Raw genomic sequence first — 67,840 nt, forward strand, 5'->3', positions numbered from 1 at the left:
GCTGGTACAGCAATGTCATGTGAGAAGGGCATTCATTTTTCACCTCCCAAACCAACAGAACCATGTTAGCAAAACCTAAAGATTTGTCATGTTGTGTTTCTTAAGCATTTTAAAGACATGAGGAAAATTATTTTAAAATAGTTCTTTCCTCGTGCCTTTGGACAGGCATCTTCTTTGGGGGCAGGAAGGACTTAGCCATTCAACACATGTATTTTCCACTAATCTAATGCTTTGCTGTTTCTGAGGTATGGCATTTTTGAAAGGTTAATGCTATAATAGTGATCAGGCTCAAATGGCTTTTGTCTGCCAACATACGTTACCTTGTGCAGATGCTTCCCAGAGAGACAATGACAGGGAAAAAATGGGCTTTGGCTACCTGTCTTGAAGTCTGTTTCAGAAATTATTTTGTTTTCCTCCTCAGTTAAATAAAAAATAAAAAGAAGAAAGTGATAACAGATCCTAATGGAGCTACAACTTTAAATAATGTATAAACCATTTTAAGATTATTTTAGTTACCCTAAGGAGAGCGGACTAGCCACTGAGTTGTGTTTTATAACAATAAGCATATGCTAGCCAAGTCAGTTTTCATCCAGCACAGATTGTTCAGTGCTAGAATTGTAGTTTCATCAGAAACCCTTCATCTGTTGAAACATGTGGATTGTCTGTCAGGAGAACTTTTGTTCTTCGTGTTGTATAGTTCCCCTAGTCAAAACAAGGTTTGTTGTGGTTTTTTTTTTTTTTTTTCTTGCGTAGTATCCTACTATACCAACCCTTTCCTAAAATAGTTGAATTGTGTGGTTGGGTTTTTTTTGGTGTGGTTTTGTTTTGTGTTGTTGGTTGTTTGGTGGTTTTTTGGTTGTTTTTTGTGTGTGTGTGGTTTTGGTTGGGTTGGCTTTTTTGTTTGTTTTTTTTTTTTTTTTTTTTAATTAAAAATACGTATTTTGGCAGCATACAGAAATAAAAATGTCTGAAGCCTACTAGATTTAACAACAAGCTGGACGCACCTTAGCAGAACCAGAACCCTTTGTCATGTTGCATTGTAGCAGGAGTTAAATCCTGAGGAGTGTCTGATTTCCGCATGGCAAATGAAAAAGGTGGTTACTTCCTTCGGTGTACTTTGCTTTGACTGTTCATATCCTAAAAGTCCAAATTGAACTCCAAGAAGAGATCTAATAAGAGAATGACAGTGCTCTGTGCAGAATGGAATAGCTGACCCTCCTGTGAAGCCAGTGCTAAGATTATTCTGAAGAAACACTGTATAGTGCCAAGCTCCATAAGTACTTTAATACTGTAGTTTCCTATAATATGTAGAATAAAAATCACTCTAGTCTTGCTGGTTGCTAAATTTCTTCTGTACACAACTATATTCCTGACAGAGTTATCTTGATATTCTTTGTCACTGTCAGCTAAACATTTCTATTGCATTCAGTAGTGGGCTCACAGGAGAAGGTGAGGCAGGGTTAAAGATGCCATAGATTATTGCTCAGAATTTAAAACAAAAAGAGGGAGAGGGATGGTTACTAATAGTATGTCTTGGCTTCTTACCTGCCTGTATTGTGAAAAGTGTCCTCTTTAAAAGCTTGATAACTATCTTGTGAACAATGATAGTGCCCTAGCTTATAGCCTGAGTGTGATAGAGGAGCACTACATTGTTTTTTTTTAAATTGCTTGAGAGATTATACTATGCAAAACTTCTCAGCAAAGGAGGTGCATAAGTGTAATGAACTTACAAGATGAGGGCAAGTTTAATTTTTTTTCTTCTGATATGCAGCATAGTTGGTGTACAAATAATATAGTGCTGGTAAGCTGTACTTATCTGAAATGTGTGTAGGTTTGAAGTAGATGTTTGACGTATATTTTGGTGAATCTTGGTGCTATGCTTTAAGGCAATGTCTCTTTCTGCCTTTCCTTCCTCTCTCAAGGCAGTTGACTTTGCAGCAAAGTCAGTGGGTGGAAGGTGGTATGATGGTGCCTTGGTCACACAAGCGCGAAGCCCATATCTTGGTGTATGCTGTCAGTGAAGGTCTCTGTGAGCTTAGACATCAGGCCAAGCTGGAGTGATTGAGGTGTAAACATATTCTCTCCTGCCGACTTCTGGTGATGTAGTAGTACCTCTGATACAGGGACATAACAGAAAAATAAGAGAGTGGGTTACTTTGTATAACCTGTGCAGCAAGAGGAACTAGAATATACCTATGAGAGCCTTTATTGGGTTCACAGTTATGGGATTTTCCTTCTGTCTTCTGAATTTACTTTGGGGGGAATTTTCTCAAGGAAGTCTGCAAATGTCTTCTGGTAAATTTGATACTATTTCTATCCAGTTAATTTTTTTAATGATGTCTACACTCAGCAGGTAGCAGGATGTAACTTGTATAGACAGTAGGATGCATTTAGTCCTTCATTAATTTCAGAAGAGGTAGAGTAACTGCAGATTATGCTTTTGTGTTCCAATTTATCATCATAGTGTTTCTTCTGAAAACCTAATTACTAAATATCTTTGTAAATTGAATCCAGTAAAAAGTGTCTTCTAATGCTAATGTAGTAAATAGCATTTGGCTATTAACTGATTAATGTATAACTTTAAAACCTGCATAAATGGTATCATTGGGAAAAGCACAAATCTTTGATATAAGTGTATCAATGCAGCATGGACTCATTTGTACAGCGTTTTCCAGTATATAAATGTAAACAAGAATAGGGATTTTAATTTTTTTATTCATGCTTAAAAATCTGTCAGATTTCTCATTTAAATGCTATGCACATAATAGTTCAATAGGGAGGCTGGGATTCTTTGCTCCCTAGCTAGTTGTTTAATGGATCTCAAACTTTAGGTGTAAGATGGTGTGCAGAAAGCATGTGTACAGAGTTATGTGTGTGTTGGTTTTTTGGAGAAAGGGAACAGCTGCCTCTGCATAGTTCCAGATTCTCATAATTGTACAGAGCTGCTTTGAATTTTCTGTTAAGATCAGCTCCTATGTTTTTATAAAAGCTGCATGGCAGATTTCAAAAGTCTTTGAATCTCTGGGCCAAAGAGGTAAGTAAAGCACTAATCGAGAGGAGACCAAAACTTTAGTTGCAGACCGTGGCTCATGACTCGGAGCATCTGTGGGTGTAGCTTGGTCTGTTTGTGGGTAAGAGAATTGTTGCTCCCTCTGGAATCCTCCCTTTCTGTCCAAGTCAGGATTTTTAAGGTTCGGGGGGGGTGGTGTTTTTCCTTCTCCCTTCTTCTCCTTTATCATCTGAGACAGTTTCCTCCAGTCTTTTTCCCTTCCCTGCTCTAAGGAAAATTTTCCAGATGAGTCTGGTCTCTTCCAGTTGTAGGTGCCTATCAGGTTGTCCATCTTTTGTCTCAGGATTCATCTACAGGGTCTCAGTTAGTAGATAGATCTGTTTCCCTCTACACCCCCTGCAAAGTATTAATCTGTATCTTCACATAGCTTTAGTTGGTTAGGTGCTGTTAAATAGTGTCCTTAATGGGCTGCATGGGCAGAGCAGATATAGAAGTCACTACTGCAAAAGGAGGGTGGTACAGCTGTTTCTCTGTTCCTCTTGCGGCTTTCTTCATGTTGGCTAGTGTTCATATAAATTTCCTGTGCACCACTGTAGCTCAGCAGCCTAGCATAAGCTACCCTAGCAAAAGTGCTTTATGGTTCTTGGTCACTTATTGTTGAATCACACGATGAAAAGCTCAGCAAACACCAGAGCTGATGCAGAGCTAGAAGTGGGACCATGCTGTGAGAGCATGGGGCAGAGGCTACAGGGAGAAGGAAGAAGCAAAAGCTCCCCTTTTTGACAGCAGTGAGTTTCCTGTTGATTTAGCTGTCTGAGGCATTGATTTAACTTGCCAAAATTAATTATTTCTGAGAACTGTGTGTAGATAGTGGTCCTTGAGAACTAAGCAGTAGCTGGATGAAGTAATTATCTTTTAATTATACCCATAGCTTTTGTTAATGTAAGAATGAGATGGTTTTGATTTGTATCTTTCTGCTTAAGGCATAAACATGTTCCCCTTTCATCCTAACTAAGAAACATATGTAACTTTTTATGAGTGGTGTTGGTTGGTTGGGAGAGTTGGTGTTTATTCTAATCACAGGAACCCTGAGGTTATGATGCTATTATAAATATGTTTATATTGTTTAAATGTTGTCCAAAATAATTGAGGTGAAAAATAGCTGGAAAAGCCCTTGTTGTGGCAAGTCATCTAGATAAGAAACTCCAAAGATTTGCTTTTCTAGGGAAGGTCCTGACCTTTTTTTTTAAAAAAAAAAAAAAGCTTCCCTGTCTAATGAAGGCTGTATCACTAATGCTAGGGGTAAGGCACGGCTGTTCAGAGGCTTTGCTGTACTCATCAATCATTTCTCCCACTTGTGCTATGGAGGGAGGTGCTGCATGACACTGCTATGTAAGTTATGGTGGTGTTTTTTGGTTTGTTGCTGGTTTGGGTTTTTTTTTTTTCTTTCTCATACAGCTACTTTTATAACAGGGTTTTTGAATTCACATTGATCTTATACAAAGCTCAGCTCTCCCAAAGGAAAAACTGGTGAATTGAGGATTCCCCTTAAGTAGGCAGTACAGCTTCTGAAAGGGGTAATACTAGTTCAGTCTTTTGTAGTAAATGTAATTGTTTAGTGCAAAGCATCTTTTATGTATTTTCCCACTTCCTGATATTTCCTCTTTGGGGAAGATTATTCTTAATACTGCTTCAAAGAGAACAGAAGTAGGTAAACCCAACATTGATTCTTCTCAGTTTAATGGAACAGAGCATAAATAGTACAGAAAAGAACCTACTGCTGGAGATCTCTGAATGACTTGTGGCAAGCCTCACTGGGAGTTTAGCAGCGACTGATTTTTGACTGTCAGGTTAGGAGGGCAGCCTAACCTGACAGTCATAATCATACTAAAGATTAGGTAGGTGGACATTGTCCACAACAAGAGATACTCTTTACACCTGTGCAAGATTTCTGTTGAAATATCTGGTGACTGGAAGCTTGTTTAAGTAAATCTTCACATTACCTCTGCACTGGCAGCGTATCCACTTTGCGTGTTGAATATGGATTTTATTTTTTTTTCTCCCCCCACCCACACCCCGGCCTTATAATTCAGTGTCCTGTCCTGAATTTAATTGATACTGGTTATTTTGACAGCTCTTCCTAGGGTCTTTTGACAACAGTGATATCAGCAATAACTTTAATGAAGAGCAAAAAAATCGCCTTCTGTTTTTTACCTTGCTTTTAAAAGAGTGGATTTCTTCTGTCATGGACAGAGCAAAGCTTCCTATGTCCATCAACAACAACAAGGAGGAGGAGGTGGAAGTCTTGATGCCTGTTAGGGAAATTGGATTGAGTAGAGCCTGTTCCCAGAAATACCCTCACTCATTACAAGTCAATTTAGCAGGTCTGCATATGATGGTTTTCAGGTCAGAACCTGAAACAAAGGATCCAACATTTTCCATGTGTCATTCAAGACGCTTCTGTCATAAAACTCAGGAATGGCTTTGCTTGATGTAGTCTTTTTTTATCACTTGTCCTCTAGGTTGTACAAAAGAAAGCAGTAAGAGCACAGCATTGACAGTTTTATGATTTTCTCAGTGAGAAGCATATGCCTGTAGACATATGCTAAGACAGGCTAAGAAAGTTGGGGCTGTTCAGCCTGGAGAAGAGAAGGCTGCGTGGAGACCTCAGAGCAGCCTTCCAGTATCTGAAGTTAATACAAGGATGCTGGGGAAGGACTCTTCATCAGGGACTGTAGCGATGGAACAAGGAGTAATGGGTTTAAACAGGGGAAGTTCAGGTTAGATGCAAGGAAAAAGTTCTTTACTGTGAGGGTGGTGAGGCACTGGAATGGGTTGCTCAAAGAAGTGGAAAATCTCCATCCCTGGCAGTGTTCAAGGTCAGGCTGAACAGAGGCTTGGGAGACATGGTCTAGTGCGAGGTGTCCCTGCTCATGGTAGGGGTCTCGGAACTAGATGATCTTAAGGTCCTTTCCAACACAAACTAGTCAATGATTCTATGTAGTACTGGACTTCTATCTTACAGCTGATAACAATTTTCCCCTCGGAATACTTGATTCAGAATAGTTGCCTAGACAAAATGGTTACCACTATTCAGAAAGCGAATTAGTAGAATTTAGGATTAATGGTGGTAATATAGTGTTACCAATATGATGAAGAAGGGGGAGAACATACATTTCAACAATAAGCGCTTAGATGAGAATGGCAATCCTCAAGGTTAAAGAAGTTAAATGTCGCGTGTTATCCTCCACTCTTGCACATAAGTCCTTGTACTTACTGTCTATGGAAGTAGGTACCTATTGTTGTTACCTATAAAAAGAAAATACTAAAATTGAAAGGCTTTTTTCATGAGACCTCTTGCTAGCTGCTTGAATTCTTGCATGCAAAACCAGGTGAAGCTCTATCCCTAATATTTAGTCCTTGCAACTGTTTGGACAATTTTTGGGCAGAAGTATCACGTCCCTCTTATTAAAATCAGCCAATCTGGTTTTGTACTGGTTTATAATGCCATGCAGTCTATGGCCAGTGTTGGGATTTGGTGTAAATCAACTTAATCAGTTTGCTTACTGGAACATTTTTTCTCTGCAGACAGTAGAGTGACTGCTTAGGTCTGCCTTCCTGCTTTCTTCTCCTTTTTCCCATCCTGTAGGGGGGACAAGAAATTAATATCCAAATATATGGGGAGATGAAAGAGGTGGGATTCATAAGGATGGACTGTGATCTGTCCCGCCCATTCAGTCTGTAGCACATAAAATTCCTGAAGTCTTTTCTAAACTTTCACAGATTGGATTAAAGAACTAGAACCAAATTATCTCAGTTACGAAAATTGTCTGAATTTAAGGGAACTTCAGGGATGGAATGTTATCCAGCTACTAGTAACTCACTGTTGTTGGTCACAAACACAAGGTTGCTGTAACCAATTTCAATGAATCTATGGCTGTTATTACTCAAAAAAATCAGGTAAGCAAAGATTTATCTTTATTATGTATGTTTTGCTGTTAAGCTGAAGCACAGGGTTTGTCATTTACTTGTGTGCATGCTGGTAGTTATTCTGGTTGATTCAAAATAGCTGTGTTCTATAAAATAAAAATTCATTTTATGTGAACTGAAACGGCACAGCTTCAGTTCTGTCCTGCTTACTGTAGGTTACATTGCACAAAATCTGCAGGCTTTAAACCTATCTGCAGGTGAAAAATCTGTTCAAAACAAGTTACAGGCTGATTTGAAGTTAGGTTGTTGTAAAAAATATAAGGATGTTTTTCCTGTTCATCAGTTTCCTGGATTGGCATAGGCAAGCAAATTGCATTTGCAGCATGAGTTTTGTGACCATCCATTTTTTTAAAATGGTCTTGCAAAGGGACAGGAGCTCTTAGTGAATTTGATAGAATTAAAGCAAAGCCACTTCAAACTGTTGACTGCAGTTAATACATTTGTGGCTTGGGTAGGGAACAGCAATTAAATTACATTTAATTTCCAAAATTATATTTGCAACTGGACATAAATATTTTGTCTTCAGCCTGTGGGCTCTTCTAACATTTATCTAAATACAATACAAATCGTATGTTAGTTAACTAAATCAAACAGCATCTTTATTCACATCTTACTTACAGTAAAGGTAAATCTGAGCTTCTTCATAAATCTTAAATCGCTATCTGGATTATCTGGGAAAAACAATACTGCATCTCCTTTGTTGCATTTCTGCACCTTTCTGTTTCCTATTTGTTTTTTTTTATGTGTAATGATTTCCATGATTAGGGTCTTTTACAGGCCTGAATCACAGCGCATCTTTTGTCTTCCATGCTCCTTTGCAGCAAGATTTACTAAGTCAAAATGTCTATAGTATCTCATATCTCTTATCAACCTGTATGTTTGTTCAGATCTAGAAAAGTAATTGTAGCCAGGCTTTAATCTCACCTGCAGGAAACCTGGAAGTCTGTGGGCCATTATGCTGCTTCATGCCATCACAGTCTTCTCAGTTGTACTGAGGGAGTAGTTCAGCATGACAAGGTGTTCTCCTTGGAGTTACCTTTTGTTTGCTATTAGATGTCTGTTGTTGCCTACCACTCAAATGCATGTTTCCTTTGGGTGGTGATACTACTTATTTCTCAGAAGAGCAAATCTGAGAAGGGAAGGTGGAACATTGTCAGTTTTGCAGAAATTTGTAAATCCTCATTCAAGGGCAGTTACTTTGTTGAATAAAATTGTTTTCTGTAATTCAAGTTGGATAAAATATGGATTATGTATTGTGGTTGTAGATCATGAACTATGACTAAGAAAAAAAGCTTTTATGCTAACAGGAATCCATGAGCTTTCATAGCCTATTATTCCTCCACACCTGCTGGGCTGCGTATTTCAAACTGTCTTTTCAAACTCTGCTGGAAGATACCTGCTTGTTTATAGAAACAGTTTCACTAGGAATGCCAACAAAATGGTTATTTTGACTACTTGTTAACTCTGTAGTACAAAAATATCTTGTAAGTCTAATGAAAAATACTGCTGCTAGAGAAAGCAAGTAGATTGAATAAATATGAAAAATGCTGATTTTTTTCATGCTTTTGTTTTCTTGAAATGGTCATTTTAAGTTTTTAGGTATCATCATGTTCTGTCTCCCATCCCACCCCAAATAAAAGTATCATGTATTTTTCCTTTGACTTTTAGGCATTCGAAAGGGATGCTCTTGCTGATTCAAGGCAACACAGTTCTGTCCAGGGCTCTACACTGGGGATAAGGACATGGGACTCCTCCTGCCAGATTCCAGATGGTTCATTACAACTGACATCTTGGTTGACAACTGTGAAAAGGAACTTTGGATTATTTTATTTTATTTTTGTGGGAGACCACAATCTCCAAACTGTAGGACATATCAGGTACTAAATCAGATACTTACTTAGACTTCTCCGTGATGTTATTTGGTTGTTATTTGTTTTCTATGAAGGACCTTAAGCATTCAGATCTTACTATTTTTATTTTAAGAAATGGAAAATTCTTGGGTTTAGATCTTGCACTGTAGGTGAATAATCATGAAAAGTTACATTTTTTTAGGGAAAATTTGGGGTGGTTCTATTATAGCTTTAATCATTAGTTATCTTTATATAGCATTTAAAATTAATATTTTGAATTATAATTACTGATGATGGTTGTTATTATCCTAATTACCAAAGCTGTCTTTTTCTTTCATCTTTGTTGCTTTTGGGAGAGTGCTTAATTTCATTATGACTAGTTCTGCATGTAACAGGTAGGATAGTTCCTGCATTCAGAACTTGTGCTGTGGTTACCTGGCAACTATGAAACTTAAAAGTTTTGATGAAATTTATGAATATTTGTACACTTGGTGCATTATGATTCATATGTTTACTTTTAAAATCTGTATGTAATTATCTTTCAAATGAGAAAAGCTTCTCTTGTTTCTCTTGGAACCTAGTTTGATTTAGAGTATCTGAATGTTTAGGTGTTTATTTTAAAACATGGAAGGGAAAATCTGTGTTATCCTGTAGTGTAGCTCTTAGTTCTCTTTTGTATAGATGTCTGTTGTTACAAGCCTCTTGATAAAAGTGGTTAAAAAGAAAATGATCACTTGCTCCTTCTGATACAAGGCAGAAAAATACATCGTAACAGAAAGGGGAATCCTGTTTGCAGCAAAATCATGTTTTTTCTGGGTACTGTTTAGGTATGCTTTGTTTTAATTAATTCCTTTTTTTTCTTTGTCCTAAAGGTTCCGTGTTTCTTGTAGAATTTTAAAATAACCTTTTCTAATGAGGATGTCTGATATTCTTACTGTAAAAGATGAAACTGATGCAATGAAGGGTTCAGAAGCTGAATTTAAAGATACAGACCCAATTGAAAACCTTATAAAATCAGGAAGTCAGGAGCAGATTCAAGCAGAAAAGGATGAAAATTGTCCTGATAGCAAAAACAGTATGCCGGTAAGAAGCTTTTCACTTTATTTTCAACTAGTATATCATGTTAAATGAGTCTGTGTCTTGTTCTCCCTTTTCATGATTCTTCTTATGTATTTCTTTGGTACAGGTCAGGAAAACTTGACCTATTTTTGGGAAACAAGTTGTATGATTATTGTTTCCTCTCCTTTGCCTCATTTCTCTGTAAATACGAGAGTTGGGAATTTTTAATTGTTTGAAGTAGATGGGTGGTTTTCATGTGAAGCAGATAATTTGTCCATATTGGTGTTTTCCTAAGTGCACACGTGAAGTTGAGTCTTTGCAGCAGAACAAGGGGAAAACTTGGTGTTCATGTTCCTTTTGCTGTTGCTGTGTCTTGACTGAGTTTAAGAGGCTGGACATGTTCGTGATACTCTATATAGTACTAGTGTGATTTGATCAAAATGCTGAAATGTTGAGTGCTGCTTGTATGAACAAAGCACTACAGCACAGCTCAGCATGCTGCCCTGAGTAGGGGTGATCAGTCTAGGCCTCTTGAGCCATGTGCAGCTTACAGGTGGCTTAGGTGTAACTTTTACAGCAAAGCTGTGCAGCATGAGGTTAAAGTAATCAGATGTGTGTAATCTAAATCCCCAGGTGTCAGAGGAATCAAGTCAGTAGAGTTCCTGAGCCAGTAGGTTTGGGTCCTGCCCTGGCCACCAGCAGGGGGTTGACCCTCATTCTGCTTACATTAATGGCAGAGTGAGCTGGTGAGCTATCATCTCATCTTGGCTACTGCCTTGTACTCCCTGTACCTTCTGTTTTCCTCCATTCTTCACTGCTTGACAATTTTGGTACATCATTTATTAGGTAGGAAAGTTTAGGCAGTCTTTATGCATACACTGAAGAGCTCATGCATATAAATGAGTGCCGTTTGTGAGGTGGGAGATGGACCTATAAAAAAACTGTGGCATGGGAATTTCAAGTGAGAAGGAGCCAGGGTGAATAGTATGGAAATATCTTGTGTTAAAGGAGAACACACCAATAAGGGTGGGTTAAGAATTTATGGCAGTGGATTTGATATCCCTGAGATTTGGTTGCACATTTAGCATATATGCTCAAGAGTCCTGAAGGGCAGATCTCATTCACATAGTGCAAACTAGCTAACTCCTTGTCAGAGGCTGCCTGCTTGGTCATTGAAGACTGCAAGTGTCTTAGATGAGGAGTTAAGGAAAACAACTGAAACTTTCTGGCACAACTGAAAAAATGGGTCAAATTTCTAATAGAAAACAGAAGCTTGTGTTTGACAAAAAGTAGTTTTCTATAGGAATTTTGCGTCTAAGAGTTAGCAATAAACAATTTTATGATAAAAATCCCAGTTGGGATATAGGGTATGGCAGTATTCTCTTCTGGGTTACAAAAACAGGACAGTACTTTATTAGATCCGTGTTATTAAGAACTGAGTAAAAGGTTCTTCTGGGAGTAGTTTTATTCGAGACTAACAATTCGGTATTCCATTGAGTGAAGTAAGCCGTATGTGCTATGTTAAATTGCTTCCAAATAAATCTTGTAGACCACTGTAATAACAATAGAGTTTTACACTTTAATGTCTGCTGGCTTTATTAAGGCTGGCATCTGTGTAAAAAGATAATTTTATGGAAAAAATAAATCCTTAAAATGAAATAATTCTCCTGTAACTTATGAGAAATAACTGCTACTGAAACACTGGTAGATGTTATATGGTATTTTCTTTAATCAATGAAATATTCTAGTAGTGAGCCTTAAAAATTAATTTAAGGTTTATTTATTTTCATATAGTTTAGTAACTGGGAATATCTCATTCACACTTTCTCATTCAAGAAATCTCATTCAGTGGATTTTAGTGCTGAAACTTCTATGAGACTCAAGTGACAAATCTGCCTTCCTGCAAACAAATGTTGCTGTATAGTTAGGCCTAGTGTAGAGAAATGAATCTGTTGGTGCTGTCACTGGCTGTGGGGTTTGGCAAGGGGGTCGGTTGCTTGGTTTTTTCTTGGACAGGAGTAACAGCTGGTGGCTGGAATAACTACCTATCATATGCAAGATGAACAACTGTGTAATGAAAGCTGTTTGATGGAGACAGCTTTACTGTCTTTGTTTAGTGTTTGTATGAGTGTAGTGTCCAGGAGTCTCCATCAGAATTGGGATGCTGCTTTTACACAAGTAGTGTAATTAAAACCCAAGTTTGTAGGTTGTGGATGCTGATTTCCAGAGTGCTAGGATGACAGTTACAAAGTGGAACCTTGCTACGCCCTCTGCAACAGTTGAAGTCAGTTAATGTCACTTGTACTGTGGTAGCCGCTAGTGCAAATAAGTATGTCATATTCAAGGCTTTTTCATTGAAAAGCATGTTTTATGCTAAAATATGAAACAAATTTTGGCCTGTCGATAGTAAACAAAATGTCTGAGAACGGAGTAGTCAGCAAGTTTTTTAACTAATGGACGATTACATAGTTTGGCTAGTGAAGTTTCACTGAGTGTAATACTATTCATTAAGTGCAGGTTAAGTGTTACTGTAGAGGTGAGGAAAAAGAGCAAAGAATTTGCTGAGAAATGTTAGAGAAGATTATAAGAAGCTTATTGGAGTGTTGTTCTTTTCTTTACTAATTGAGTATATCAGAGGGTAGGTTGGGGGATTTGATTTTGGCTTTCCTAACTTGTAGCTAATTACTTAAGTTTCATACCTATTGGCAAACTACAGTAATATTTCAGAGTACAGTTATCACTTGATTTCTAACTTCTTAACAGCCAGTAAGAAACAGACTTCGATATTTTCTCTTTCTAAACCTGTCATGGTTTGAATTTGGGTGCATTCCTGGATCTTCACAGTTCCAGAAACTGGTGATTATATTTTGAAATGTAACTGTGGCCCTAAATTCCAGATTATTTTGAAATGATGTGCATTAGTAACATATTTGCTATTGCATACACTGTTGGAGGTACAATGTAAATGAGAAAAAAATACCTTCTTAGAGTATATGGCTAGCACTCCCAATTTTTTTAGGCAGTGATAATACTTCATCCACTATAAGAACTGCTGTAACAAAGTTAATGTGTCAGGAAATATTGGGGTGGGGGAAAAAAAACCAAAACAAAGCCTAAATTTATCTTACAGGATAGTGCCTTTTACTCATTATTATGGAAGTTTTTTGTTTGGTTTTGGGGTGGTTTTTTTTTTTTTTTGCTTGCTTTTAACCAAAAAATATTTAAAATCTCCATGACAATGCATGTTGGCTTATGTGTAATCCAACAAAGGAGGTTTGTTCTTATTCTACAGTTCATGTATGGGGTTGAGGGAAAAAATTTTAGTTTTAAATACTGTCATCTCTGCACTGAAAATAACTGTTAGTAAGTAGATACAAGGTCTTTGATGGGATGATGATTGCCAAGGCAGTAAAAAACTGAGAGAAAGCAAGCTGTGTATTACTGCATATCAGGAAAAGAGCTTGCAAGCTGTGGAGACTAAAACAAAATACCACCAACAAAAAAATCTTCATAGAAGGATGGAGGCAGGTGCATGAATGCAAGAGTTGTATGCATCCACTGTATGATAAGGGTAAGGTAAATGTTGTATAAAGTGAGTATAATTCTGTTGTGGGTTTATGCTACTCAATCAGATATCCCTGTCCTTTGGGTGAATTAGATTATTTTTTTTTTTCCTTGGCAGCTAGACATTTCTCTTTCTACAAGTTTCTTCCCACCATACTAGCACAAACTTTTGTTTTCTCTCTGTCTTCCACAGCTTGAGTTCTCTGAAGCCTATCCCCAGCTGTTTTGGTCTTGTCAGGATTTCCTTGTCTTTGTCTCAAAAATATGTGACTGTTATGTCTTGCCTGTCCTCTGAAATGTCCAAACAGTACTTTGGAAATTGATATAGTACCTTCTCACAAAACCTTTCACACTTCTAAGTCTGCCATCTTGTGCCCGACCTGTTTTTATCCAAATTGTTTAGACAGCCTAGTGATGATAGAGGAAGGCATGTAACAGCACCAGACACTTTGTATTTAATTTGTGATCTGTGGAGGTAATTGGGAAAAAATAGGCTGATATCCCTACTGTAAGCCTGATATATATGATTATATGTATTTGGTAAACTCTTATCTTAATTCCCTTTTTTTTCTAAGTAGAGGTGAAGCATACTTGGTGGTCTTAAAAGTTGTGGTGTGGTTTTGGGGTTGTGGTTTTGGGGGGGGGAGAGGGTGTGTTTTGTTGTGGGCTTGGTTTTGGGGTTTTGTGGGGTTTTTTGTTTGTTGGGTTTTTTTGTTGGTTTTTTCTTTTTAAATCCTGATAATTTGCATCACACAATTGTTGCTTTTAAACACTGTCTTGAAATCATGCCCATAATGACTTTAAATGGGGCATAAATTTATTTTTAATCTTGCTTTCATTAATACAGTGTATTCTCAAGTCAGTAGAAGTCCAAGAGCTGCAAGTATGAATAAATTGGTTAATTTGCCTTTACAAAGGATTACATATTCAAAAGTTGTTATAAGTTCTTTTTCACAAATGGGGGATATAAATTCTGTAGGAGCAAAACATATTAAGTACAGAGAAATTAGGACAGAACTAAAATTCACGGACCTGAAAAGAAAGAAAAATGTGCATTAACAGCTACAACATAGGTTGACTACCTATTGTCCTGGAATTCCAGTAGAAATGTAGTTATCTTCAGTCAGCATGGTTTTGCCTGAGAAAGGAACTGTGCCCACTCATCTTCAAGCTTCCTGAGTTTTTGAGTGCACTTACTGTTAATAGTACAGGTCTTCAGGTTTTGTATGTCCTGGCACAGGCCTTAAATCACATGCCTTTGCTTACATTAGCTGTCCCTCCAGGCCAGCCACACTAGATTTATTCCAGTGCTGCTTACCTGTCACGTGTGTGGTGCTTATTCCTCACCTGGATGTGTGGGGGCTTGTGTTTCAGGTTTTAACATCCTTAAAGTCCTACAGGAAAGCAAGGAATCCACATCTATCAAAGGATTGCTTTACAAGGCAGTTGTTTCTAGATAACAAGTCTTAATATGATGGGTGGGATGATACTTGTGTTGGGTTAGCTTTCTAACCTGGAAACAGAACTGTAATTCTGCAAGCAAAGTGGAAGATGAGATACAAAACACTTAAAGGAACGTACCACCAAACTTGTCCTATCGTGATTGAAATCTAAAAACCACATTACTTTTAAACCTTCTTATAAAGAATTCAGGTTTAATATTAGATCATTTCAGGTTCAATAGCTCAAATTTTGAGGCATTTACTTCATTTTAGCTGGCATGAACAAGCATACTTAGGTTTTGGCTGCAATGGATTCTTGAGACTTTAGTAAGCTGAGGAGGAGGTACAGGTTTCGTACAGATCTTAATTAAATTTAGTTATGACATGGTTCCTCTTCCCAGCAACAATCTCTTCTCTACTGTGGGTGTTGTTTTCTTTTAATCACTCTTGAAAATTTTAAATATATGTCTTACCTAATTAGTTAGCTGTAACGTATGTGTAAAGCTTTGGTTAATGTATTAGAAATTCTGTTTGGCAAGTTTTTTGCCAAATGTACATTCTTTTGCATGTTGTTCTCACGGTGAACTGAGGACTCCATTGGCAGTGCTGATTTGATTTTATGTTTACACTACTTGATTTGAACCCACCTAAGATAATTGATGCTGGAGTAATTGATACAGGGCTGGGAAATCATCCAGTTCTTGAAAATTTAGTAGCTTAGTATAGCAGAAACATTACCAGAGATATGCAGAATGCCAGCTTTCAATATGCAATGTATGCTTTCGGTATAGCTGATAGAAAAAGAAGTAGTATTTTGCAGGTTAACAGCAAAACTCAAAGTCTCAAAGTTCCAGGTGTGAAAACATTTGAACTGTCTTTGCTGCTCAAAATCTCAGCAAGCTTCCTTTAAGAAAACTAATGATGAGTTCAGTTACTTTTTAGTATTGCTATTTAAAATCCTGTTACGTAGTGAAATGAGCTTAAATGAGCTTCCCTTCTGCCGCTCTTCAGCTAAGCTGATGCAACATCCCAAAAAAGACTTTTGGCACTTGAGGAAAATCAGAGAAATAGCACTTCTTCTGCCTTTACATGGTAGAACCCTTTGGTATAGGTTAGATGTTCTTTTCAGCAATATGTATGTCCTGGTAAGAAATTCAGGTACTAGACAGACATCTGCTTCCCTGAGCCTAGGGCAATGAGGGCTCTTCATGGAGTTTTCAAATGGAGTTTTTGTTTAGTTTCCTTCTGAAAGGACACCCCTTTCAGAAAGGAGGAAATATTGTCCATTAAATGAGATTTGAAAGTGTATTACCAATGTTACTTTTTCTTTAGAAACATTAGGCCTGTGCTCAGTAAAACCAGCTCTGTTAAAGGCTTTTCTATCCGCCAGTTCCACAGTGAAACCAATACTTAAACTGTGTTATGCCACTGTAAGTGTTTCTGCTCCTGTGTAACTGTCACAAAGCATTTAGTTAATTTCATCTGTATGTTTTAACATTCTTAAGATAGGTCATCTGCTCCCTGGTAAAGGCAATGCCCTTTTCTTTTTTTTCCTTCCCTCACCTCACCCCCTTTTATTTTTTGAGATAGGTTTCAGGGATAGGAAGAAAAAAGTCATGTCATTAGGAAATTAGGACACGAGAATTGAAAATGTAGGAGCTGGCAGAGAGAATAAACTGCTTGGGTCTTACTGAACAAGAATAATGCTTGTTTCTTGTTAAATTCCTGTAATATTTATTGTTGATAAATGAAGAAGAGAAATTGAGGACGAGCACGATGAAATTGGAAGACAGTATAATCCGTCAGCCAAAAGCACCTGCTGTTCCTTCCACAGATTTGACCATCATGTTAGTAGTAACTGTTAAAGTTTTCTCTTATACAAACTTTTGCATTAATAAAACTGTACTATTAAGTTTAATATAAACCTTTTCTGTTGTGCCTATCATTCAGCGGCCAGTGCAGTCTTTTGGACAGACAGCAAAAAGGTCGAAGGTATGGTAGACTTGTGTGCTGGCATGCTGAGGAAGCCCTTCATGCTTGATGGAGCTTTGTTACTTTGTGAAAAGTGCCTTTAGTTTTATTTTTTGGCATCAAAGCTTTGTTTTATTCTGTTGGATTTTTGTCTTGCCTAGTTGTCTGCTTTTGTGGTTTGCCTTTATATTTTTGGTGGCTTTTTATTGTTATGGAGAGAAACACTTTCCCAAAGATTTTATTTACTTTTCATTAGATGTGCTCTATTGTGCTGACAGTGCTGTCAAAAGCTGCAATTGCTTGGGTAGTTTTGTCCTAGAGGAAATTACTTATTCTTTTGAAAATATTAAAAATGCTGTTTTCAGCCATTTTGTTTTACATAAGATGAATGGAAAAATAATGGCTTATGGTATATTTATATAATTTTTTATAAGCCATAGGTTTTAATTTTACATACTTTTCTTCAGTCAAACACAAAGTTAAAGTTAGTTCGGAGCCTTGCTGTATGTGAAGAATATCCACCACCTCCTACAGCTGAAATATCACAGGACCTCCAGGTAAAAATCATGTTACTGAAGTATCTGAAACAATTTTGAAGTAGCATTGTTCGAAAGAAGATCTTCTGGGTACTCTTTAAATATTGAGACACCATATGAGTTTAACTTTTTTTTTTTTTTTTTTTTAAATACAGCTTTAATAGAGATGATAATGTCAGATGAAGAATTTGCTGCTTTGTTTTTCTGAGCTATAATGGTTAATATCTGGGGAACAGGAAGAGGGGTTTTGTCGTTTTAACTTTCTAGTGTTACAGCGCACTTGAAGCAGTCTTAAACTGCAGTCTGTCATCAGACAAAAAAAATGATTAATATTCAGCATAATTTATCAGCTTTTTGTATTTAGAAAATGTAAACAGTTGTAAGTTCTGGTGTTTTAACTGAATTCCTGCATATTAACCATACTTGCTGGTAGTTCTATTAACACATGCCTGAAGTATGTCTGAAGACTAATCAGTTAAGATGATAGAATGCACTTAAAGAAGCTCCTAAATGCTGGACAAAGTATGTAAAAATATTTTGGAGAATTTATAGCAAAATCTGGCTTTCCTGACCTGACCTTCATTACCAGTCTGCATTTTATAGCAAAATACTGTTACTGTGTTTAGTTCTATGTATGAATGAGGACATCAAAATGCTTTTCATTTTTTCACTCCTAACATAAGTGAAATGGTTCTCAGTGGTTTACTCATAAATGACGTTGACTTATTTTGCTAATATCTGAAGAGCATCTAAAATGTCTTTTTATGCAAAGTCTCACTATGCTTAACAAGCAGAAGGAACCAGTAGAATAGTAGGGTGTGAGGGGGTTTTGCTGGGGGACTGGTAGTTCAGTGTTGAGGAGGGAGGGAGGATGAGAACACATGTAGGTTTTGGTCAAGCTAATTAAAATCTTGTTTAACAAAAAACGCTAACAAAACAGAAACCACAAAAAAACCCCAAAAAAACAAAACAACATTTTATTTGGGGAAAACTGAGAAAACAGTATTTTTTGTAATTTCTTACTAATATACCAGTATTTGAAGAGTTGACTAGAAAAATTCTGAAATGGGGCCTGCTAATTTGCTGAAAATTTTAAGTCTTATGTTGGTGTAGACTACAGAGTAACAGGTTAAAAGACAACAGAAAAGCTGATGCTATTTAAAATTATTTCAACCCCGTTGTAATGCTTTGCGTTAGATTAACAAAACTGACTGAGAGATCTAGTTCAGGCATAGTTGTTTAGTCTGAAGCAGTAGGTTTAACGTTTTCAGACGCTGTATCTAACTGCAGGAAGAGAATCCTGTTTTGTTCAGGCAGTTCATCTGCAGTGTATTTCAAACATTTTTAAAAGCCTCCAGTACTGTACAACACCATGTATTTAATGGTTTAAAATCAGACATTTATAATAAGCATTCTCTGCAGATGGCATTTGTTACCATGTCCTCTGGGAATCTATCCTTAACTGTGTACTGCAAGGTTCCTCTTGGAAGGAATTATTGCAGTGGTAAAAGAGATAGAATGGCCAGTTCTACAGAACGAAATGAATTATATGATAATCTCAGTTTGAACAAAAGAAATACCATAAACCAGACTGTATATTAAAAACCAAAATTAGATCTAGGTGCGTGGTTTTGTGGTTTTTTTTTTTTTTTTTAATAGTTTTTTTTTCCTTCAGAAACACTAATCTAGAAAAAAATGGCTTAGGAATCCCAATAGCTGTGCGAATGTTTGAGAGAACAAGTTTAATTCTTCCCTGTAGAGTGGAGAAATGCATGTTGAAGAGGAGAGTTAGAAGTTGGAATTTGTTACAAGTCCCGATGCTGTAATGTGCATCCTATGGGACACAGGTCTTCCATGACCCTCTGTAACGACTTCTACAGGCAATTTCTTCACCTGTTTTGCTTTCTGTCCCAGCAAATCTGTTGGAATGGTATGGAAGATTTCTTCTGTAAGCATGCATCGACTGCTGGCTGCTTTGAGCCCCACACTTAGAAGTGCAAAGTGTGCGCATTAATTGTGGTTGGGACATGTGGGCAGTCCAGTAGGTAGGTGAAGTGAGAGACTGTCTTGCACAGCCCTCACTGGCAGCATGAAAGTAACCTCTGTGATTGCTTCCCCTTGCTGGAAAAGTCACTGCTCTGTTGTATCAGTGATTGCAAGTGAAAAATAGCTCCCAGTTTTGTGTTAATATTTAAAGTGGATTTTAAGAGGTAGAAAAAAAATTAAGTTCAGGGTAATGGCTGATGATAATACTTGAAGAATCCCAATTTTCAGTGATTAGGCTATAATGAAAGCGGTTGACAGACCAGAGATACTGTCTCAAGCAGAATAATTTATTTTCCAATATACTTGTTTATATTTTCTTGAGCAATTGCAATATGAAGAAAGATGGTTTCTTACTGAGAAACCTAGGTAAGAGCTCACAAATTTTTCAGCTGTAATTGTTAAAAAGCACTGGCAGCCCTTTTCTGAAAGATGCTATGAAAGTTACAAGCTAGTTGGTTTATTGCAGGAGGGAGAACTACCTGATTTACTTGATCTCTGTAAATACACTAACTTTTTATGCTTTTGCTGTCTTTTGTCTAAATATTAGCTGCTGGGGTTGTTCTGATTCCACATACTCTAATATGAAGTACGAGCACTAACAAAGGATGGTCCATTTCAGCTCTTTTTAAGGCACGGCTGTCATCATATGAATGACAGTTTTTATTACGGGTAACAAGTAAATAAACTTTCAAAACATTTAACAACTACTTCTTTAGCAAAATAAAAAAGCCAAAGGAGGGGGAGTAGGGGGAGAAGACCAGGGTTTAGATTATACTGACTTGTGTAAATTCAAGTTGTTGATTTTAGAGATTGCTGGTAAAAAGCCAAGACCCCAGGACATAGGACCTTTGAGTAATACTCTTTAATGTTTCCTGACTCTTACCTTTTTCTCAAGTGTTTTAAGCTGGAGGAATATATTGGGTTTTGGTGGTTTGGGGGTGGTTTTGCTTTTTGTTTGGCTTTTTCTTGTTTAATCACGATTTGGTGACAATTTCTTTGGCTACAATGGGGGATTCAGATAGGTGATTAAATCAGTATGTCAGCAGAGACCCACAACAAACAGAGTGGTATTAAAAGAATTTTAGGGGAATAAAGTTAAAGGATTTTTCAGCAGCTTTCCAGTCAAGTAGGTCATATTTAATTAGATTCTACAATTTTTATAGCATGAAATCACAAGAAAGTGCCCTTTGGTACACAGTTCTGTTGTATCACACTTTGAAGCAGAATTGGTGGTAGTAGAAGAACTGGCTGTTCAGATGGCTATTCCTTTTTTAGCTCTTGTTGAGAAAAGAAGTAGGAAAATGATTACTTGCTGAAATTCTTTGACGAAACTATCGCTGTATGCTTTTACCTCAGATGAGTTTAGAATATGTAGTCAAGCAATTTTCTAGTGAAGTAAAATTGGACTATAAAAATTTCCTAAACTTACAGATAGTTTTGTTGAGTATTGTAAAATGGAAAATAACGCATTGGTGGATTCAAGTCAGAAAAAAATTCTTAAGACATATATTTCTTTTTCAGATAACTTATGCACCTACTGGGTGAACAGTAGGTACAATGCAGTTTGCAGTGACAAGTAAATTGCACATTTGATTTATATTCAGGTTCATGACTTGAGGGATGTTAAGATTTGGTTTGGACTCGAAGGTTTGTAGCCAAGAGAATTCTTAATACTAGGAAAGAATTACACAGTAGAGTTCCTTATTAGTGATAGGTAATGTTTTTTATCAGACTTGGTTATAGATAATCTCATAAAAGCTGAGAAGCCTTCACACTTGAGATGTTTTGGAGTGTGTTCATGAATTCATAAGTTTAATTAGAACATCTAATGTAGGGGAAAAATCATAATGACAGTGAGAGCTAATATAACTCCCCCCCCCCTTTGAAAAAGTTATTATTCAAAAATCGCATATTAAAAGTAGTTTTTAACAACAGCTTCACTTGTATAGGGTTGCCATTGTCCAGCTCTGAAAGGACCAAGATAGAGCAGTTTGGTGTGCTAGAGCAGGGAGGAGAATTACTGCAGGTTGTGCAAGGATGTGTTTGCATGTGAAACTGTCTTTAGCCTTGGTGAATCCTGGCTATATTTAACTCTGGCCAGCTTACACAAGTGAGATCAAGTCTGTGGAATGACACATGAGGAGAAGCTTAGAGTGGGTGCCTGGGTGTGGGTAAGAATAGGTTTGAACAAAGAGCAGGTACTTGCATGGGAAAGGGTTAGCTGCAGGACAGAAAAGTTATAGGCAGGAATGGATGAGGAGCAGGTTTTTGGGGTTGGGAAGGATCAGATGTTTAGAGACAGGAGGGTTACAGCATCAACTCAGTTGGTACCTGGGGGAGCAAAGCTGATATTTGAGGGAATTAAAGATAAAAGTAATGGGGAAGTCTCACTCTTTCAGGACTTTGCCACTCCTCTTGGAGTCCTTCAGACACATGGTGTCTCCATTTCCCCCTATCCTTCTCTGGTTTTGCTGTTGGAAATATATTAGATCTTCACTGACAGTTTTGTTAGAGGCATGAAAAACAAATGAGAGTCTTCCATTCTTTAAGGGACTATTACATTGCTATAATTTCAAAGGGAAGCTCTTTTTTCTTTGTTTGGGAAAGAGGTTTTAGCATTGTTTACTTACTTGTATGAAAACAGAGATTTTGAGATGATTATACATAAAGCTATTCTATCAAAATACACAGGAAGTTAGGAATCTAAGCCTTGATGGCAGTAAGGTTTGCAAATTCTGCCTTGATATATTGAACTGTAAATATTTCCCTATTTTGTGGATCTGGGAATGCTGGTCTGTCTTAGATTGAAACTTTTTTTTTCCTTGGAATAAACCAAATTGAATAATACTTTTATAGTCAAGAACTATGAAGAACGGGGGAAAAAGCATCATGGATGATGAAATACTTAAAAATTTAGAAGCTGCATAAAATTTATACATCTGAAGACCTGGAATATTTTCATACGTGTCAAATAAGATACTTTGGATTAATTTTCAACTAGCATTCAGGGCCTAGAAATGTGTGTAAACTGTCAAATGTGTATTGTACTTTCTATGCCTTCTCTATAGTTTTTGATTTACTGATTAATTTAATTTTGTGGTCACATAAAGTACATGTGGGATGAGAAAGAATATGAAGGCAATTATTTTCCTTATTAATTTATTTTCAGGTAATAAAGTACAGAACAGTTCCCCTGCAGGTATTCCTTGAAATAATTCCCGTGATGACTGATTTTTACTTTTGACAGGAGAAAATTCAGATCCAGTTGTCACAGTCTTTTGAAAAAGAAGAAAAACCTGCAAAAGATGAAACAGAAAAGGAAAAATCCAGTGATAAACTGTCCAGAAAAATGTTATCAAGAGGTTTGCTATCTGTCATTGTGCTTTTACATGTACCATGTAGATAAAGAATATTTAAAGAAAATACAATTTGCTTCCAGGTCATCATTGCATAAACACTGCTTTTTCATTTAGCAAATGAAGCAAATAGATCAGACAATTTTGAGCTGGAGAAGGAACTGGTCCCAGAGGATACGGTGTTTTCAGGGCTTCATCAAACATATATACTGCAGCAAATGCTTTTGCTTTCTCACCTGCGTAGCTATGCAGAGCAGCATAAAAACTATTGTGTTGCCTCAGTTGTGTCCAAGTGTTCTTTGGAAAACTGACTTTACTAGTCAGTAGAAGTTAAGATCTTATTCCTAGACTTTGTTACAAGATTTGAGACTTGAGAATGGCAACTGCCTTTGTACTTTTTGTTTTTTCTTCTGATAGTATTTTTTTTTTTTTAATATAAAATTTTGGGTCACTGGTGGAACTAAATAAGTAAAAATGACAAGTGTTATGTTTTCACCCTAATATTCCTGCATTCTGGATTGAAGATCTATTCTACGCTGATTCTTTTTTTAACTTGAAGACTTTATGGTTTAAGTTGGCAAATCATTGCACAGCTGTTGCTTTAAATAAAGGTTCCAGTATGTTTAGGTAAACATATTAGATCAACCGTGTGTAGGAAACAACTTTAAAGGTGGAATTCTTTTTGAGATAGGTAGCACTTGTGCATCTTGTCCCAGCTGGCAGCCAGGTATCTGTGGAATAAAAAGCACTGGGACTGAGAACTTAAGTGCATTTATAACTCTCAGTCTTTGAAATGATGCCTTAAAGAAATAGGGTGTTCTTTCAGAGCTAACTTGCTCAACCTTTATAGTACATGCCTGCCTTCTAAAATGAAGAGGAAAAAAAACCCCACTACCTCCACCCCAGCCCCCTAACAAAAACACCCAATGTGTTAGGTAATGATGAGGAGTTGAGAGCAAAGTCATAAAATGCCTAAGGTAGAGGTAACTGTTTCACCCAGTATCTCCTCTGGAGGTTAATTACTTTCCAATGCTGGATGTGCCAAAATAGCAAATGATGGAATTTAAGCATCAGTCTTCGAGAAATTATAACTGAATTATTGCTGACTTGCAAGTTAAGAAAATAATTATGTAGTCTTAAAGATGTTTTACCAGACATACCCTTTCCACCACGCCACTCCTCTTCCCCTCCTCAGAATTGAAAGTAGTCCCAAACCGTGAATGCTCTCAAACTTGGTTGGTTTCATTTATACTCTTGGGATAAAGCATGGGCAGAATTGATAGCCTAAGAAGCTTTGCAGATAAAGGAAGTCACTATCATTCTTCTTTAGGGAACTAGAGATTCCCTGTCCTCAGGTGAACTTGGATTTTCTCTAGGAAAGAAGTCAGGTCTCCCTTTTGAAGACTGCACACTTCGGTCACCCAGTTTCCTGCTATGTCAAGAGGCTGCTCTGCCAGTACTATTGCTTCTCATAAAAAAGCCTGCATAGATTCTGTCTCCACTGAATCTTACTTTAATTTGTGAAGCAGTCCCCTCATTGCTAAGAGAAGCTAATTTGCAGTGACTGCTCTCTCTACTGACCACAAAAAGACCTGGAACTGCTAGGAGCTAGGCATAAGTTTAAGCTGTGCCTAACCTGAGGCTAGGTTAACACATAAGTAATTCTTGGAAGAAATTTAGTTCAAAGAATACTGTTAAAACGTCTGTAGCTTAGAATTCTAAGACCTGGAATTCTGAAAGGTGCTCATGTAAGGAAGGATTTGGTGTTAGATCATTTCTTTCAGTGGTGGATTTCAAAGAACACAATGTAACTTTGAATACTATGTTTTACTGAAGCCAGAAAGGAAGCAGAAGGTTGTGAGACTTCTTTCAGGAAACTTCTACATATTATGTTGTGAAAACAATGCCCAACAGAAAAGGATTTTTAGTAATACAAAATAACATTTGTAAAAGTTAAATTGTTACATTCTGAATTACAGTATTTCTTTGGGCAACATCCAGCAGTCATATAGATGAGTTGCTGGTCTGCAGAAGTGTATACAACTATGCAATGTGGGATACTGAGAAAACTTGGAAGGTTGATGGACCTCGGGTGACTTGAGGTGATATACTGCTTCAAAATGTAGCAATTTGTTAGTAGATTGGCAGTGTTACTGAAGCTTTTGCTTCTGTATTACACTTGAATTAGGGGATTGAGGGGTTGATGTTGGATTTTCTGTTTTGTTTTTTCTTTTTTTGCCTTATCCTTGGAAACTGTAATTGTTTAATTTTGGGAATAGTTTGCCTAATGGTTATATAGTGTTGATCCATAAATAGTATGTTCAGAAATAATTGGAAAAGTGTTTTCTCAAAGTGTAATTTTGCTCTCTTCCTCCTCACCCTTAGATTCCAGCCAAGAGTATACAGATTCCACTGGTATAGATCTTCATGAATTTTTAGTAAATACATTAAAAAACAATCCCAGGTAAGCATTCATTATGTCAACTTTCTGGTTTTTTTTCTTGTTGTTGCCTGAGGAGTTTTGTCTTGTTCCCTCCCCACCCCCCAAAATGTTTAACACTGCATATCAGTTGTTTAGAATGAGATTTTGGGCAATCTGAAACACCAATCCACTGTAATCTGTGGTTTACCTGAACAGAGGTTCAGGACACTGAAATGGTTTAAGTGCTTTTAATGGTTAATAGGCGAATAATAAATTCTGAAGGGGCTGTAATACTGTGTCTCTAAAACTTATACTCTCTCATAGCGTCCGGTTAGAGGCCAAACTGCCTTGTCTTATTTTAATCTGCCTTGCACTGAATTTATAGACAAGGGGTTTTTTCTTTTTAAGCTGTACCATATAACTACAGCTAAAGATACACATCTTCACATCAGAAATCAAATTTGACCTAATTCAAGGCCATCATTTGTTAGCAACAGAGTTGACATGGTTCTGTTGTGTTGATGTTGCTGGCTAACTTGTTTGGTTTTTTATTCAGTGGGATTTCCTACTAGGTCCATGACTATTATATACAAGACAAGAAATTAACTCAGTGGAATTGTGCTGCTGCCACAAAAGCTATTCCACTGCTATTTGTTATTCATTAATGTTATAGTTATTATTTACAATGTGATTGTGATTCTATTTTTATTGGCAAAAAAATGTAAAATGAGCTATAATAAGGGACCAACATTTTGTCCTATAGAGTAAAAGTTGAAAGCACTGATCTCTGCTAGGCTCTTATGTTCTTGTTTGAAGTCATAAAGCATCCCTAAGGAAATAAGGAATTGTAGGTGAAGGGCTGCAGTGGGTTTACAAGCACACTAATTGGGAAGCTTGTGAACTGTGCAACAGTTAATTTCATTGCGTGTTAATGACTTGTTGGAACCAGCATAAGCATTTCTAAGACTCGTGTTCATTTCTATCACCTCATCACATTGCAGCGTGTGCCAGCTTTTAAGCACTTGATTGTTGGTATGTTGTAGTAAATGTTGTAGTAGTGCCTCCTGTATCAGTATTCTCTCACTCTGTCTCAGTCATCCCACTATGTGCTTCGTAATCCCAAGGGCTGGTTTAGTGCTCTTGCCCATGAAAACCAACAAGAACCAACCTGGTCACTGCTTTTTCCTCTTTTTGAGTCTTTTTTTCTGAATGTTCTTTTGAGCTCACTGGGCAGAGATTCCCTTGGAGGATCTTTGTATTCTGAGAACAGCAGGTTCAGTACAGTATAGCATAGTGAAAAATGAATATTCTCTCCTAAAAATATGGCATTCAATGGTCCTGCCATCATCTCTTGATTGTAGATCTTATCTGTGTATTCTTAAGATGAATACAACTGTGGTTATTGGAGTGTCTCATGTGAGTTGCTCTGTTTTTTATTTTCAGGGACAGAATGATGCTGCTGAAATTAGAACAGGAGATTTTAGATTTCATTGGTAATAATGAGTAAGTACTGTATTCTTATAGGAAAAAAGAATTCAAGAGAGTTCCTGTTTATTTCATAAAGCTACTATTCCTTTCTTCCAGAGTTCCGAGAAAAAAGTTTCCCCCAATGACATCTTACCATAGAATGCTGTTGCACAGGGTAGCTGCTTACTTTGGATTAGAGCACAACGTGGACCAGAGTGGGAAGTCAGTCATAGTAAATAAAACTAGCAATACAAGAATGTAAGTGTAAAAGTCTTGAAAAAACTTTCTGATGCATAGATTTAACACCTGAGATATATTCCGGAATGATACTGCATCTGTAGCAGCAGGGGTCTATCTATTCATTGAAAATCATGTGTCGGGGAAAGGTAGTTGACGGAGCTTTACTGTTCATATTCCAGTGTTATGTAATGACATCTATTCCATGATTAAACTTTTTTTGGTGGGGAAGAAAGGATGTTATCTGTAAATTACGAATTTTTGTTGCTTTTCTTAGAGATGCATTGCTAGTTTTGTTTCCATGAAGTACAGATTTATATCAACTATTTAGTTGTTTAAAGATTTATACCAGTTAAGCTTACAAAGTACATTCTTTCTTATGGAAAGCAGAATCAACCCTTAACTTGGAACTGATCTGATGAAAGGAAGGGACAAGACTTGCACGACTTCAACCTCTGTACTGTAAAAATCACTTGGAAAATTCAGGCATTGAAGTCTTCTGTTGGAATAAGGTTGCTTAGAGATCTCACGTGGCCTAACAAATTAAGATAGCAGGGAAGACGGACATCTCGTCACTTGAAGTGTCAGCCATGATAACAAGTCATGGCATGGAGGGCTGGAGAATTCTTGGAGAAACCACTAGGCAAATCCACATTACACAAAAAATGTCATTGAGGTCACAACAAGTCCAAAAGCCATGTGTAGTTGACCTTTTCATTCAAAGGACCTGGCTGTTCTCTCCGTCCTCTGCACTTGCTCTATCTCCTCCTTCTTTCTCAGAAAAACAAAGGATGAATGTGTTGGTATGTTTATGCCAGCTAGTTTCTAATTTTAACTTAAAACATTTGTCTGACACCATTTTTGTTGTGGGATGTTTAGGTTTTTTAAGTATTCTATGATCTGAACTCCTGACAACAAGAGCTTACAGTGCCTGCATCCTTATCCCAGTCCCGATGTACATTCTCCATAGCTTTGGGAGAAAAAAAATCGTATTACCCACCGTAATTTTAGAATCAGTAGGACTGAAATAATATGCCACACTGAAATCTTAGTTAAATGAACAGTTTTCTCCTCAGAAGTTTCCAGAAAAATATATAGTCTAAATATATGTTAAATAACTTATGTATTTGTGTATGTATTTTTGCTTTGGCTATACATTCTCTGTCTAAACTGACTTATAAAGCCATGCATTTCAAATCTGTTGCCTTTGCCTCTACCAGCATATCTAGACTGAAGCTTCAGTCTAGCACTTCAAGTGTGGAAGTGCTTTAAGAACTATTAAAAGATGATTTCTTAATTTTTACATCCTCTTTTTTTTATTTTTTTATTTTATTTTTTATTTTTGCTAGACTGTATTTAAATAGCTTGTGGCCTCTGGAAGCCCCCTCTAGGTGTAGTAACTAATTAGCAGGCATTTCATCGAACCTGCAGACATTAAGAATCTTAATGTTTTCAGTATTCTTATTTTAAATCGCTTTGGATATAAAATAAGAATTTGGAAAGAAAACCTTGGAGATCTGCTCCATGTTGAATAAAACCAAACTTACCTTTTCCTCATAGGCAGATTCCCGGCTCCATCACCGATCAGTGATGTTACTGACATCAACAACCCAGTGCATACTGGGACGTCTCAGTGGAGTGGGAAGTTGGTGATTGCAGGGCAGTAAATTCAGGGACCTTTAAAAGAAAGAGGTAAGACAGTCTAAAGGTTCTCTGAAATGCCTGCTAATTATGTTTGGGCATCCAGTAACTAATAGTTAGGGTTGGCTGTTGTATAGAAAAGGATCTCCTGAGTCTATACAGATGTCCTGGGTAATGAATAAAGAAACAGAATATATGTATAGTTAGTTTTCTATTAGAGAAATATTTCCTGCTTGTCTGAGAGCTTCTCTTACAATAGTAGTAGTCTTATTGTTTAAGGTACTTGGTATCTATTTTTAATAATGAGAGTTTGCAAAATAGCTTATTTTCTTTCACAGAGTAGATAAAATATCAAATATATATAATCTGTTGCTTCATCCTCTCACTGTGATCTTGTGAAGCTCTTGCTTGCCTACATTATACTGTTGTTCTTCTCTTGCTTATTTCTACTTAATTCTGTTATATAAGTTTGCAAGTTTCAATGCTTTCTCCTCTATCTTCTGCTTTCCCTTGAAATGAATTTTGAGGTATTACAGCTGTAGCAGAAAGCACCTATCTTCACTTCCATGCATGCTCAATATCCATTGCATGGCACCAGTCTGGATTCGAGAGCACTTCTGGTTCCCCAAGGGCATGTGGTTTGCTTGCCACCTTAATTGGAAATTGAAGCAAAAGCTTTGAAGGAGGAAGAGATTTTTAAAAGCAGGTTTGTTACCCCTCAGGAACAGGACTTGTCAGGGGTACATATCTTCTTATGGTTTTGGTACTGTTCCCATTGGCTGGACAACCAAATCTATCACTTCACTTAGAATATTAAGTATAGTTAATGTTATTCTTGGGTATATTTCAGTTTGTTCCACTGTGATTAGTATATTTAGAAAACGATAAATCTTTTCTTTCTAACCGCTTTTCACAGACCTGACCAAAAGTTTTGTGAGCATATAAAAGATGAGAAGAGCGATGATTTCCAGAAGCGGTACATCCTTAAAAGGGATAACTCTAGTTTAGACAAAGATGACAACCAGGTAAAATACATATGGATTATTCCTTTCCACTTGCTGGATTTGACTGTGTTTATACTATTTTCCTGTAGAAGTTGACACTGTATCACTTAATTTAGATGAGAATACGATTAAAAGACGACAGAAGAAGTAAATCCATAGAAGAACGTGAAGAAGAATATCAGAGGGCTAGAGAAAGAATATTTGCACAAGATGTATGTATCAACGAAAATCTTCCAGTGATTTTTATCAATACTTCACGCACCCACATGCACATGTGGTTTTTGTGAAAAAATACTTCTTTCCAGGAAACAAACAAACAAAAAAAACCACAACACACAAAAACCCCAAACTCCAAAATACCGCTGTTTTTTCTCACTTGTGTCTTTATCAAACACATCTTATGACTGGTCACAGGAAAATTATTTGAGTTCCCTTACGTGAAATTTCAGTCAGGATTCTGGAACCCTTGTCTCTCTTGACTGGAGTTAACGAGCAGGACAACATTGTAAACTATAATTCGATCACATGTAGTGATTATTTTTAATCATATTGAGTGAAACAGAAAAATATGTCTTCAAAAATAAGCGTTACTTCTAAGAATCCACTTTTTTGGACATTTATCTGTAGCTCTTGCACATCCAAAACCAGATCCTTGTTCTGAAGAAAGAGTAACAAGCTCAGAGAGGCTAGTTTGCCGTATGCAGTTACTTTCTAAAAGCCTTTTTGTGTTCACTGTAGTTACGAACAAAAAGAATGGACTTTGGGATACAGAATTACCTTTTCCTTTTGCATACGCATTTACCAGGTATTGTACCCTTAGAAGCTTTGTACCCAATGCTAGAAGTCACAGTCAAGGACAACTTAATTAAATTCAGTAATAGCCTTTTTGATGGTATATTCTGTCTGCTTTTTAGCATATGCATACTTGTACCCAAAGAATTCAGTACAGTAGCCAGCATCATCATCTACTTCACACTTTCAAGCAAAAGCCAAGGCAACTCAGGTGGTATTAACAGGCACATGAAGTCACACGTCAGCTGGAAGTGACATAAGGCAGTGAAGGCCAAATGGAAGAAGTGACATAAGGCAGTGAAGGCCAAATGGAAGAATTGTAACTTCAGTAAAATACTGATATAAACACAATAATCAGCATTGTAACTATGCTAATGCCAACTTTTTATTTCCTGCAGATGGGCCTTTTTATATCGCTTTCTTTTCCCTATAACATGGAAGTTATCCACCAAAGAAGTTTAAGTTTTCAGGCAGCTTAATATAAAGAGGATGCTGTAAAAGTCCATGTCTAACACAAAAGACTCTGTATTGCAGCATGTGTTGTTACTGCACTGTAGTAGGGGTTCTAGATGCCATTCGTATTAATTTCTACACTTCTTTGCCCCTCAGTCCCTGTGTTCCCAAGAGAATTATTTCACTGATAAAAGGTAAGAAAATTTGCAGTTTAATTCTGTTTCATTTTCCTATTTTCTTAATAAATATTAAGCTATCTTATTAAAATGTCAACAGAATCCAGGAGGAAGAAACTAATAGTACACAACAAAGACGACAGATACTTAGGTATTTGATGCTTTCTTTAAAAAAAAAAAATTTCCAAAGTATTCTGCATGCATTTCACCTTTTCTTTTTTTTTTTTCCTTTCTTTTTTTTTTTTTCCCTTATTTTGCAATTGATGCTTGTGCTAAAAGTTTAGTTTATAACTTACAGAATCAATAAGGAAACATCAGGGAGATCAGCCAACAGCCATCAGAGCAGTACTGAGAATGATCTGAAGTATTGTGAACCCCGTCCCTGGAGCAGCACCGACTCTGATAGCTCCATCCGCAATCTGAAGCCAGCTGTAACGAAAGCCAGCAGCTTCAGTGGGATATCAGTTCTGACAAGAGGAGATAGCTCTGGAAGCAGCAAAAGCACAGGCAGGCTGTCTAAGACAGGTATAATAAAATCTGTACAAATGCATAGTTACATAGCAGTGAAGTACCTGATGGTTTTGATACTTGATGCGTATTGCAGATGTGTACATATGTAGAGGCCTCAGTCTCGTAGGTGCTCCATGAATATAACTCCCTCTGAATTTAGTGGGGGCTGCATACATAGATTAACTGCAGACCTAGCCCTCTAGGGGTAACTGCCTCGGAGGGCTAAAATTCAGGTAATAAACTAAATGAAATCTTCTGACTTTGGAAGTAGAATTGTAAAGTGCATTATAAATGGCCTTAAGCTAAATGCATTTCATCTCATACAAAGGATATGAAAACCTTTATCAACAGAAGTACTTTATACAAAATAAAAAAATTACAGTTTAGCTCTTTGGTTTCAATGTGGCAAAGCTGCATTGTGCAGTCTTAGGAAACAGTGCGCTGCTATCCTTCTAGCTAGGAAAAAATAGCATTAAAGCCTGTCAATTTGTAGTTATATTTATTGTGTTTCAGTGCCATTCTTTAAATGAATATGGCTAAAAAGCTTGATTTTTTAGATTGCTGAAAAATCAGATCAGTGATCAAAGTATACTGTTTAAGATTCAGAAATGTTGGGGAAAAATGTAAGTCTGGGTTTCAAAGGTGTGTTAACTTGTAATTAATGTCAATTCAAAATCTCTAAAAATATGGATCTAAATCTTCTGTGGGTCAAAAATGAAATTTAATAAATATTTGTATTCTAAATGCCAATGCAGTTTGATCAAATAGATAATCTTGGTTGTGGAGAATTTTGAGGCTTGTAAACGCATGGGTGGGTAACAGATGCACTGCTTCAGAACTTGAAGTAGAACTGTAAAAAAGCACAATATTATTGCTTGCCTGTGTTAATGCTTGGCTGCGATCTTCTTTATGAAACTTGTTTCTGATGAGGATATGTTAACACTTTTTGCTTTCCCGTAAACCACCACTACCTTATATGTCTATCACCACACTTGTGTGTCTTAATGCAGTAAACCAGTTATAAATTCTGTTTGTCCTTTGTATACTTGTATTAAATACATTCCAGGGTATTTCTGCATATGCTGTAAAATTGTGCCATCATATTGAGTTATTTCATTTAGCAATGTAGTAATAGTATTTGGCACAGCTTGAAAGGAAACTACAACCTGATAATAGTCTAAATAAAAAATATGTTCTTAGAAATCTTTATTTTCTAAGTTGCAAGAACATAAATGGATTCTTAAAATTTCACTGGAAACTTTATTTTGGCATTCTAAGAGTTAACATTCAAAGGTCGGAATGCCTGTTTTTGGTGGTTGCTTCGCTGCAGTTACAGGTTGTGGTGATTTTGCATGTGTTGAGATTGGTTTTGTTCATTTTGATCCAAGATGTAATTGGCTTTAATTACGGCTTCAGCCTCATTTCTCTACATAATCTAGAAGTGGATACACTTGTAAACAAATCAAATTAACTCTGGTCAGGTGAAGATTGTTTTTCAGAGCTGGGATGTGCTATTTTGCCCAGTTTACAATTAATACCTTCGTATTTCACTTCATCTAGCAACAGAAAAAAGGTTAATAGTCAGTATCAGCCAATGCTTCAAGCTGCACTATCTGTTCATATGCACAAGTGAATGGGTTACAATTAGAAATCTTTATCAAGAGAGAAAGAAGCAGAGCTGCTTCATTATCAGTAGATAAATTTTGTTGCAGCCCTTTTTGTCTTACTTTCTCTTCTAGATTGTATAGAGGCTGCTAATGAAGAGTTCTTAAATTTAAGCTATGTTCTGTTTCCAAGTACTGCGAGTATCATTGTGAAGACTTAATAAAAACAACAATAAACTGTATGCCTAGAGATGCTAGGTATACAGTAATCTAGGAATGGTGCAGTTCTATGGACCTGTCCATACTGGACTTTTGGAATATTGCTTTTAGCTGCATGCAATGGCTTTCAGAAAGCTCAGGGTCTGGTTCTCCACTGCCTTGCAATGTTTATAGCTGTTTATATCTATAAAATGCTTATTGCTTTTAATCAGCTATTTCATACTCTTTCTGAACTTTGAATTGTTGCATACAACTTAGTGAAAGCTACCAGTTACCATGACTTTTTTCAGCTGTATTCTTGATTTCAGTCTGGAAATTGTCAGCGGAATTAAAAAAATTAGTTTGGGCTTTGTTAGTATATTGCAATTTGTCCAGCATGTGAGTCAGAGAAGATCTCTGACATCTCATAGTAAAAAGGAAATGGTTATTGTTCACATGCTGTCTATGTCTATGGAGCATGTAAATTTAGCTAGTGTGTCTGAAGGGACACTGGGCCCATGGCATCTGCATTACCTCACAGCTGGCACCCATGCAGCAGTTGTATGATGTGTGTTCATCGCTGTGGTGTATCCAGTTGATACATGTGCGTGCACCATTTTGAAATAATTGTCCAGACACCTAAATGAATTGTGGATGGACTGAACATCAGCACGTGCATATGTACAGGCATCTGTTTTCTGTCCAGAAAATCTGAGCTAATTATGAAAGCCTTCCTACAGTGCAAAGCAGTGCTGAACTGACCCTTGGTTCACAGAAGAAGTCTTGTAATGGTATTCACCAGGGGAGGTGAAGGGGGGAGTTCAGTGTAAAGGCCACTGTTTAATAATGTACTTAATGCTGAGCTTTAAGGGTACGCATTTACAAGTATATATTTTAAGTGAGTGTGATGTTTCTGTCTCTAGGTAAAAACAATTTCTCATTACTCCTTTCCTAGGTTCAGAGTCTTCTAGTAGTGTAGGGTCATCCACGGGTTCTCTTTCTCACACCCAGCAGCCTCTTCCAGTGCCAGCTCTAAGCCAGCCTTCTCATGGCACGCCTGCCGTCTATCCAACTGTCAGCACTAGTAACTCTCTTTCCTTTGATGGTGGCATAAGCGGGCAAGTGGCACCTACTAGCACTAGCTTCTTTTTGCTTCCCTTGGAAGCGGCAGGCATACCGCCTGGCAGTATTCTGATCAACCCTCAAACAGGTTGGTACACGCTTGTGGATGTTTTTATTTCAATTGAGATCTTGGAGAAAAATGCACGAGTGTTTGCATAAGACTGAATGTCAGTGTTGTCCTTTCTTTTTTTCCCTCTTTTTTTCTGTGGTTGTGTTTGTTCAGTGCACTTAATTTGAAAGAAAGCATGACTCTAGGATCAAAGGAATAAGTAAATTCACTTGATTTCTCTCTAGTAGAGTTTAACTTATAATTAAAATTTTAATAAGTGACTTGGACAAAATCTGAAAATCCTGTGATTTATTATCCAGAACACAGAACAACTTAAATTGTTTCATCTGTTTTTCTGGGAAAGGGAAAAAATCTTTCCCAGTGCTACTATAAAACAGTTTCAGTGAGGGGAGAGAGCCTAAAGTATTATTCATGTTGATGTGAAAGATTTTATCATCCTGTGGGTTGGTTGTTTTTGTTTGGTTGCTTTTTTTTTTTTATTTTTGTCACAACATACTCTTACGTCTTTATGTTCATGACACTGATTTGAAACAAGTGAAAGAAGTAAGTGTGAGATTCCATGCTATTTCTAAACTTCTATTTATCAGTTCAAACCTGTTGGTGTAATTGGCCAATACTGGTATTTTTAGTAAGTAGTAGGAAACTGATACTTCACATTGTAGATGCAAAGAGTTGCCCAGATTAAATGACTAGTTAGCATTCTCTGGGCAAACTTTTACTTTATTGTACAAGTTGAGAAATGAAAATTTTGATTTACCTTTTATATAACACGTTACCTGTGGAAAATTATTGTATTTTAATTTTAGTGTAAAGATTTGGTTTGCTTGGGGAAAAGACAATACTTCAGGATATTTTTTTTCATCATTCTGTAGATGGAATTTGTTATGTTAGAATATAACTGCATGTGATGTTTTAAACTAGATTTTTCTCATTGGGGTTATTAAAATGAAGAGTTATTAAATTATTTCTCTTCTATAACTGAAAGGTTTAACTTTGGAATAGATAAAGTTCTCTTTTCCGTAATATAAATTAATTGCTGTTGTATACAGCATTTGAGATTTTTTTTAAACCGATGATTCTGCATATTGATATGCTGCCTAAGGTTTCTCTTAAATAACTTACTGTATAAATGGAACAGTTTAAGCCAGCCCTGCTAAAAAACGGGTAACAAATGACTAGCTGTAGCATGTAATTTTTGTAGCTAGCCATTGGATTTGGAGGAGGATGTCTTTGCCATCTTAGACCTAGGTGCTGGACAACAGCACTACTGACTTCAATTTTCTAGTTATAATGATAGTTGCACATCTTGTATGTGAATTTTCCATTATGTGTTGAGCATCTGAAGAGAAATATGATCATTAGCAAGCAAGTTTTGCTAGAAAAAAAAAAAGCAGGTTTAGTGTCTGGATACACTAAAGTACTCTGTACTCCACATTAAACGTAAAGAATGTAGGCTGTCATTTTTCGTAATATGACTATGCTAAAATCTTTAGTTACTGTATGGCAAAACAGATACTGCAAGCACTGAAACCGTACCATCAGCTTGAAGGTGATTTCATGTAAAATGATACAGTTTTACCATTTAAAAAGCAGTGGGATTTGAGTCCTCTTCATTTCAGTTATGTGCTTGTTGATGTTTTGTGTGTGATCAGTTTCTCTTTCTTCCTCCTGTACTGTTGGTCATTTTCCCTGTTACATTGATGGGACTTCCACATAGCAACAGGGAAGGGCGGAGAAACAAATGTGGTTGTGAAAGTTTTTCATCTGAAAGCATTTTGTACTTGCACCCCCCTCAGAAGAGGCAGCAGAACTGTAGACTTGACTCTTTCATATTGATTAAAATTAGCTTAATTTTCAATTTGTGATTTTTAACTACATTTTATCAATTTGTTAACGTACTTAAATCACTCATTAATAGTCTTTTATAACAGAATGTTAAACGTCTAGTGAGTGTCTAGTAGAAGATAAAGTACACTTCCAGAATCGGGAATATCTAGATTCAGATAAACAATTGACTTAAAATATACTTGAATAATCATGTTCTGTAACTGTTCATCTGGCTTTATTGTTCAAATGATAGTCACTGTTCAAAAAACATAGCTAGTTTCTTGGGATTTCTGACAGGATCTCATGACCTTAGGTCAACTGAGTTGTTCTCAGTAGTTGAAGGTGATAATTAGGAAAAGGCAGTTCTTATGCAGCCACTACAGGAAACAAGTTAAGCTCTCATGGTTACCAGAAAGCAGTAGAAGGAAATAAGAAAATCTGACTCCCTATTTTTGTGGACATTGCCAATTCTTGAGCATTAAAGAGAAAACCATTAAGCTAAATTGGATATAGCTTGATCGCCTGCAGTTCAGCTGCATAATATATGTAGCTTACTTTTGCAAGTCAGTTCATACTTCCTCTCTACCTCTTGCATTAATTGCCTCAGTCCTTTCTGCAGTAAGCTTACACTTTTATGTTGGCCAGATTTATTTCAATATGATGGGATAAAGAAATCTGGAGGAGCACTACTTTAACAGGACCCTGGCTAGGGTATAGAAGCTCTAGTCTCAGTTTATAGCTTTCTGGAAAGAATCTCAGAAAAGAAAATATTTGTATCGGCAGAGAGAAAAATTAATATCAGTTTTGGACCTTAAGTATCAAAATAAACCAATGCCAGACACATGTAATTAAGCAGCTAGGCATGGGCCCTTGTGAGCTAATCTGTTGTTCCTTTGATTTGTTTTTCCCAACCCAGGCACCAAAATAAATCACTGTTTGTTTATAATTTACTTTGAAGTAGTTTATTTTTTAATTCTTTTTCATCAGCCCACTGCTGTAATATTGAAGTTGCAAATGATTAAATAGGAGGCTAATACTACACTATTTAGTTTGAAAGCTGAAAGCCAATTTGTCTGTGAATAGGGGATGAGAGTCCTTTGACAGTAATCTCATTAGCAGTTAAGGAAATATCACTGCAGCTATATATTGCTGCAATGTATTTTGCAAATGTATATATGTATATATACATTTTTTAAGTTTTGCCTTTAAGCTCTCCTGTGTTCTGACTGGTGTTCAAACTGATTAAAGGAGATTCATTTAATTGCCTTTTAAAAGATTGTTACAATAGTATTTTTAGTAGGGTTTTCCTTTATTACCCCTGCTCTTTTCAATCCACTTAATTAAAAATGCGTTTTCAGGACAAGCAGGATACAACAAATATTTATCTGTGTTCACAAAGTAAAGACTGGGGTATCTTTGTTTACCTTACATGTTTTGGGTTTTCACTGCCTGTAGTTTGTCAAGTGAGGCCTGTTTAGTCATTGCTGTTACAAACGTGATTGTGGGGAGTTGGCATGAATCTGTCATATAAACCAGTTTGACATCACTTATTTTCAAAAATTATTATTTTGCCTACTGTAAATATATTTGTTTTCTTCAGGCTTAGATGATGCAGCTGGCTGTCATTTGGTTGTGTTTGTTCTCTTCCACCTTTTCAGGTCAGCCATTCCTTAATCCAGATGGCACTCCAGTTGTGTACAATCCTCCTATGCCTCAGCAACCTGTTAGGACCCAAGTGCCTGGACCTCCACAACAGCCGCCTCTTCCTGCACCACCTCAGCAACAGCCAGCAGCAAATCACATCCTCTCACAGGTGCACATGTCAAATACATGATACTTGTATTGATGACTGATACTGTCACATTGCTGTCTGATGGCAAGGGATCAATAGGTTTGTTCCATTTAAGTGTATGTTGAGAAGTAAGAGCTGCACAGATATAGGTAACTGGACTTTTTTCCCCTAGTCATCAGAACTATCCATTCTGCTAACAACTGAATGTGGTAGGCAGTCTTTTCTCAAAAATACAGAAGATATTTTAGTATGAGAATATAATGGTATCAAGAGCATACCATGCCTAGATTGCTGTGGAAAAGAGGTTCTGCCTTTATGAGTAGTCACACGGTGCAGTTATCCCGACGTTAACAGTAACGTAGTCAGCAATCTGCGAAGAGAGTTAATCCAAGTGAAAACTTTGTGTCCTTGTCTTAAGGTTATTTTTCAGCCAGGTGAATTCCTGGGCTGTACTGCACAAGCAGTAGTGATGGCACGACAGAGGTAGCTTGGGACTGGTGGAATGGGAACGCCTCTTTAGTAGTGGTTTGGCTCACTCTACTCACAAAACTGCATGCTGAAATACAGGATATATTTTATCCTCATTTTATACAAAAGTAATTGAGTAGAATCAGCCAGATTAAAGACAACCACAGCCCTTGAAGAAAAGCAAAGAGTGTGTATGGGGCGGCAAAGGAGGGTTCTACTTCTCTTCACAGCTGCTCTCTCAGGCACCAAGCTGCTACCTGTAGTCTCCTGTGGTATTTTCAAATTGTTCTCAAATTTTTATAGTTCTCAAACTATAAAAGCTATTTACAGAACTTCATCTAAACCTTTATCTTTATTCATTTAACCCTGACTAAATCTTCTGTGTACGCCACAGTAGGGATGCTCAGTTTTGAAAAAAGGCTCATTTGTGCTCTTTCTCCCTGTCTAGTTTGTGGAAGTGCGTATGTGGTATTTGCAGTTTTCTTCACAAATTCTTTACTACTTCTATGATTGCCTTCTCAGTGGATACTGGAGTCGAACCTGCCTGAAATACCATCAGCAATTATACCTCTCTGATGTTCAAATAACCAGTCTAGAGAAAACAGTATTGTTGAATAAATGAAAGTAATATGTTTTAATCTGTGGTTAATAGTAAATTCATTCTGCATTTAGATCCTTTGAAACAACTTGTATTTAAGAATACATGTGTAGTTTTATAATTTAAAAATAAAACCCTCTCTAAAAGTAACAGTAAATACTATACAGAAGCAACTTGCTGGCTAATGGTTAATATAACATACAAAAAGCAAATTTATTTCTGCTGTGGAACTGGGATATTGAAAATTACTTCAGTTTTAATTCTATGAAGTCTTGAGCTTAAAGAAAGATGTCTCCATTCCCTCTCTCATAATGGAGCCTAGTTGCTTTTTTCCATTACAAAAGACTGACTTAGTTTTCTCTTCTCTTACTCTGATGTTAACCATGTTTATAAACCTGTTCTTTCTTCAGCCTATGCGGCCTCTGCAGCCTTCTTCCCAGCCTGTTCAGTACTCAGCAGTCTCTTATCCACCCCCGCTCCTGCCAGTCTCCTCTACACAGCAATATTCTGTGGTATTACATCTTCTGATCATCTCCTCCTTGCATGGGTTAATCTTTAGTGGATGCTGACTTTTGCTTGGTTGTTTGTAATGGTGTGTGATACGAGTGTAATGACTGGCTACCTTTTCAATCACAGCGAAACGTTACTGAGAAGGGGAAAATAGTTCCTGAGATTCTTAATGTGTTTACTTCAAGTTCAGTAGAAATTCATACAATTAAGGCTGTATCTGTATTTAGATATATATTATTCTCCTTGGAAAAGGAACGGCTTTCAAATGCTATTGTTTTGATAGCCAGTCAATACCTTTTTATGTCTCTGGATTAACCTCTTTTCATCCATTTTTGTTGCTGCTTTGTCTACTCTTCCTTCTGCTGAATACTAATACATTCTGAGGGGTCAGCTGTTCTGGTTTGGTTGTTTGGGTTTTTTTGAGGTTACCTTTTTCTGTCCTCTTTGCCAGAACTCTTAACCCTCCTACCTCACTAGCATCCCTTATTTAATAAATAGAAGCTGGAAATTGAACATCTTAGTCTTTTGTGTTTAAAAACCAAAACAAACAGAAAAAAAACCCCACACAAATTGAAACTGAAACCTTGTAAATGTTATCCAAGGCCGAATCTGAACTAGAGCCCAGGTCAAAAGCTGAGGCTTTCCCAACTCCCCAGACTGCTCTCATGCTCTAGTGAATACGTCTGTGTAGCAAGGTTTTGGTAGCATGGGGGCTGAGGCAAGAAAAGAGCAGGAGCTGGCCCCTTGTCAGACAGAGTCAATTTTGGGCAGCTCCAAGACTGACCCTGCGCTGCCCAAAGCTGAGTCAGCTAGTGACACTGGTGGCATGTCTGTGATAATGTATTTCCAAAAGGGTGAAAAATGCTGTGCAGCAGCTGTGAGAGGGAGGAAGGAGTGAGAAACAGCTTTGCAGACACCAAGGTCAGAAAGAGGAAAGGGAGGAGGTGCTCCAGGCACCAGAGCAGAGATTCCCCTGCAGCCTGGGGATGACCCCATGCCAGAGCAGGGGATGCCTGAAGGAGGCTGTGACCCTGTGGGAAGCCTGCACTGGATCAGGCTTCTGGCAGGACCGGTGGCCCCATGGAAAGAGGAGCCTGCACTGGAGCAGGTTTGCTACAGGACTTGTGACCCCGCAGGGCACCCACAGTTCATGAAGAGCTGCAGCCTGTGGCAAGGACTCACATTGGGGAAGTCCATGGAGGACTGTCTCCTGTGGAAGGAAAGAGTCTGAGGAGGGAAGGAGCAGCAGAGGTGAAGCGTTATGAACTTCACAATCCCCATCCCCCTGTGACACTCAGAGGAGGAGGTAGAAGAGTTGGGAGTGAAGCTGAGCCTCAGAGAAGAAGCAGGGAAACTGGGGGAAGCTGGTTTTATTTTTTTGTTTCTCATTATCCTGCTCTCTTATCAATTGGCAATAAATTAAATTAATCTTCCTCAAGTCAGGTCTGTTTGCCTGTGATGGTAATTGGTGCGTTGATCTCACTGTCCTTTTCTTGGCTTGTGAGCTTTTCGTCTTATTTTTCTCCCCTGTATTGCTAATGATGGGGGAGCAAAGAGGGGCTTGGTGGGCACCTAAGGGCCAGCCAGGGTTAACCCACCACAGTGTTATCCAATAGATATTTTAGGATGTATTTGGAGTTTCTATTTTGCTGTTACTTTCAACATTGATCAGAAATGTCTTCTAACAATAAATATTTCTCTGAATTCAATAGCCTGCATGTAATTAAAACTATATGGTAATTGTTATGTGTACTTCAGGTACGCAGTTCTAAAAGGAATTGCGTGTTGTGGAGAGTTTTTAATAGGAATGTTATTTCTCGTGTTATTTTAGAGTTTGATTATGTGTGGACTGCAGTCAGTATAACTCTTACCTTCCTAGCAATGAAATGGGAATGTTTAATTAGCCAGTGTAAGCTTCCTATGTGAGTTCAGCATATGACTGAATTGCTGTTAGTAGCAGCTAACTCAGGTGTGTCTGCTGTGATTCACAGCCATTGTCAGGCATATGGCTGTTAATGCAGAGAATGAAACTTCTTCCAGGTTCATCATAATTTTGGAGCGTTTCATATTCAGGAAACGGGTTCAGACACTAAGGGCGCTGGCAGCTTCAAAAATTTGTTCCTGCTAATGGTAACTTAAGTATCATAGTTAAAGCATTGATGGTCTTGGTTCATAATCTAAATACAACACACTTGTAGTGGGTACCAGGAAAGTTTGCCTTACCCGTTTATTGGCAATACCCTGTTTCAGTGGTTAATCATGCCCATGCTGACCAGATCAGAATTTACTCATATTGGTAGTGTAACAGAAATAAATGCATATTATTTGGGTTTCTTCTTTGGACATTTTTAAAGCCAATATTAACTCACAGTTAAATATCAGTATCTCCTCTATAAACCAGGTATTATGAAAAGCAGTGTTGAAAAAGCATTATAGTTGCATTAATAGGTATCATTAAAGAATGAAATGCAAAAGGCAAAGTTAGATTGCTGATCTAATGAAAATGGGTATTTTTAAGCTGTAAAGGTATTCTAAATAAAGTTTCAGGTGCAAATTCGTATTTCCAGTAGTAATTAAGAATAGCCTGGAACTATAAAATTTCACCATAACATGTGAATGTAGCTGATCAGTGAAAGACAGAGCTTACACTTACTCTTGATTAACTCCTCTTTTCTCAGGATGATCTAAGAGAGGATCAAGTGTTCTTTAGTGTTCCTCCATGTTTGGAGAGTCCACTTCTGAAGTATGACCCAAATCTTGTTTAGCAAAACATTACAATACTAGCAATTAGTTCCTATTACCAGGATGTCGATAATTTAATGCTGAATTGCTTCTAAAGAAAAGGAGCTTGGGGCTACAGTAATAGACAGTTCAAATTTCACAGAACTCCTGCAGTGCTCAGGGCAATCATTATCATAGTTTCAGATCTTAATAAAACATAGGTAGAAGGTAACCACTAGAATACATTTCTTGGAGCTATTACTTGATTTCAGGCTATAAAAAAAAATTAATCCTTGCATGCAGTATAATACCAAGTTAGAGGAATGTACCTTGTTACTCAGGATTAGGGCCTCATTAACTTGCACTCTTAAAAGAAAAATTACTTCAGCAATACTAATGCCCTCTGCTATTTTAACTGGGGTTAGAAGTTTTCATATGGAGTCCAGTCAGAAAATGTGACATAAATTCTGACTTCATTTTTGACAATTGATTTCTCATAATAAGTAGATAGAGGCGAATGTAATCCAAAATTTGAGTATTTGTAGTGAAATGAATGAAGTCTCTGAGTGTGGACGTTCTTTCCTGCTGTCAACCCTGAAGATGATTTATGACTTGCATCTTGTTCTTTCCTGTTGTTCTTTGGCTGATGCTACTAATGCACAGTAATTTGAGACACGCATATATGAAACTTGCTGAGATACTGGCTTCCCCTCGGCCCTGAATATACATCTGTGAATGTAATCTTTCTCCTTCTTACCTATTATAGCAAGACAACCTAGGATCACAATTCAGCCATATGAGTCTTGCCCGCCAGCCACCCACCGATCCAGCTGAACCTCATACTGCTATGTTCCAGTCCACTGTAGTCCTCCAGCCCCCACAGCAGTCTGGTTATATCATCGCAGCTGCTCCACCTCCACCACCCTCTGGCCAGCCAGTTTCTGCTCCAGGCTACTCGACATCCAGCCACCCTGTCAACCAGCAAGTACTCCCACAGCAGGGATATATGCAGCAACCTGTGCCACAGGTACACTGGCCCCGTTTCCATCCTCCTAAAAGCTATGTTTAATAATGGATCATGCTTTTTACTAATGAGCTTTTTTATATGGTGTGGGGCTCCTTGTTACATTGCACCTGTATGCATTTATTCTGGGGTTGGGGTTTTTTTTCTGGCTTATGTGCTCTGAAATGAATTACTTCAATTTACTTGACAAGCAATAATCACCCAGGTTTTCCTATTTTACAACTGACTGGCAAAATTCTATGTTATAAAAGTTTATAAAACTATGTTCTGCATAGTTTTCCTGTGTCTCAGATGTGTCTTTGTAAATTAGGAATTGTCACTTCTACAGTGAAAGTAAAGTCAGCTGTTAAAGAGGGAATTTATCTAGTATAAGTATTTTTAATTGCTAATCTCTTTAACACTAGTCACGCCTTTTTTAGTAGGTCTTGCACTTTTACATTGTGGTTGGTTTTGCATTTAGATATCCGACTTCTATAAGCTTGCAGGTAGTGAATCTCTCTATTTGTTGTTTGGTTTTAGATGCCAGCTTGCTATTGTACCCCCAGTCAGTATCCACACTCCAGTCAACAATACCGACCTGTTTCTGTCCATTACAACACACAGCAAAACCAACCATTGGCACAGCCAGGACAGCAGACAGGTTTGTTGAACTCTTTCAGCATTTCATTGGAACACATGATGTGTGTGTTCTCCCGGTTTTGCTTCTTAAACTTATTTTGCTGTAAAATTTTAGATAAAGCAGAGGTTCAAATAATGGAATACAAAATGTAACTAACCCAAGGTGGAAAAACTTGAGTTGGTTGTTTGTGAAACTTGATGTAAGCCATTACTATGAGTGGCTCGTGCTGCAACTTCAGTTATAGGATAATTTTTTTTAAGTTTAGAACTGAATAATTTAAAAACTTGTAACCTAGTAACTAACTTTTTAGTAACTTACGAAGTTAGATGAATTAGTACCTTTAAATGATGTAACATTGTAGAGATGTAGCTTAACTGAAAGTTCTAAACAAAAGATACTAATTTTAGATGTTGTGGCATGAAAAGAGTGCTGTGCAGAAGATACTAGTGACAACAGTTTTAATTTGTCTTTCCTGTCCTATGATTAAAGGTATCTGGGTATTGACTATATAATGAGGCTTAGGTGGTTAGAACTAGTTTTCTGCTCCTCCTATTTTTAGTGAAGACTTTACAACTGTTATTGAGTTACCTTTCTAGGGATGTTACCAAGCTGTATTTTTGTCTCCTTTCTTTCCTATTGTCCTTCTTTCCTTACAAATTGTAACCGTAGCTACCATCATTCTGATAAACTGTACTTAAAAATATCATTATGACTTCCCCAGTAAGAGAAGTTCCTGAAACAAATTTACTTCTGACTCAGAGTCAAAACTTTCAGCAGTAGCTGGTGATGTTTGAAGGCAGAGATCCTTAAAAATCAGGTTTTTATACCATGTCTTAGATGAATGTTAGACTTGGTGTTTCCTTCGGAGTTCCCTTCAGGAAGAAGAATTTTTTATTTTCTCCCCTGGCCCCTGTCTGAGTGTTGCTCTACAGAAATAGGATGAAAGATCAGCTTTTACAAAGATTAACTGGATTTCTGTATAGCTCTTCTATTAAGTAGCCTGTGAGAGGGATGGCTCCCTCTTCTGCAGTTCTAGGAAGTGCTCCAATAGCAGCGATGCTTGAAGTTGCTATTCAGGGTTCAGTTCACAAATTTACACAGGATTATTTCATTGCAGAATCATCAAGATGTGATGCCCACTTGTGGTAGGGTTGTCAGATCACTTTAAAACGCTGTTAGTACCTGCTTACTGCAAAATAGATCACTGCTGCTCACTCTGCAGAAGTGAAAGTATATTGACCGTTTTTTGAAGGAAAACAAATTACTTTTTTTTTTTTTTGTAACTTGTTCTATCTACTGGGTTTAAAGATTATTCAGCTGTACTACACAGCCTTCTTTCCTCCCTCTGAATTTTTAATAGCTAGACTACTTAGTAGCAAAAAGTCTGAGGCTCAGTTGGGGTTACTTCCCCATTTACACCCTAGCAAATAGCACACACACTCTCTGCATCAGAGAGAGCCCTGCGTACATATGTAGCTAACTAAAACAACGTTAAGTTGAAAGCATGGGGAGTCGGTGCATCAGCACCAAGACGCAAAGGGAGGAATCAGTTGCTAGTAAGTATACGTCTGTCTTGTATGTTTTTAGCTCTTTATGTTTTAACTGAATTTCACTGCCTGTAATGTGGACAGGGTGAAAAGCATCAGGAGTGAAAATCTCCCTCTGTATCCTAGATGAAATAAAATAAGAAAGCTGTGCAGACTTTACTGCTTTTATAATGTACCTTGTACCTGTAACCCTGACATCAAAGGATAATATTTTAATAGTGAAGGGATGGTCCAGCCAATAATTCCATTCAATCCTGTTTGGTTACTTGGTATTTACTAGCACTAGTGGTAGAGAGCAGTATTTTATTAGCAACTGCTATCTCCAAATTGCTATCTAGCCATTGCTGGCTCTTGTTTACTGCTTTATAGACAAATCTGAATCAGCATTCTAGCAATGGAGGGTTCCATGTCATGTTTTCTGATCTGTGAACTGTTCATGAGATGGTGTATTTTGAAATTCTCTCTTGTATATTTATTTTAAATAATAAGTATTTATGTTAGGTTGACACAAAGTTACATCCAAAATGGTTGGTGCTTATTGACAACATCTGTTTTTTGAGAGAAAAGCCAGTTCCTTGGCTCATACAGCAAGGTGTCTGGTCAAAAATAAGAATCAACAGATCTTGTATTACGTAGAAGCTATGGGCTTTATTCATCTTACACACTGGTCACTAACTATGAAACAACTCTGCAAACACCAGTCTAGATAAAAGATGACCACTTCTGAGAGCATGGCAACTGAAGCCACTTTGGGGTTAATATTATGGACTGGCCTGACTTTATTTATGAGCTGTTGGATTCGGGGCCGTAACACTGTCTGAGAGGTTTACATTTCTCACAGTGAACCGGTCTCTTTTTCAGCCGCTTCCTGCCTTCCTTTTTAAAGGGGTTTCAGGCAAAATATCTGGGGGGTTAACTTTTAATAAGAATGCTTTGGTTGCCCAAAAGATGTTGGGAGAAGAAAACTCTCCTTAAGAAAAAGGCATTTCTGATTGCCATGATAATGAAGGTCCAGTTACCATGAGACCTAACTACAAGCTCATTAAAAATCTTGTCTGAACTACAGTTACTTTTAAGAACATCAGCAGAAGTACAGGTGGCTTCTGCTTCACAACAGCCAGTGATAAAACTATTGCAGTTTTAATAACAGCTGTAGTTGCATTAGTTGCAGTCAAGCTACACTCACAGCTTGTCAAACAAGTGATTGTACTTTCTTTTCTGTTCTCGAATAAAGGCTGCTTCTCACTCTTAATGTGTTCTTCAGAAATGTCTTTCTATATTCATAAGTGAACTTCTATGAACAGTGATTTCTTTTTAATTGTATAAATATTAAGAAACACACTTCTTTTATCTCCTGTTTCAGCTTTTTTCTGTGTAATGAGACAATCTGCTGTGGCAGGTGTGGGGTTTCTGCTGAGTGCTGCAGTTCTGTCAGACCGCTCTCTAGGCAGAGGTGAAATTGTGAAGCTAAAAATAGACTGTTCTTTGGAACGCTGTGGGGAACCTTCTTGGCAGTCAGTTTATATTGTTCCAGTTCTCCCTACTTGCAAAACTGATCATGTCTGTCTCTGGAAGTCCCAGAAAAAGCTGAAAAATATTCACAGCTACATTGCAATTTCTGGGAAATGAGGGGTTTAGGTTGCAGCTGTATTGATTGGATGTCATCTACCGCAGCTTCACATTCTGCTGCTTTTTAGGTGCCATAGATCAGTTTGTAACAAAGCTTTTTATTTATTACAGATGAGGTGGATTTGTGCGTAGTTCAAACTGAAGAGTTCTTAGAAATTCTAATTAGTATTCCTAATTGAAGCATGCACTGTTTTGAAGTTCTTTTTAGTACTCTGAAAATATTTATAGTGTGGTGTGTGTTTCTAAAGAATAGCTCTCTTGGTTTTAACAAATTGAACCTTCTTCCCTTTAATATTCTGAAACAATATTTGATTATATCAACAGTCTTTTAAGTCTCCATTGTTGCTATTTCTATAAAGACAGCCAGCTGAGACTGTTAATTCGCAATGTTCATTGTACCCTGTGTGTATGTCATCAATGAACGTTGCTGGGGTTTGTTTACTAAACAGTGTTTTGTGTTAACTGACTGATTTTCAAAATAGAACAGGCCATTTCTTAAACACAGTTGAAAAAAAAGTAAAAATCCAAGTGAGTTTTTGCAGCTCTATTTGCTGTATTGTAGATCCACACCCAGGTAGGGAGCATGGGGAATGTCAAGGTCAGTAGAATGTGAATGTGTCCAACTTAAAAACAGGCTCTTGGTGCTGTCAGTGCATCTTGACAAGCCCAGTTCTGTTATTCTGGAGCAGTAGCTGGCTTTGTCTCAGAGACACTGATAGTTGCGGAGTTTGGCGGATGTGGTAAGTAGCACATACCTGTATAATAGAATGTGCCAGAAGGAGTTTTACTTGTGTTCTGCATGTGTTTGATCATGGTAGCAGTTGCCTACTATACACTTACGGCGGGGAGGAGCAGGGAGGGAAGGTGGGAGTTAAGGTTGGACCTACACAGATTTCCTGTTTGGCACTCACAGAATGGTTTGGGTTGGAAGGGAGTATAAAGATCATCCAGTTGCAGCCCTCTGCCATGGGTAGGGACACCTTCCACTAGACCAGGGTGCTCAAAGCCCCATCCAGCATGCTTGTTTTGAGGAGGGTTTTTTGTTCTGTTTTTGGGCGTTTGGGGGATTTATTTTTTTTTTTTTTTAGGCCATTTTTGAAAGGTAGCAGTTCAAACGATAATAAATCGTTGTAGAGGCACTACAGAGGGGTGAACATGAAAATCTTGTTGTTTTTTTTCTCCCAAGATAACTTTGAATATAAAATGTCTTCCACTGTATATAAACATGGCTTTTCCCTGGAGGATTTTTCCAGTTGCCATTTGTTTTTAGCCTTACACATTTCAGTAGATATTGCCCTTCTACAAAAGATTTGCACACATGCCTTACACAAATGTTGTTGAAGTGCAATTCAGTTTTGTATCGTAGTCAAGTTGCTCTTATCCACAGGGCACCTGAGGTACTGGGGGAATTTAGCATTACTAGAATTTCAAAACTCAAGTTCCTAGAATGGCCTTGTATAATGATAGACAGTTTGTTGGCTTTGATATTACCTAGCATGCTTCGTTCAAATGCTTTCAGCTTTCACTTACCAAATCAAGGTGTTAATGCATGGAACTCACGTTAATGAGTAGTAAGTGTAAATAAATATTGCAAGCATGTGAAAGCAGCATTGCAGATAGTATGTACAGTGTTTCATACTGGATCCAAATGAGTCAATCTGTTAACACTGGCTTCTTCTTATATGCGTGATAAGCCAGATTTAAAAAACCATTGGAAAATGCTACACACACGTTTTCACATAGGCAACTGTGTATAAAGTATGATCATTATTTCAAAGTAAGATTTAAATGTATAATTTCAGGTTACCAGATCTTGCCCAACCAGCAGCAAAACTACCAGGGTCTAGTTGGAGTTCAGCAGTCTCAGAATCAAAATCTAGTCAGTGGCCAACACAACAGCGTTGGGAATCAAATTCAAGGTGTGATTGTTCCATATCCTTCAGTGCCATCTTACCAGGTGGGTCATTTATTCATAACTTTCTAATCATTCTTCTGTGTGTTTGAGTGATGACTCTTCCTTCTTCTGCACCCACCCCACACACACACCCCCCACCCCCCCGAGTGCTTTGCTTTGTAAATGGTAGAAAGCTGCAAGCAGGTGTCAGAGGTGACAAAACCAACCAAACAAAACACAGGCCACACTTGAAGTGAGAAGAAAATCTGTTGGAAGTGTACAAGTTCTAGTCCTGTTAAGAACCAAGTGCTGTGTTAATTGCGATTCAGAGGAAGGGGAAGATTTCCATCCCCACTACCCTGCTTTCTGTTGTAGAGAAGATCTCTTTTGTTAATTGATGGAGTCCCTCAGAACCAACACTTAATTTCTGGGGGAAGAAGATAACATTATTTTTCTTTGATAAAGCAATATCGTTTCAATTACTGTTATCACTAGTCTTCTGGATTTAGAGGACTACAGCAGATGTTTCTGTTTCTGGCTTTGGTTTTTTGTTTGTTTGTTTTTAATTCTTATGTAAGCTAGGTGGTGGACAGGAGGCAGCAAAAAACACTGTCTGCAGAAGAAAACGTTAATGTGTTCTCAATTGCAGGTTTCAGTGCCTCAAGGTTCCCAATCAGTGCCCCAGCAGACATATCAACAGCCTGTTATAATTCCCAGTCAGTCAAGTCAAGGATTGCCCACAACATGAATGCCAGTTTACTATAGTGTCATTCCATCAGGTCAACAGAATAATTTAAGGTGAGTTTAACTCGGCTATTTGATTTCTCAGAAAACAGGCTTAATTGCCTAGCGTAATAACTGTCAGTTATTCCTATAGTATTGTGTATGTTAAAATGCATTGTAAAGGCAGACTTACGGACACTTTATTATCTATTTTTGCTCTTATGCAATTAACTAGAACAACCAGTACTGCTTTAATTGGGACATACCTGTTAGTCAGGAAAACATTGTTTCCTGTGGAGGATTGTCCCTGGCTGGATTCCCAGTGCCCACCAAAGCTGCTCTATCACTGCCCTCCTCAACTGGACAGGGGAGAGAAGATACAACAAAAGGCTGTGGGTTGAGATATGGACAGGGAGAGATCACTCACCAGATATTGCCATGGGCAAAACAGACTCGACTTTGGGAAAATGAATTTATTATGAAATCAAATCAGAGCAGGATATTGAGAAAGAAAACCAAACCTTAAAACACCTTCCCTGCACCCCTCCCTTCTTCCTGGACTTAACTTACTTTCTCTGTTGTTAGCGAGGACTGCTGGCGTAAAGCTGGCTATGAAACAAGTGTAGGAACTTTTTCCTGTGCTCAGCTTTTGTTTAATAAGTAACTGCTAGTTTTGGGGGTTTTTTTTTACCTATCTTGGTTTCCTGGTCTACATGTACAGACCTCCCTGTGTGTGGAGCTGTGTCCCCAGCACAGTCTGAGGATTTGTGAGAGAACGGATGAACAGATACCTGAAGGAATTAATTACAGTTAATGCTTATTACAAATTTTTTTTTTTTTTTAATTTACAAATGTGCATCACTTAGAAATAACTTTCCTGCAGCTTTTAAACAAGTAACAACAGTATGAAGCTTCCTTCATCCTTTTGTGAGTGCAGAGACTTAAATAGTACTTGTGTTATCACTGCATGTCTTCATCTACTGAAATCTGAATTCTTTTGTGTCAGAAGGTTCTTTTTTATCTTTTTCTTCTGTAGTTATATTTGACATTCAATGAAGCCCTAGGTAGGCATAATCCCAGACTTTTTCTGAAGTAAGTTCTGGTGCTTGATCTTTTGCATCATGTAGAATGTCCCTCTATTTTGAACAGGGAAACATTTGTTAGGAATTGAGAGCAGATTAGCAACCAGTGACAGCATCTTGCTTTTATCGTAATGGTTATGTTTGCAGCACTTTACCAAGGAAAGCAAAGTATGGTTCTGCAGGAACTGGGTAGTCTCACACCTTCAGGTCACTACTGTAATCAGTAGGCAGCGGAGAAGTTGTGTGAGAGCACATATCCCATGCAGATATAAACATTGGTTAAGTTTTTACTGAGTTTTGCCTGCTTTAGTGGATGTTAGTCTTAATATTATGTAATAGAACTGTGGCACAAAGGATGGAACAAACTTCTTGTGACAATGTAGGTAAAAATGGTAAATCCAACAGGATTACACCTTATTTTTTTTTCCACAATTTGTATTTGAAAAATATTTTTTTTTTCTCATTCCCTCTCAATGTTTACTTTAATAGTACAGAAATTAAGTACAAGGCTCTATAGGCACCATTCTCATTATGGTCCACCAACCTGATGTTCCGGCTCTAGCACTTATGATCAGTTAGTGGAATGATAGAATTTACCTATGTCCATTACTTACCTGGTGAATTCCTGTGAATGCCCAGAAAAATACCTGGCATAAACTAACTTTTAAAGTTATCCTTTTCCTACATATTACAAACAAATGAAAGATGGTTTATCTCCTTGAGTTATCTTCCTTCTCCCACACTTGTTTGGAAAAGCCACAGAAAGGCAATCATCTCTTTAAGCAGCATTACTTTACACTGAAGCTGAAGTGTGCTCCTTTGGTGTCCTGAACAAGCTGGCCCAGCTGCATGGGCCAGGCTCCAGCTGCAGGACTGCATCCAGAATCCTCATAGCAGGTTCTGTGGTGATCATTTAACTGAGACCTAATTCTGGGTAATTGGGCAAGACAACAAATTGTCTTTTTATTATTGTTCTGCATGTCTTTATACCCATATAGCAGTACTGATACAAAAATAGCATATCAAAATAGGTGAATTAGTACAGCCTCTTAATGTGTGCAGGCCATAGGTTTTTGCCAAGGAAGAGATGTGAAACTTCAAGCTTCTGAAGAATGAGTGGATTCGGTGGTAGGTAGGAATACTACTGATTCTAAAATTAACATCTCAGTCTAGATTGCAAATGTAGTCATTATTAAATAAATGTGCAGCATAAATGCCTGTTATTCATATTCTTTTTTTTATTATTACTATTACAGTTCATCAGTAGGATATTTGCAGCCTCCTGGATCAGAGCAGATACAGTTTCCTAGAACATCATCACCATGCAACTCACAGCAGCTTCAAGGACAGCAGTGTGCAGGTTGGGGGAATAAAGTTTTTTATTGAAAGACTTCAAAAACGTGTAGCTATTAATGTGGTGGGTGGCTGGATATTTTATATTAAGGGTTTGATTTAGAATTAATGACTCTATTATGTTTCTTCCTGTGTTCCATTTTTGAAGTTATATTGGAGGCAGTTGACTTGACATCTCAATTTGTTTATCATTGAAAGCTCTCAAGTTACTTAGAATTCAGCAGTGTACATCGTAATGCCTTGCACGTCTGCTTGTGAGTTGAGACAGACATGGGAACTATATATTGTCAGCAGAATGACTTCCATGTTTTCCTGAATAACTACAAGGGTCTGAAAATTTTGAGATTTGGGTTTGTATTTGATAGAATGAGCAAGGTACATTTTGGAAGCAGCATGCTAGGCTCTTCTACTCAAGAAGCATCCAATATTTCACTTACTGGAATAGGAGCGCCGGTTTACTTAAGTCCTGAGAAGAGGGTGAAAACTGCAAGTGTTCTGCGTTTGGATAGAGAGGAGAGGTAGCTTTCTGACCTGCTGAAAAGCTAGATTAAATACCCAAAGCTGTGTGGGGTGTTTTGGTTTTGTTTTTATGGTAGCCTTATTTACTGCTTTTACTTTCATAGTTTATAGCAGCCATTCAAGTCAGAAGCCATCACCTCCTACATTATTGCCACCTTCATCAAAGTCAAAGCCACAACAGGCTGCTTCCATTGTGCACTACAGCATAGTGTCTCCACCCTCATCATGTAAAAGTTCGCCCACTGGTCTTTCCATCATGCAGCCAATAAAAGGTATATTTTGTTGGGATTTTCATCTAAGCCATTCTGTCTGGAAATCTGTTGTAAATTTTCAGATTGATTTCATGGCTGTTAGAACAACTGCAACTTCAGTGCCATCTCTGCAAATACATTTTCCACAATTCTTCAGCTGAATTGCTATTGTAACTTCTAAAATGACAACTTGGAACTTAATAGAAACTAGCCAACTTCATGAAGGCAGCCTGGAGGCAGCCTTCAGCATGTAAGTGCCACTTAGCAGAAACATTTAGATCAGGTTTGGAATGTTCAGATCTACAAAGTGTTTGGGTAAATTTCTAAAGGCGGATAAATAGCAGCCTCAATGGCATGTGAAAACAGTGGGCACACAGAGCTTTGTCATATTCATGAAATAAGTGTTAATATCCAAACGCTTTAAAACTCTGAATTTCCAACTATAAAGATTTATAGATGGGTTAGGAAATTAAGAGTGCTCAGGTTAGCTTCCAAACAAGAGGTTATAGAACAATCCTGTGATCATAGTGATACTGTCCTTATTTTCCTAATAGGGAATTTGGTATGTTGGTTGGCTGAAAAGGGGTAATCTCAAATACTGCTACCTCAGTATTTTGCAAGCAAGCAAGAGATTAAACAACCCGAGGTCAGTGACCTAGATTCCGCTACACATGTGGTGTTTCTCACGAACATTTATCTTAAGATATTTTTAGACCCTCTTTATTAGTAAACGAATAACATGCAGCTAAGTGGCAAGACAGCTGGATTAGTGGTGTATTAGAGTTCATGGGCAGGTTTGGTTTTGTTCCCATTTTGCTTCAAGTTTGGCTTTAATTCTGGAACACTGTCATTTCAGGGTGTCTAAAATTGCTCCCGCACTAGTTTGTTGTTCTATGTTCCTAATCCATCCTGGAAGTGCTGGTTTTAGGAATCTGAAGGTGTTGCTCAAACCTGTTAAACTGTGATTTAAAGAAGTTTGGGGAAGAGGGAAGCCCTTTATGACAGAGAGAGAACAAAGAAAAGCATGGTTTTCAGTTAAGTGATACTGAGATGATGAATCATGGCCACTGAGATGAGGACATACGCTGATAAGCAGCAGAGTTGTGTTTCTTTTCATGTGGAAAAATTACAGGGGAACAGACTGTAAATCTGGGAAACCTTTCAAAGGTTTCTTCTGTGTTTCCCTTCTCGTAAGTTTTGACAGGAGATAGTGTCTGCAAACTGACTTAGGCATTCTATGACACTTCATTTTGTTGGGATGCTTCTTTAGGAAGAGAATTGGATTTATTTTAGTTTACTGAAATGCTGTGGAACTGGAAGTAGTAGAAAGAAATTTTTTATTTTATTTTTTTTTTCCCCTGGATGTACAAAGCTTTCTTTTGCAGTTTAAATAGCATTTTCAGATTGTGGTACTTGTTTAGAAATGGTGCTGTAGATGGTTTTGAACCAAAAGCAGGGTTTTGTTGGGTGTGCAGTTAAGTCAGAGTATGCTAGAGTGCTGCAGAATAAAATACTATTATAGTATAAACCAGTAAGATGTAAATCAATGTAATCTATAATGTTTAGAAATGCATGCATAAAATAATAAAATTAAACCAATTTTCTTTTGTAAAATGTGTATAAAGATGTATGTCTCAGGTTTACATATAGGGATTATGTAAGTTTATGGCTTTGCCACTTGGAAGCTGTAGTGTTATATATTATTTTCAATATGCAGCAGATATCCATAAAAAGTTATATTTTATTTTGCTGTGCAAGAAAATGGAAATACTTGCCATGTGGCTGGAGCAGGGACTCTTTTGTTTATACCTTCCACTAAACTTGGCCAGATATCTGATGTTTCCATTTCAATCTGTAACACATAAGTAGAACTTTCTGCCATTCAAAGGAAAGTATAGATGTCAAAACATTGCTAGTGTAAGTATCAATATAGTAAATATTTCAGGATACCACTTACAAAAGCTAATGTACTTTTAACGAGTTCATTATTCTGCATTGTTTGGTTTGCTTCTCAGAGGAGTCTGTTGCTTTTTGTGGAGCCCCGAGGTAGTGAAAACAGAAACCAACAACAAAAAGAAACCAACAAACAAAAGAACCCACCCAAAAAAAGCAAGATGAATGCATTTTATAAGCTGTATCTGACTGCTCTTAACTGATGCTATGATGTCAGTAGTAAATGGATTAAATCATCCCCTTTAAAGGTGGATGATTAAATGATGTTTAAAGCATGTGTTTAATCGTGGTTTCTGAGAAATGCTGTAAATAGTGGGTAAAGCAGAGAAGGAAATTGCTAACAACCATTTACAAGTAAACAGGACGTTAGATAAATTATCTGGGATGGAGCCAGGTCAAAGTGGGAAGACAGCTCCTCTCTCAGGCAGCTTCTCATCACAACCCCTTGTGTGAAACCTTACAGAACAGTGCTGGCTGTTTAGGTGTTCTCCCATGACTTTTGTGTTTCTGTAGCCACAAGACTCAGTGGTAGAGGATGTGGGGATCAATTTGCAGTCTCTGCCCAGAAAAACATTCCTATATAGAACTTGTAACTGAGAGCAATTTTGCCTCAGACTACACATTGATTCCAGCTCTTTCCAATGCATGTCATCCGATGAGAGAAAGCAGTCTGAGTCCGTGTTGCTGCATTTCATGTAAAACTAACTAGGTAACTTCTATTTTTAAATAAAGCATATTTATGCATAATATCACATGTTCTTAAACTCATTGCTCTGGCAGTAGCTACAGTGAATGTTAAATACTTCTACCTACTATTAAATGGAATAATTTCTTTCAAAAATAGTCTCAGTAATGAGTTTCAGTGGTGCCATGTTATTTCCCTTTTTTAAATTCATGCCTGTTCTGCCAAAATGACAATTGAAAGGCACGAACTAAGTATATCCTACTTATTTCTTGTCTTTGTAGCAGTAGCACCACCACCAGGTGGAGGAGTAGTAATGATGCAGCTAAATATACCTAACAATCCTCAGCCTCAGAACCATTCACCTCCACCATGGAAACAGAATAAATATTACTGTGATCATCAAAGGGGGCAGAAGTCCACAGAACTTAGCACTTTAGACAGTGCTGCACAGGTATGATGGTTTTGTTTTGTTTTGTTTTCCAGGATGACTTAAAATGTGCACGTTTTTTTAGAAGTTCCTTTAGGGGAATAAAAATCTGCTCTGATAATACTTAAGATTTTAACCATTAGTGATTTTAACTTGACTTCAATCATTGAGTGCTGTAGTTTTTTAGATTATTTAAAAGACTAACTTGCTGTTTATTCCAGTTGCAGCATAGTCCTCAACTAGGTAGTCCTGTCACCTCACCGGCCCAATCACCAGCACCAGCTCAGCTGTCAAACATGAAGAACATCCGTCCCACATTAACACCTCTTTCTATTGTGTCCCAGTTTTCTAGACCTTTTGTCCCTGGACAAGGTATATTTTTATTTAACTAAAATGTGTGTATATTTGTTGGGTTTTTTGTGTTTACTTGAATGTTTTTAAATACAGGTTATATGAGGATTTTCTGATAAACTATGGCTCACTTTAGCACCAATGCTATTGGAGCAGGATCATCAGAATTATCTATTAAAGCATTATGTAAAATTTCACCTTCTCTCTCCACACGGATATACACGTTCCCTGTATTTTCAAAAGCTTTTGATCTTCTTGTTATTGTGAGAGCTTCTATAACCCACTAGCTTTCTCTTAAGTGAAATTCCCCATTTCAGTATGAAAATGTGAATAAAGTGTTTGAAATAATTTAGCTTTAAGTTTTAACCATAAATCAAGAACGACACACACTATCAGAAAGGATATTGTTTGAAAGCTACAAGTATAAATAATATGGGACTAGCTGATCTTAATACATTAGGTGAGCATAGTATCTTTTGGGGGAAGTGATACAGAAATGTGATGTTGAGATTGAACAGAAATTCTGCCAGACTCGCTGCCTAAGTGAGAATTCTTCATTCCTCTGTAGAGTAACCAGCATGATGGACTAGATAGAGCCTCTAGTCAATACTGTTGCTGCTTCAGTTAGCATTTCAGACAGTATCCACCTAAAGACAAAAAAATGCCATGTTAAGAGAAAAACAGAAAATGGGAGTTTTCATTGAGATGTGATAGTTGATAACATTTGAAAAAAAAAATTATTCAAACAAAAAACTTCGTCAAGGGCAAAGATTTCCTTGTATAGTTCCAAAGCTCAAAATTAATGGGACTATTTTACAGAAACATTTACTTTAAAGCAAAACTTACTGAAAATTCTGTATTTCTTGCTTATTCACAAAGAAAATCTTACTTTGTCCTTAACTGCTGCGTAATCTTTATGTCATTGCTTTGTATTCGATGTTGTAATTATTCCAGGTTGCCTGCTGTAAAGCATACCTCTGAACTTTCTCAATCTCCTGTGACTACTAAAAGCTTCTATTCCATTGTTCTTGTGCATCCCTGGGGCAGATAGGAATGTGAAGATGCACCTGACTCTAATCAGGGATATAACCATGAAAATGATTAAATTAGTACACTGAGAGTAGCTTTGGCCTTACTAAACTCATTTTGAAATGAGACGACTTAGATAAGACTACAATGAAGAAACACTTAGTGTGTTTCTCAGTGTAGTTCCTACATGCTAGAAAGCTTGTACCTTTTCACCTTGTGATCAGTGACTGGCTTACGTTTACTTAATCACGTCAAACCTTGTTTTGTTAGCCTAGCCAAATGCTCTACTTTATGCATAATCATTCTGCTTTCTCTTCTGTGCAAGACATATGTCATAAGAGGAACTTGGAGGAAAACTGCATGCAACAGAAAAACGCTTCTAATTATCTTTCTCTTTAAGGAGATGCCAGATACCCATTGCTTGGCCAACCTCTGCAATACAATCCACCATCTTTACTACGAGGACAAGTAACAAGCGAACAGGTATTAAAGAGAACAACCTCCTGGCAATACTGAGGTAGGGGGTGGGGAGGGGATCAGGACTGCTATTATAACCACCATGAATGGGGAATATGTTATTGCACTAGCAAAGTAATTGAGTGGAAGATGCTTGTTTTCCAATAATGGTTTTATTTAGTGTTGATACTTCCCATTCTTCTTGTTCGTAGTGTTTTAAAAAAAAGTGAGAAGCATTTTCCTGAAACTTAGCTTTAGGCACAGTGTAATTATGGATTATTTAGATGGATTATAACTGCAATTTGCCAGCAGTTCCAAAAATCACAGAACATTTCCTAAAAGGTTCTTCATATGAGTAGCAACAGCACAGAAAACTCCCAGGTATGTAGGTAAGCAAAGAGTGTGTTTGTTTCTTATAAGAAAAACCTAAAATAATAGTGTTAGCAAAGCTAAAATGTTTTGCCATCTCTCTAACTTTTGGGACAGACACAGACTCCCTACCTCTACCTTGCTCAGTTCTACCCAAGATCAGCCAGGAGTTGTGATGGATTAGGGTGGGGGAGGAGGTGAAGGTGCATTCTTCCAAGAAGATTTATGGTGATTTTTTTTTTTTTCTTCCCCTTCCATCATTTCCTCCCTTTCTTCTGAAGCCAAAGATTGAATGTACCTGACTGCAGGATTGCTAAACTCCAAGACTAAAATTGGTCATTAAAATCTTTTCTGTACCATGGTAGCACAGGTTATATTCCAGAAATTCTGCTGCACCATTTTTCACTGAGCTAACCTGGTGTTTTGTCATTAAAAGTACATCATTTATGTCAATCTTTCCAGTGTCAACCTGGAAACAGACATGGAAACAGGGGAAAGAAACCAGCAAAGAAGGCGGCTTCAACAGATCTTGGTGCAGGAGAACCAGGTATAGAATTGCTGATTGACACAGTGCTCCAGAAAAAGATTATGGTGATGGGCTGGGAATGTAACAAGAAAAGCACAGGTGAGAAAAGGGCCAGAATGAAGAGTAATTGCACAGACACGGACATGGCAAACACTGGAAACATAAGGCTGGAGAGGAAGACTTGATTTTCAAAGAGGGGAAGAGGGAGGTTAAATGAGAAAATAGGAGTTATGAAGTCTGGAGAAAGACCAGAGAAGATCAGGATTGGACAGTACTAAAAGAAAAAGCAAGTTGGTCAGTTTATTGGATGCAAGTTCTATATTGTTATATTAAATATTGTTTTATTAAATATACATACCCCTGCTTCCTTTTACTTGCCTGAGATGTGAAATCAAACATAAACCACAAATAAGTTTGTGCCTTTTTTCTTTTTTATTTTTCTTTTCGTTTTTCTTCATTTTCTTCTTTCATTCTTTTTTTCCTTCTAATACAAATAAGCATATGGATTTGGGGGATGTATTGGGATACCTACAGATTAGCTCCTTGGAGTTGGTAAAGATGTCACCCAGATAAAACATGACCTCATCTATCTTCTTATCTATACTGGAAATAATTTTTGTTGCGAGTATTATCTGCTGTCAAGACTTGCCGAAAGTTACAGATAAATCAGTATTTTCTAACTGGTGGGAGAGGATTTTTTGTAAGAAGACAGACTAGTTTGTTAGCGTGGTGGGTGACGTGTGAAGTGTTAACAGGCAAAGCCAGTGAGATGCTGTAGTGAGTTCCCAAACCTGCTGAAAAACTGGGTGCTGATAATTTTATTTTTCCACCCCCTTTCGAGGGCCCTCTTTGTATTCTCAGTTTTTATTTGTATGCTTGTAACCGTAAGCAGTGCTAAATGTGAAAGCAAAAGGCTCTCCAGAATACCAGAATTGGAATGTCTGTGTATTTGTATCGGCCATCTGGAGATACAAGTATGAAATAACTCATTTTCCATTGCGTTTGTTGTATCATTAAGTACAATGACCAATTTAGATTGACTGTTTTTCCTGTTTCAGTTGTGGGAAAAGTTCTAGAAATTACTGAACTGCCAGAAGGCATAACTCGTATGGAAGCAGAAAAACTATTCGGAGAACTTTTTAAAGTTGGTGCCAAGATTCGGTGGCTAAGGGATTCGCAGTGTCTACAAGTGCAGCAGCAGCAGCACCATCGTCGTTATTGTGGCAGCGGAGACAGTAGCGTGAACGCGGAGTCATCCAAATCTAGTGACTTGGCTTCCACATACACGGTTCTAGCTACGTTCCCTACAATGTCAGCTGCTCAGAATGCATTGAAGAAACAAAGCAGTACCTCAGTGAATAAGTTCAGGCTGAGAACAAGCAAGAAGCACTACGACTCTCATGTTCTGGAAAGGGCTAGTTCTCAGTAGCAGTGGACACTCAGCCTTTACTACATCCATGTCCTCCTCTCCATTGACTGGCTTGATGTCATGGGGTTTCTGCTTTCTTCATAGAGACTCCTGGGATGTTTTGTCATATGACATTAGCCATTAAAGAATAAATAACACAGTGATCCAGCAAGATGAAGAAAAAAAATACAGAGTTAATCCCAAACAATAGCAAAGAATCATTTTGGAGACAGGCAGCTTTCTACAAGGAATGCTGTTGAAATGCCCCCTACTTTTATAGTAGTTTTGTTTTATATTTTTGAATTCTTGTATCAGATCCAAAGTTCTATTGTACAGCAAACGTTCATAAAAATCCATATTCAGATTTGTATTTTATAATCCCTTTTCACACTGGCACACAGCTGTCCATTCCAAGGCAGGAACCTGAGGATTGGTGGAGGGGAAAAGAGAACCATTTTCAAGGACTTACACTCATCTTTCTAGCAAACTATCCCAAATCTTTAAGTTAACCTGTTCTTTGTCCCTTGTGGTTTTTTTCAGGGTTGCCCCCCTCACAACACCCCCCCCCAAGAAAAAGGATATATATATAATTTTAGCAACTAACTCCATAGATGGTCATTTTTTTTGAGATTCATTCAAGCAGTGTCAAAAGAAATTACAAGTAGGTTGTACCCTCGAAGGATTCGCTTCTGATCCAGCAAGTTTAATAATTATTTACAGGGGAATATGAATAGGTTAAAAAGAATGTTCACTGAATCACATTTTAATATTTCTTCCTTTTAGCAAAAGTGTGAAGAAACTAAAATGTATCTTCACAAGTGACAAAATGTTTGCACTTTGTGTTCCCACCAGTATGGATATCTTTCTCTTCCTTTTCATGCTAAGATAATTGTGTTTGGTAAGTGCTGGAAACCTTTTTAATGGTTTAAGTTTTCATCCTTTGCAGATGCTCACTGGACATTAAAAGATTCATTGCACATAAATGAAACAAACTTTTTCAATTTGTGTAATTTGCAAGGCTGTACAATGTGTGCTGATGCAAGCCTTTTTCAGTTCAAGAAAATAAATGTTTACAAACACAAACTCTTCCAGTGCACTTGTTTAAACTTCTAGGACCCTTCTGAAACTGGGATGAGCACATGTTAATGGTTTGGATCCCTTCAAATGTGAGATAACAACTTAAAACCAACACAAATACTAGAACTTCTCAAAGAACCACTATTGCTGTTCTTCTTCTAGAAGCATTCGTTTACGTTATCTTGCCCATTGTCATTTTTTAAATGTTTCCCTATATGAGTAAAAAGTGAGAGGAATTGATCGGACATCATAAGGGACTGCTCCTGGTTTTTTACTTTTAGCACACGCACAGATTCACTGTGTAGACAAGCAACTACTTGTTCTCTTCTAAGGCTATTGCTCTGTAAAAGATGCGTTCGTAACTTCTGTAAGTGGAAACTTAAGGTAAATGTTATGTTTAAAACATATTTTACAGAGGAAAAGTAAAGAATGTAGGTGCCTAAACCAGCATTAATTTTCATCTTTCATACAAAAAATCCTGTCCCTGAACAACCAAACATGAAGTGGCAAGAACAGTCAATCCTGTGTACGCTCAATTCTTGAATCATTTGATGAATCAAAGTACTTGGAAGAAAACTGACCTGTCTGGGAATAATGTAGCATAAGAAATCAGGTATTCATGACTTAATTCTGCAAAATGCTGTACCAACAGGTATATACATGACTAAAGGTAAACTCACACTCAGATGCTCCCCTAAAACAGAGAGGAAATAGTTGAGCTTCAAGCCCCTAGCTAAAAGACAAATCTACTTATCCCTATCTGCTTTCGTAAAAGAATGGTGGTTCTCTGCATTTGAGTTCTTATGCTACTACTTGACTGAATGTACTACTTTAATAAGGGGGTATATTTCCTCCTCAGGTTGGATTGCTGTAATTTACTGCATCCAGAACCAAAGATGTTAAGAACCCATCTTATCCAGGTTACAATATTCCCTCATAACACAGCTAATGCAGAAGTTCCATCACTGTCTCCTGGTTTCCTGTGCTAGTTTAAGATTATGGTTTTAACTCTGTAAAAGCAGTTAACAGATTAAAGGTCTGTAATGACAGATACCTCAATCCAGAGAGGTAACTGCCTCCTGTGGCTAACATTTGGGGACAGGAGTTTTCATAGATGAAGAAGAGCAGTCAATACCTGAGAGCCTCCATGTATTTTGAATGACCCAAAGAACTAAAACCATTTCCTAAGGATGCTGCATGACTTGCTTCACTTGATAAACTTCGTGTGTAGTAACCAAAGAGAAGAAAATATGAGAGGTAAGCACAGAGAACCCAAGCAACCCAAAGAAAAGGAGGAGAGGGATCCACTGATGAAGAGCAATGCCCAGCAAATGTTGAACTCTTACCAAGTAAGTTGTAAACTTGAGTGCGAATTGTTCTAAAAATAAAAATTAGAACATTTAATAAGCTGGTTGTAGACTAATCCCAAATCCAATACTTACAATTACTACAGGCAGGCCACCCTTTCTGAGTACATTTTCTTTCATGTTAAGTGGTAGCAGTGGCATTTTTTTTCAATGTGGGCATGCCAATATGAGCCCCAACTGACAGGACTTTGGAAGAGTCAAAGGCTTCTGATGTCTACAGAAGGCACGGAATCCAAGTATTTTTGCTTTACAGTCCTGCTCATTCCTGATTTTGTGCCATTTCACACTGGCTTTAGTAAGCAAATGTGGTGTAAGCTCATCCAATGAAGGCCATTCATACCTTCCTGGCTTTTATACTTCTGCCCTTTCTCATTCCTTAAAACAGGCAAGCCTTAGGGGCTGTACAAAAACCCTGGAACAAGATTTATTCCATAGATTTGGATCATGTTCTCTAAGCAAATAAATGCACTTTATGGCATGAAATAGACATACATAAAAAAAAGTCTTCAGTACTTTAGTGGTTGAGCATTAAAGCCATTTTTGAAGGTAACAGTGGCAAAAGGAATTAAGTGGGAATTTAAATTGCAGTAATCTGATAAATTTAATTTGGTGGGAACATATCTAACCTGTAAAGCTGAGGAAAAAGCATTGGAAGAATAACGAGAAAAGCTGAACAAATCTATTACCTACTCCACTGAAGGCTGCTATTTCTTGATTTTATTTTTTAACTAATACAGTTATATTACTGTGTAAAATTCATCCCTGCACTGTGAACATTCAATGCTATTTGTGATACTACAGTGAAAATGGTAATTCAAAATTAAGAAAAGAAATTTAAGCTTCATACTCTGGGAACACTCAAAACCACACAGACCCGAGGTCAGATTCAGGTAGATCAGAGGCACGTTTGAGAATCTATTCATAGCTTCCACATGGCTGCCAAACTACGTTATGTTTCAGTAGGACTGGATGAAGTGAAACCTTGGTAATGGGCATCTTGCATCCTACCCGAGACATCTCCCTGAGCAGACTTAACCTGTTGTAATCCGAAATACTTTTCTATCACTCACACGCACTTAGAAGGTGGCATAAAAAGAAAAGTAGCAGAACATGAAGAAATAAGCCTAGCCTTGCGGTGAACTGAAGACTAGCGTTCGGGTGTTTCGACCTGCAACCCTCCTGGCCCTGTACAGGACACACGTTATCATTCCGGATCCAGGTGGAACAGGACAGCCCTATGTAGATGTGAGTCAAAGCAGGAGAAGAATTGTTTAGCTTAATGAATCAAGTATGATTCTTCAATACACAACACGCCTTTCACAGTAAGACGTTTTTTCTCTGGGGTTAATCAAGTGGCTCCATACCCATTTCCTATCTAGTAAAGCAAGCCATTTCCTTCTCAAGGTGGAATAAATATATTATCATGCTATGACACTCATTTGTGCCTTACAACTTCACACTTGACTTGTTCTGAGTTGATCTTGTACTAAGTTGTTTAGATGTCTGAAAGGGAATTGTAATTAAAATAGCAATTAACTTCTTTTATAAATACTTATTTCAGCTCCATGGTACTTTTTCCATAGAAAATTGGTGCAAGCTGTAATTTCCTGTATTTAGCCCTGAGGCAAAGAATGTTGGAGAAAACTGATCAAACCACTTTTAAGTTACAGGTGATAAAAAATTATCATAGTTGGAATTTTTATGTATTTCCAGCTGGGAAAGGACTTACCTAAAATCCCTTCAATGTTTCTACAGCTCAGTCTTCACAAAGATTGATGCGCTGCCTCTCTTTGATGTCCAGCTCCTATTCACATTTAAAATGTTTTGGGTTTGGGTATTTTCGGCTAGAAATGTCAGCAAGTATAAACATAAAGTGCACAATGTCAATGTGACTTCATTTTGGAAGCCTTATTTCTTGGGTGTAGACCAGAACCCTTAAAAGGCCCCAACTTCCAGAACATCCTGAAAATTAAGTCCCTTTAAGTTCTCTTGTTCTGGAACCTGAGACCAAAGTCACTATTCACATCTGGAAACTTCAGATGCAAGATCCAGTGTAAATTAAGTTGCTTCTTGGCTGACTTGAAGATGTAGGCAATTATGTTCTTGCCACGTATATGAGCCTCCTCTTAGTTAAATGTCCGCCTTGTGTGCTGAGGCTCACAGGGCTGGAGTTTGGACCCGACTGTCTGCCAGCCCCTTAATAACAAGGGGTTTTTACCCTGCTTATAACTCCTTGATGTTCTGCGATGTCTGCTGTTTGTCAAAATTTGTCACGCTGAAAGCGGATCTTGCTGAAGAGATGATTAACCATTAAAAGTCGGTCCAGGGCACAAACACTTGTATGTTTGTGGCTTTTTTCATTTTTCAGTCTCGCAGGCAAAGCACATGAGCCTGGTCATTCTATGGGATGCATGCAACTGTCATGAACTGTTTCTGCACTTCTGAAGAGAAATTTGAATGTCAGATAAGACTATTGCTGTAAACCAAACAGCTATATAGGAAAATCTGTATGTTGCTGATAGTTATATGCTTTTGAAACTGGTATAAATTACAAAAATAAACTGTGCTGCTGTGGATAATGCTTAACAGTGAGTTTTATTCTTAATTCAGTTCTCATGCCCCAGTTAACTGAGAATCTAAATTAGACTAAGGATTGAAGATAATACACCGTGCTGACAGTAGCGAGATTTTTCAGACACAGCTGCAACAGAGGTGGAAAGCACACCAGAAGCTGGCTGCAGTATGGACTGCTTCAACCCCAAATTATAAGTTACATTTGATTTTCCAAAATTACTTGACAGCTAACTGGAACAACCAACCAACCAACCAACGAAAAAGCAGCAATGTTGCACATCATATGTAAATTACAGAGGACCTCAGTAATTCTGGTATTCTGCCTCTTTCTAATATCCTCACTTCTGCACTAGTTGTAGGGTTAATTAGGGAGACTGGTACACAGCACAGCCTTGCCCTTCTTATGGTTTCCAAATTAGTTGTCCTAAGAAACAGCATTATTAAGTGTGCTATGATAGTCTATCACATTGATTTATACATACTAGAAAATACACCAGAGCTCATCTCTATGCTTACTCAAATTGGTTGCCTTTTTGCTCGGCTTGAACTGATACTTTGTTAATGAACTACTGATCAGTGTGAAGCAACAGTGCAATTAAAAAAAGTAATTCACTGACAAAAAAAATTTTCCTTTTAAATCCAAATAGATCTGTGCTGTTTAGGTAGGAAAAAATAATCTCTTAAAATGTCAGTGAGTGTCTTGTACCACTTCCCATACGGGCTGCTGAACACCCACCCAACTTGGTGTCTGTCCTGCCTCGCAAATGTTCCCTACGTATGAAGCAATGGACCTGGCAGCACACCAAGGAACCGAATTCCACATAATCCTTCAGCTGTCAGATTATTTGTTCTTATTTCTCAATAAAACTTTCTACTTCCTAGTCACCCCTTTTCCTGGGCCTACAAATTGAAGACCTCTCCAGTTTTCCAGAGACACCTGCACTAAGGGCTCTCAGATTACTTATAGCAACAGCAGCCACTGAGTGACCCTAATGCTGGAGAACTGTACTTTAAAAATCGCCATTATTTGAGCTATAATATAAATAGTTCCTGATTACATAACAGATTATACACCCTCACAAAAGTTACCCACCCAGTCATTAGTAAGCCCTTCTTTTACGTTCAAACTAAAATTCTTCCTGGCTTTAAGTCAGGTATAGAAATTCTTGAAAATTGTCCTTGCAAAATGATTTCCAGAACATGGAGTGGTCAGCACTTCCATCACCCTTCTCGTGCTCCTCAGCTTCCAGCTTTCAGATGGGTTTCAGATGAGGTGCAATAAATGCAAACTGCCGCTGTTGGATATACCATGAGAACTGGTGCAACACATCCAAATTCTTCATAAAGATTAAGATACTAACACACATCACAACCTAACCTATTCCTGTATGTGCACATGCACGAGAGACAATTTTGTTCATCTACAAAATATGTACAGTTTAATTTCATAACATCCAACCTTTTGCACTGTTCTTAAATCTGTTTCGTACCATGAAGAAAATATAAAAATAATACCATCTTGGCAGAAAAACTGTAGTGTTCTGACGGTTACTTCTTTAAGAAACATGCAGAAGTATGGTATGTGTGCAAAGCTTACCCAGTGAGCAGTGGTATAGTGACACATTTTCCATATGCTGCCTCTTGAGGGGTAAAATAATTTTTGTATATTGTTAACACTGATTTGTCTCTCTTCTACAGCTTTGAAGGTTTTTCAGTTGTCATTATCCAGTGACCTAGTTCTAATTAAACTCCAGGTTACACAAAATACAACCGTGAAAAGCTTTCCAGGTCGAGACTGAGTATTTTTTGGCCTTCAGATGTTTGACAGTATCTGCCTCAACAGTCCCCCAGAATACATAGCCAGAGACCTAACAGCGTTTCAGGAAAAGCTCCAGTGCAGCATTCTTCCCAAAATGTTATCATCAGAGCACGTGAAAGAAATCCTCCTGTCATCCCTTCTGTGAAATGTGCTTATTCTCCAGACCCTTCACCAGCTTCTTTGCCCTTCTCTGGCCCCGCTCCAGCACCTCAATGTCTTTCTTGTAGTGAGGGGCCCAGAACTGAACATAGGATTCAAGGTGCGGTCTCGCCGGTGCCCAGTACAGGGGGATGATCACTGCCCTGGCCCTGCTGGCCACACTATGGCTGGTACAGGCCAGGATGCTGTTGGCTTTCTCGGCTGCCTGGGCACAAGCTGGCTCACGATTCTAAAGAGGCTGTCTGCCTTTGCAGGCTATGTCTGCGCTAAGGCTGTGCTGTGAATGCTGTGCTGCCCTCATCACGGTCCCTCACACAGCCAGACTCACCAGGGAGCATGGAGGATGTCCTGGCCTCACCTCCTGCCTCTCGTGGAAGGTCTGTGCACACCACACTTCAGTTTTTGACGTATTTAGCATGGACTACTGCCAGATAGTTACCTTCCCCGTCATTCTTCCTCGCTGTCACACTGTTGACCTTCCCAGGGTGAGTGCCGAGGCCAGGTTAACTGCGGTTACCCTGCCCTCACAGGCCCTGGCGCTGGTAGACCCCATCCTCCCTGCC

The 67,840-nt window shown here is 37.7% G+C and overlaps 1 protein-coding gene across 1 annotated transcript; it reads left to right on the top strand.

The window, feature by feature from the left end:
- The first annotated feature begins 8,690 nt into the window (after nucleotides 1-8,690).
- R3HDM1 (R3H domain containing 1) lies at nucleotides 8,691-60,606 on the top strand. Its single transcript, XM_010016356.1, is given in 25 exon segments — nucleotides 8,691-8,877; nucleotides 9,723-9,933; nucleotides 16,866-16,907; nucleotides 17,354-17,443; nucleotides 22,716-22,830; nucleotides 25,210-25,288; nucleotides 26,690-26,749; nucleotides 26,831-26,971; nucleotides 29,508-29,616; nucleotides 29,712-29,807; nucleotides 30,997-31,034; nucleotides 31,117-31,167; nucleotides 31,315-31,541; nucleotides 34,284-34,538; nucleotides 38,006-38,160; nucleotides 43,203-43,463; nucleotides 43,980-44,100; nucleotides 49,058-49,212; nucleotides 49,799-49,947; nucleotides 52,211-52,314; nucleotides 56,003-56,166; nucleotides 56,370-56,514; nucleotides 57,923-58,005; nucleotides 58,810-58,894; nucleotides 59,932-60,606. Coding segments are annotated over 24 exon segments (3,267 nt in total). The 5' UTR covers nucleotides 8,691-8,877; nucleotides 9,723-9,762; the 3' UTR covers nucleotides 60,303-60,606.
- The last annotated feature ends 7,234 nt before the right edge of the window (nucleotides 60,607-67,840 follow it).

Source organism: Nestor notabilis, unplaced genomic scaffold, assembly GCF_000696875.1.
Source record: "Nestor notabilis isolate BGI_N333 unplaced genomic scaffold, ASM69687v1 scaffold10426, whole genome shotgun sequence".
NCBI lineage: Eukaryota > Metazoa > Chordata > Aves > Psittaciformes > Psittacidae > Nestor > Nestor notabilis.